Genomic DNA, 72,089 nt, shown 5'->3' with positions numbered 1-72,089 from the left:
TTTTGAAGAAAAGCAGGAAGTGTACTTAGAACCACTTTCATATCCTCAAAGTTCATTCATAAATCCAGCTGCGTCTTTTTGGAGTATTTCTGTGTGGCTCAAGTCCTGAGGTGTTTTTATGTGACAGAGAGGAAGTGTTTGTGTTTGTGTGTGTGCGTGAGTTTCTATGTTGGGTCGACGTGTGGGTGTGCACACACAAGCGGCACTTGGCCAAAGGTGCATGAGTAAATGTAGCTGATCCCATGCGAACATGAGTGAGATAGAGAGAGGATGAATTTGTGCATGCTTGCAATTGAATATCCTGCGAGTGGGCGGACTCCTCCATTGGCCACCCACTGCACAACTCTTCCTGATGTGGAGGAAGGTAGCCATTGATTTGATCTGTCTGTGCATGTGTGTGTGAGTGTTTGTGTGGGCAGTAACACTGTCTAATTCCACTAGCTTGAGTTGACGCATGATGTTTAGAGGAGATAGTATAGTGGGGAGGCTTGATGGGGGATTGTGTGAAAATTTGATGTCTACCTTGACAGTCTGTCTTACTGATAACAGGACCCAGCCAGAGCAGACAAAACCCACCTGGCAGGTTGGAAGTTATTAAACTGGTGTCTAACAGTTCTTCCATGTGCCTACACACAAGTGTGTATTCCCTGTGGACTCAAACAAGGAGGATCACCACATTTAGTGTGTAGAGATAAGTGCTGAAACTGAAGAATCGAGGGAGTGTCATAAGTGGACTGCTTGCACATAACCTTGCATTACATATCAAAAACATGACAAATATAGAGCCGTCATATTCAGATTTGACTGAACAACACCACACAAATATATCTGTATAATCCTCCCGTTCTGCAAATGAGGACATTATGTATGAGGTTTCATTAGTGTTTCATAGGCACTTTGAAAGAAGCTACAGCGGAGGTGAGACAGAGGCAACGAGCTCACAGTGGGAGTTTATTGATTAAGTTGGAATAATTTAAACAAGCTCATCATAAGGATTTGAGAAATGCACTGTATTCCTAAAAGCTGCGTGTGGACTGAAAGATAACAATCCAGTGCTCCACATTCCTAAAAAAAAAAATCAGTAATTTAAGCAGCACATATTGACCCTGTTACACAATGTTTGTATGTCATAGTGCCTCTGCTTCTCTTCTCTAGTACAAAAATACCTACTGAGGCTAGATTTTCAAACTCGCATAAGAGGTGCTATTGCCCTTCCATTTAAGAGGCCTGGGTATTGAATATCATTAAAGATCATTTTACTTTTAGTTGTTTTCAGAGACTCGCTCACCGAATTCAACTAGTGCGCCTCTCTGTAGTCGATTTTGTACAAGAGCGGTCTCTCTTCTTGAAAAAGGATTGTCAGGCACTATAAGAGTGACTGGCTAAAGAGGGCAAATCCTGCTTTGGTTCTGACCTTTATTTTTCACCAGTGGTTGCAACTAACACACAACTGCACAAGCAAAGCAACCACACACTCCTTTGGTAGCCTTGCTGATCTGCAGCACAGCAGCTTTAGTTTGATTCCAGATGCTCCCCACTGACCTGACCACACTTCAAGGTATTTCTTATATTGCATCTTCGTGCCGGTGCATTGTAGTGTAAATCTTTATCTGCTCTGGAGTCTCTATTGCTCTGTTTACAGACTAACAGTAGGCAGAATGGGCATTGTGCGACATTTTAATCATGTCAATATTTTAATCTGATTTATTTGGGGGGAAAATATCAACCGTTCTCTGCAGCTTATCTGAACTGTCATTTGCAATTCCTTGGACCAAAGAAAAGGCAACAAATTAGATACTGATGCTGACTAAATATTGCCGTTTCAAGACCATACCAGGATGTTAGTCCTTGTAGCAAATAAACAAGTCAAGCTTAGCACCGTGTAGAACATTTGTTTTGATGACCAGTAGCTCATCAAGTTAGTTCTAGTTGGATATGACATTTAACGGTGCTACTCGTATAATCTGAAATAAGTGTAGAGAATGTGAGCATATCCTTCATCAAACACCATATTTTATCTATTGAATTCAAACCATTTTTGCTCCTAGAACTCATTTCTTGCTGTGGTCTATGAAATCTGCCAAAGTGTGCCGTGAGCCAACAGTGGTATAGATCAGTGAAGAATATGCACAGTGTGTCCTCATTGAAATTTGCTGATGCACAGCGTTGTTTGGTCACTGAAATGAAAACATTTATATACTTGGCCCCTCTTGAGAGGATTGTTCTCTCCGTGCGAGTGGAGCTCACCACCACTCGACAGTCTAATTCTGTACTGTCTCTAAAAGCTGCTTGGTTCACCGCAGTCCAGACGAAACTGTGATAAATATCGTTGTATAACTGTGATAATAAGACCTTGTGTGCGAATTACGGTGAAAGCTGAAAAAATTATAGAAAGTTAAGTCTTTTCAAATGTTGTGCTTGTATTTTGCATAGGACGTCCTTCGGCATTTCTTCACAAACGATTTAAACCATAATAACATGACTCACAGTTACTTTGGTAAAGCTTAGCAGTGGGATGATGAATTTTATTCGAGGGCCAATAAGCCAAAAACTGAATCACAAATGGAGAGCGTAGCAGGCTTTTAAAAAAAAACGAAACTACCAATCTTCCTCAAACTGTTTACTTTCTCTTGCACATCTCTTGCACTAGAAATCATCCAGACCTGTGCCATTTTGTCAGGATGTGGCCACGAGGTCGGGCAGGAGAGGAAAGACAAACGTTGTTTGCAGCGCTGCTCTAGTAATAATAGATATAACATCCCTCCAAACAGAAAATAATATAATATAGAAATTGACAGCCTGTTTTTTTTAAACTTAATACCCTTGTTGGATGACCAGTTCACAGCACAGCTCACAAAACACATGACAGCACTGGACAGCTTTAATCAGAGTCTCCTTTGTGCCCTGCCTGTGAGCCATAGCTGTGGTGACTCTCCTTTATCAGTTGCTTCGTGTTGATTGTGCAGAGAAATGTTTATTATGTGACGTCACCCGCGTGTGCGTCAAACGTTTAATGCTGAATAACACGCAGTGAATAACAATGAGCCCACCGGGTGAAAAATTGTGCCTGAAAAGCCTTTGCATCCTCCTCCTGCAGCTGTACTTCACCTCGCAAAAATGCAGAGTTTATTAGCAGACTAATATGCTGTCATTCAGCATCTATCAAGGAACAGGTTTTTGACAAAGTAATTCTAGAGGCCATCAGAGAGTCACCGCCAACTATTCATGTTATCAAAATTACTGTGTTTAATGTGACATGTTTTTTTGTAGTCACCTCTATGTAGCACCAGTATCCTCAAGCAGTTTCTCAAGTAGTGAAGTTCATTTATGTAGCCAAATTCAGTGTCTTGAATGAAATATCAGCAGTTTGCCAGCTATACCAAATCCTTGGACATGTAAGACAAGTGGAAAAAGCATAAAAAATACATGAATAAAAGAGATAAAATGCATCTCAGACTGACTCTGAGTCTCTACTAAGACAGTTTTGCTTTGAGCTAAATTCTAAATTGTAGGCTGAGAAAGCTGATAGGAAATGGATTTGGTTAGATATGAAAGCATTGGAAAAATCGAAACGTTGCCCTCACAGTAGACCTGAAAGTAAATTCAAGGGTACAGCAAAGTCCTAAGGGTGGATCCACCACCACCATGAAAGAAAAGTACAATGTAAGTTGGCAAACATCCCACTTGTGGATCTGTTACTGCACAAGCCAGAAAATATAATAAAAAAAGAGCTTATAGTAAATCAGCTCAAATAAAAAGAAATGTTAAAATCATACATTTGCAACAAGACATTGCCATTTCTAGAGCAAAGCAGCTAATGTGGCTAAAATACATTTTAACACAGTTGTTAAAGAACAAAAGCAGATATTTTTTTTCTAATTTAGTTATTCTAAGTTCAATATTAATGTATATATAAATAGCAGAAAGTAATTAAATCAACACACTTCATTCATTGTGACAAGTCCATTAAGTACTAATTACTATATTAATACTAATTGTGTTTTGCCTTTTGGAATCTCCCGAAGCCTTCAGTGAGAAAACAGACACACACACTGATTCACCAACTCCTCTGCCTGTGGAAATGCCAGACGCAGAATCATTTATCTTACATTCTAAAGACCACATAAACAGATCAGAAGCAGAGTTTCTGTAACACACACACCGTCAGCTTTTCATCCCCAGCCTCAGGTTTGCTGTCAGGCTTAATAATGAGCACTTATTAAACCCGTCTGTTTAGTAAAATCACTTTATTTACCATGATAGCAGAAAATCAGATTGCAACTGCAACTGATGAAATCTCGCTGGAGAAAACAAGAGTGCATTTTAAAAAAAAAGAAGAACCACTGAATGAACGGAAGAATTGATCATCTGCCATGCGAGTCTTCAGCACCAGACTGAGATAAGAGCCGTCCTCAGGCTTCATCTGCAAGCTCAGATGGAGAAATGTTATTTGCTTTATTACCTGATAGCATGGTCTGAGTTGTTGTCAAGACTCAATAATGGTGCTGTCTGACAATAAGGCTTTTATTGCACATAAAATAGCATCTCAAAGATTTTTCCAGCTGCTGCCATTAGAGTTAATATGCTAGTATTGGATGTTGGAGGATAGAGGATGCCATTGGTTTCTGAAGCTATGCAGGTGATTTGCATTAAATTGCCCTTTAGAGTTGTAGAACATTAGAATTACTCAGTAAGATTAAATTTAAGGCACTCTTATCAGCCTTAAAAAGCATGTTTTTGATATTTGCGGCTTTGGGGAAGTATATAGTGAAGTTTCATGCTGTGTTTACTGCTACACAAAAAAAAAAAACACTTTGTATCTTCACTGCAGTCACATTAAACACATTCAGTGATGTGCTGTTTAGCTCTTTTTGTGGCCATTCTACATCCACAAACTGTCATTTCTGAATAATAGAGCACTACACTTGAGAAAATACATCCCTCCCTGTCCGTGCTCCCCTCCCCCTCATTCTACATCAGCTCCTGTTGTGGATTCACTGCTGTTTATCTAAGTAGGGGCAGTTGCTTGCAACAGAATCCCCCAGGATTTAATCTTCATATGAAGCGTGTTTACCATTCACATATTGGTGCCACGCTCACTATCAGTGTGTAGCTAACTGGAAAAATAGCAATAGATGATTCACTTTTATCCAAACATAACAAAACATGGTGCATTCAAGCACTTAAAACGGAATAAAGGGGAGGATGACAGAACACATATGGATGGCTTCTGGGTTTTTGTGATAAATAAGGCTGGGTTTTAATTCATTTATTTATTTCACTGCCATGCTTCATCTCTCTGCCATGTATTTATAACCACTGTGTGACCATTATATTTCACTGTCAGGTTGCACCAGACCACAGGTACAAAATGTCTGCGTCTGACCAGTTCAGAGAACAGACTGTCCTGTGTTTGTTAGTATCCTGGTGAGTCATGAAGCATGTTCTGTCTAAAAGAACCACTGAAGGTTTCATAGGCTGTTACTGCCTTCCATTTGAGGATGGTTTTCTCCCCAGCTATTTGAACCATGCTTATGTAGACCACTCTTGTCTTTTTAGAAAAAAAAATGGGACAAAATAGTGACAAGAGGGCCTGTTTGAATACATATTTCTTTGTTCTGGGCAATTTAAAAAGAAATATCAGAATGTTTGGGCTTCAAATCCATTCAGCATAGGAGCACAAAAGAAAGTGTGGATGTAGACTACAAGAGGGAGGAAGCTGCTTTAGTTCAGGCAGAAAAGCCTTCGGAAGTAGAAGTTCCAATACTTTGTTTAATAGAGAAAATAAATAACTGCACATTTAAACATTTCCATGAATGATCAACATATTGTACTATCAGTCAAAAAAGTATGAGAAAAGTCAAAAGCTGGGGCAGATCGTCAGACAGCAGCATCAAACGTTTTGATTTCAGGGGCAAGAAAACACATTAGGTCCTGTGCACCAGTTCAGAAAACATAAAGTCACCTGAGCTGCAGACGATGATTCACTGTAGTTTCATTATACAAACAATAATATCATAAATTACACAATAAATTCAGTACTAGTGCTTAAACTGAAGCAGCCAGGATGTCCTGCTCTTGCTCCAAATCAATGACTGATATGAGAATGACAAAAAATAAACAAACAAAAAAAAAACCCTGTAAGTTACATATAGTTCATTTTATTATATGATACCATCAGCTGCCATCTCTGACACCTGAAAGCTGTGCAGCTGATTTGCTGTTCTGTCTCAGTGCTTCTGGTGAACCACAACCAAATCATAAAACAAAGGTAGTTCTAAATGTGTTCTGTCTATGACTGCATACTCATCACACCTCTACGATGCCAAAATATGCTGAAAATAAAGCTGTCTGTGCAAAAAGCATAATGGATCAATAGAAGAATGCCTTGCTAACATGAGTAAAGTGTATATAAAGTCAGTGTTTGGATCACAATTGTGAAGAATTTTAAACAAGTTCGAGGTAATATATTGTTAAATGAATATGGCAGTGAAAAACTGTTGCTTATTTGCAAACCGACATAAAACAGGAGAATCTATGATTGGTCAGAATTAAATTAAGCTCACAGATACTCCTTTATCTGTCCTAAAGCAATGTAGACAATGAAAATTGAATTGCAAAGCCTTATTAAGGCACAACGTTTCCCCTAAACTACTTTCCCTAATCAGATCATTTATCTGCATGACTTTGTTTGGCAGTATATAAAATTTATGAAGCCAGTTTTCAGGTGGCTAGTACACAGATGGGAGCTAATTACACAGCAGTATGTGTAGGTGTAATAAAGTTTTTAAAAGCCTCAAAAAAGTACTACCTGATAGTGACCTTGGCTACTAGGAGACACAGTATATTTACAATAGAGCTAAACTTTACTTCCCACCTGCAGAAACTGAACATTTTCCACTTTTCATGTGCCTTCTTAAAATCTTTACAGCGTACCAGTAATGTACAGGTCCTTTATGGCCTGGTATTCAAACAGCAAGTCCATCAATGAATCATTAAAGTGGCAGCAATGGTGATAATGGATGTTGGCAGCATCACTGCTGTCAAATAGAAGCTTCAGTATGGGGATATTGGCACCGAGAGAGAAATGTGCTTTTTGGCTGCCGTTGCTGCATCCCATGTGTCACAGACTTGACAACTCTCTTTCATCCTTTCCATTTACTGTCATTTCCACTCCCCCCCAGCACCTGTGATTTATCATAGCTGTGGTGGTGAAAAGGAATATAAGATTAAACAACAAAAAATAGTTTGTTAGTTTGTATTCACGTGCAGATTTGTTTGAGAGAAAAGAAAGGAGTTAATACACTAAATATATGTAGAGTTTGATCTTAAATTAAAGCGCACGATGACAAAACACTTAGATTGCTTTTTATTTCTGCACCACAATGATGCAGAACATTCACTTACACTTTTTGTTTTTGTCATGTATTTCTGTAGCATCGGCACTATTTGCTTTAAGAAAAAAAAATGCACAAGATTTTAGTCATGTCTCAAGCGTTTATTGTGCTTTTCCATGACTGGTGAGATTGCTAAGTGCATTTTTATGGAAAATATGTGCATCCTTGTTGTTTGAGTGTTGTTTTTTTTGTTGTTGTTGTTGGTTTTTTTTTTTTTAAAAAGGCATTAATATAACTCTTTTTGCTTGTGGAAGGACAAGTCAGAAATGACTTGTTTGCAAATGGGTATACAAAGACTAAGATGTTGCTTCTAGCAAAACACTCGCTTGAGATGCAATTCTAATCAATTACTGTGCAACAATTTCACAACCAGCAAATCAAATTTTATGCCCTCACTTAGCCCAGCACTCACTGCAGATATTTTGTTCATATCGCAAATTGTTTTGGTATCTCAGTGATTATCTTGCTAACAGACATATTAGACACCTTCAGAGGACAGATTGTTGTTTTTTTTTTTTTTTTAAGCATATTCATTATTAGTTTAAATTTTCAACTGTTTCTTTTGTTTTCAACAAAAGAAACACTAATAGATAGATATCAAAGCAAACTGATTGTGTTATTTGTCGTATCTAGTCAGCTTTCTAAATGACTGATCACTGCAGCATATAGAAAATAAATCAGATTCTAATATAAGAAAATTAATAGCTGGAATTTATCTTAGTGGAACAATAACTGTCCTAAACAAACATGAGTTTGTTGCATGGATGTGGAAGGAGACTTGAATAGGAATGAGACAGAAATGTGAGAAATGGAGCTGTCTGCAACTGACCACTGACTGCATGTTGATGTAGTAACCCTAATTATCAGACAGCTCGTTTAGGCTGACAGAATGATTCACAGCCGCTGGAAGAGCACCTTCTAGATCCATGGTAAAAACACACACACAGACACACACGCAGACACACAGACACACATACACACGGCACTACATCAGAAACAACTACTGTGCTACTATATTGATCAATGAATATGTTTGTGTGTAAAAAACAAATAAATAAATAAAAATTAAAAAAGTAACTCTTACTCACGCTGGAACCCAGCAGACACTCACTGATTTCTTTAAAACTAAGCCACTAATTAAACTGTTTTGATTCCTTTGTAATTTGCTCAGACATTTAAGAAAAGACACACATCAATTTTTAAAAAAAAAAAAGAAAGAAAGAAAAAAAGCTATATTTAGCAGCCAGAGACTTCAGGAATGTCAGCATCACTAGTTCTGGCCAGGACAAGTTGTTGCATGTTATTCCCATATTTCCCTTGATTTCATATCATGTCTCCACTGTCGACTATCTAACAAAGGCGTAACATACACAAAAAGATAACTGCCAAGAGATCCTATAATAATTTTTTCAAGTAACATCAGTTACATAAGACATATGGTTTGTAGGGAATAACAAATTTAAGAAACCTTCGCAATCAACTAGCAATTTCATAACACGTAGGAATAGTCTATTTGGTATGCATGGGCCCCCGAGAGGATATTTAAACATGTAAAAACGTTCAAAAGTCATGCGCATTTAAATGACTTGCATGTGCTTTCAACTTTCAATGTACAAAGCATCAATAGCTGTTCTTACATAAGATGCATTTGGATATTCTTTTTTGTTCTAATTTCAAGTTGTAGAGTTCAGATCCTTTCATGCTTTTCATAAAAACACAAAGAAATTAATGTTCTGAAAAGCGATCATCATTTCATATCAGTTTTTCAGCAAATCCATTGTGTGAATTTCAAAAGTAATGTTTGTAACTCTATCGGTGAGAAATAGAAAATATCTGATGCTGTATTCTCCTTGATTTCTCCAATTTCAGGACTTTACAAGATGAAACCTTTGCTCAGTTGTTATTTTACATTCAGAGTTTTCTGATGTTTACATTCTAAGGTACATTGTAGATGCCAGTGCACCTTTAAACTGCCCAAATTTTCCCTTACTGTCTAATTTCTGTATCCAATGGGGTAAAAAGTTTCTTATTATGATAAAATAGAAACATCAGCAAGGACAGATTACAGGCTGGCACATCTATACAAGGATTATAACACTGTATTATTCTCTGACAATAAAGGAGCACAAACATTTTCATTCAGTGAGCTATATACTCTCATGCATTCAGCCTCCCAGTCCAAATATATTCCGCATCTCGCTGTCCTCGCACAAGATGAGAGACTGGAATAATCTTGACGCCATCCCTTCAGACAAAATCTGTGGCAGCGATAAAGTGTCAGTCAAACGTTGTAAAATGTCAGGCACATTGATATGAGGCAAAGCGTAGGTGGAGGTCTGTTTGTGCCAGTGGGAGTATAATAGACAGAACTTCAGGCATGGATTTTTCAACTGCTGGAGACGCATCACACCGCCTTTTAACACTAAGCCTTGGCAAGAATATCTGAAGAACAAAAAAAAAAGCAAAGGAAAGAAGCAGTGTGATGCATAGATAAAGACCTTGGTGTCATTACCTTTCGTCAACTTTTCTTTCGTCACCGCTGCTGCCTGTTATTTACTTGAAACACCATATGACATTTCCATAAATACTGAAAGCATTTCATTCATTGATTGGAATCTGACATTTGGTGTCTTTTATTGTAGTTAATGTGTGTTTTAGCCTTGGCTTTAGGCACTAACATCAAAGTGGGCATGCTTACAAAAATAGTGGATGTCAGATTTTTTTAAAAAAATATTAACTGTGTAAAAAGTGCAGCGAACTAAATCAAATCAATATTTGGTGTAACCAGCATTTGCCTTGAAAACATCACCAGTTCTTTGCAAACAGTATTTCAAGATACTTGGAAAGGTAGGTAGTTCCAAGCATCTTGGAGAAGTTGCCACAGTTCTGTGGATTTAGGCTGCCTCAGTGTCTCCTGGCACTTTATGTAATCCCAGAAGGGGGCCTGCCATCTGTTGCAGGACTCTGAAGATAGTTCTTTATGGCTCTGGCTGTATGTTTGGGGTCACTGTCACTATGCAGAACAAATTTTAAACCAACCAGACCACCATAATGATATTGCTCGATGGATAAGAATCTATTTAGAGAATAGTGCCATTGGGAGCAAACCAAAGCAATAACAACAGAACTAATCAATTAGTGTCAAGCAAATGACATCATTAAATCCTGTCACGTGTTATAAGACATGCTTTCTGATCTCTAAACCATAGTAGTTAGGTTTTTGAAAAAATGAAAGAAGGTTAAAGTTTGCAAATCCCCATTTGTCTACATTCTGACAACCAACCGCCACAAATGGGACAAAAACAGGAGATCCTTCTCTGGAAAACGTAAGCAAAGACTATTCTGAGCATGTGAAGAAAAGAAGAATGCTCTGGTTTTTATAGTCAGTGCAGTCTTGCCTGTTCAGGTGTCTGACACTGTTGAACTCCTCCACCTACTTCTCAGCTTTGAGATTTCTTCCTCCTCCTTTTTCTTTACACTTACATTTAAGACTCCTCTCATGTTTCCTTTTCTGCCCATATCATCCTGGTCTCTCTAGGCCTGTCTTTTTCTAACATAATGACACTCTCATGCCGGAGCAGATATTCCACGTCTGTCAGACAATGTTTAAGTGTCCTCACCACCCTTCAGGGATTTGGCCGTCAGTCTCTCCTCTGACTTGTCCCGTTCTCTTTCTGGAGCTCATTTTTCAAATGCTTCATTTCTATGCAGAAAGTGTACTTCTCCTGTGACTCTGGTGGACTTTGGTGGCAAACTACTCTGCCTCCTTTTCACCACAGACACCGTGTCTCTCAGCATTTTAGAGTCTTAACCTTTAACCTCTCTTTTTTTCTCATAGTGCCAGCATTTCCACACTACAGTGCCTGAGCTCCTCGGCCCCCTTGTTAGCTCCTAAGGACACCTGGCTTTTATCCTTGTCCTTCATGTGCTCTATCTTTGGCTGTGTGATTCAGTCTTGAACAATTCTTTTGTGCTTGTATCTGAAGTGTCTGGTTAAAGTTCTGTCTACGTTCAGAAAGATTGATATAACAGGGCAAATAAAAGAACGTAAGTTTATTCTACTCAATGTTTAAGTTTAGTTTTTTTTAATTGTCCCCCGTATTTTCCGTAGTGTTACAAAAACCTTCTCCAGATATTGATTAAACCCCTGAAAAAATCTCTGTGCTTTAAATTTACATTTCATATTTTTTAAAAATAAAAATAATCTCTTAATGCCTTAAAATGGTTGAGATGTTGCCTCCTTTAGAACATGTGGATCTACGAAGTCCCTGCCTCTCCCTCCAAATGATCCGCCACCGCTCGTTGCAGCTCAAGCACACCAGCTTCGCCTTTGATCAAATGTAAAAACTAGTCTGGGCTACACAATGGCAAATTGTAATATTGGAGTATTTCAGCTGTACATGTCTAAACCTGAGTTTGAAGAGGAATAACGACACAGGTCCTCACTGCAAGTAAGTCGACAGGATTGGTTCTTTAGGTTTATTGCATATGAAACCCCACAAGTCTGAATCCCTGTTTTTGAGATTATCATCGGTACACTAAAGCTTTAAAACAGAAATGCTGTATAGTACTCATACTGTCTCCTAATGTAAGTTATTACAGACAGTAACTGACCTGACTGCAGATACTCAACTCATTCACCTCTTTTTGGAAGCTACTGATGTTTACCACACAATGGTCAAACATATGGTCTGGATTTTGGGAGATGCTACTCATTAAAAAGCAATAAAAAGATTCCTTATAATGTGTTTTGCATTTTGGGTTATTACAAATATCAGTGTGGTTTTGAGCGGGGATTTTATTCTATTTAGAGGAATTTTTGGTGGCTCCCTAAGCACTGTTCTCCTATTAGGACTGGCACGGAACTTGGCAATCATTATTTTATGAAAGAAGTAGTGTATGATAGTATTAACCACAACTTTTGATGAAGAAATTCTAATAAAACGGTTTATGCGATATCATATCAATACCAACATTGGTGCAGAAAGATTTAAAAAACACTGCTGTTAACATGTCTTCTACATGGCTGCTGTGCGCACAGAAAATACATTCATATCAACCCTATGATCTAACTTTGCACCAAACAAGTATATATCTTAAAATGTCATGGTGTTACTTGAAGATATACAGTTTCTGATGTGTCATCTAATCATATAATCTAATAATGTTATGGGCCATTTTTCTTACATTAAGAGCTTCTGGTGGCTCTATTCATGTTACATTAGATGGGAAGACAGAAATAATACTCATTACTATATGAACAGTCTGTCAACAATGTAATTATTTGTTTTCCAGCAAGACATTCATGGGTTCAAACATTTTTCACCTGTAATGCGCTTTGATGACATGATAGTAAACTTCACTGCAAGTCACTGAAGATCAAAGGTATTCATTTCAAGGTACCTCTCCTTCACTTACAGAAATGACATTTTGTCGGATTTTACCATCCCTATTTTGCAATGTTTGACTTTGTAGCTGGCTGAGATGAAGGATAGGGTGGAACATATGACTGGAAGGCGCATGGTGACTTTTTTAAACATCCCCCAGCAAGCTGCCAATAAAGGATTCGTCAAAAAAACCCCAACATATGCAGTCGCAAAGCATGTGCCGAGAACAATTTCAGAACGGCAAACAAATACAGTGCTTATTCTGATGCTCATTAATTAGGAATGCAAATCAGACATCAACTTTGGTCTCAAGAAAAGTTTCCACTCTAGAGTTTTATTATTCACAGCCAGTTGCTGAGTGTTTATGCTGGTGATCTTTGTGACTTGAGGGTCAACCTTGTCCCAGCTGGCTTCTGCTTTGTCTCTGTGACCTTAAACAACCCACCTGTCAAACAATATTAAATTATGTGTACATAATAAATAAATAAGTACACCACATCACCTTTAACATGCTCTGCTGCTACCTAGTGAAAGAAAATATATTCATTTTTAAGAAGCTCTGTGACTGTCCGATGTTGTTATGACTACAAAACCTCAAAATCAAACATTCTACAATTTCCAGTATTTGTTTTTTGTGATAAATTCACCCTTCTTTTATCCATGGGGCAAACTACATGACCTACTTTCAATTACAGCCCGTGTGGACACTGACCATTGTTGAAGAAATACCAATAGAAATGCATATCGTGAGAGTTTAACAAGTTAAGGTCTTTAACAACAACACAAAGAAATCAAACATCATAAAAATTCAAACAGCCAAATACAATTACCTTGAATGTCCGTTTACTCAGTCATCAGACGGCGATACAGCAGGCTCAATCAAAAGATCAACAGTTAAGCTATGATGCAATGTAATTCACCGTAACTATACAATATAATACAAAGAAGAACTAAGCTACAGTCAAAGTGCAAACAACCGACTCTACTATTCAACAATCCATTATACTATACAGAATTCCAACACTCTTCCAATCTAACATTTATACACTTCTGTTGATGCACGACTTGGATAAAAGGAAAGTCTGCTCAGTACTCTGCTTCAGTGTTCCTCTTGCTACAGGTGTTTCCTGCCTACTTTCATGCGCTCAATGGCATCAGCACAACAGCATTCCTGGTTTGATATCTTCTATTGGTCTCTATCAGTTGCACTTTGGAAACTAAACAAATAGTGCCTGATGAAGGCACTTCAGAACTTCTGGGCCGTCTGTTACTCCCACTTCCTCAGCTGTTCAGCTAAGACCAACACAGTATAATCTGACCTATCATTTAAGACAGTATGTGTCCAATGCAATCTGTGCTGTAGGAGCTGAGGAGCACTGGTTTTACTGTACATTGTCACATTGGAATGTCAGGCTTCTTCCTCTGTCTGGCTGCAATTGTAAATGTTTCCGTTTTGGTCGAACTTGACAGTATGTAAGATCTGCTGTTTGCACGTGGCACACAAGGAACTGAAGTTGTTTCCCAAGGTCAATGGTAAGGTGAAGGAGTTGATTGAGGGATGTGGTAATTTAACCCTCCACTGGCTCCCACAGACTGCTGCATGTCCTGATGATGTTGATGATGCTGATGATGATACTCAGCCTCCTGCATCTCATTAAGGAAAGAGGTCTCTTCATCTAAAGTGAATTCCCATCTGGCTTGGCTGAATGGGCTGGAGGACCAAGATGGGACAGACACCGCTGATGGGAAGGCACCTAATTCACTCTGTTGGTCCCTTTCAGGTCCTGGTGCGTGCTGTGTTGTGTGTGAATAGCATAGAGTTGTAGTGGTTTAACTGGCAAAGTTCATGTTATAGTCTTCAAGATAGGGAGGCAGTTGCATCTGCTGACTTGGACTTGTAGATTCTGATAAAGCTTCACTGACCACAAAACTATCTGGCAACCTGGAGTCCAAGGAAAACATCACATCCGACTCAAAGCACCAAAATATTGAATAAGTGATCTTAGGACCGTATTGGTGATGGTGGGTAATAGTGATGGATCGCCTCGGTCAGAACACACAGGATGCTCAGATTCAGTTTACTCTCCCTTTAACACGATAACACAGTGCTGCAGCCATTAGGGCTTATAGGTGAGAGGTGAACAGTGTGCTGTCCACAACGAGAACAAAAACAACAATCCTGTAAATGGCAATGCAAACAACCTGTTACACTAAACAAAAACCCCTTATACTAAACAGAATTTCAACATTGTTTTCATGATTCTTACATGCAGATAGTAAATATGGTTAAATAACAGAATCATTTATTCGAGCTAAAAGACGGACTAAAAGCAATTGTAAAATCAGTTAAAAGACCAAGTCTCTGAGTAGAGACGAAATACAACAGACCTTCATAGCCGCAAGATGTTTCTGACTGGTAGATATATAGGTGAAACCAAATCAACATAATTGTCTCTCAAATGAATTCAGTGCATCAAGAGTTCATACAGAACATATAATTTCACCACCTGCAGTAAGGCTTCGTAAACATCCACTCAGTCTGAAATATCCAGTTTTACACACAATATTTTACAGACAGATAATTTTGATACAAACTATGAATTGCATCTTCATTTTTTTGTGTCTGAAACATTTGTGCACAACTGCAGATAGTATGTAACACTGTAAGGGAGTATGTGTTCCATACACAAATTTTTAAGTTCTAGATGTTAAAAACCAGCACACACTACTCTGTAACCGAACAAAGCAGAAATGTACAAGACGTTTTGATGAGATATCTTAAAAACGTTAAAATTGTTGTAAAACTGTTGGACTCGCAAGACAAAAAAAATCTGATATGTCACACATGGTTTGGCCAATTATAGATGAGAACAAGAACTAGAGTATCCATCATATAATCATTCCAAGTGATATGTGAATTGGCTTCATGATTCAACCTAAATATGTAAAGTTCTAACTGCAGCTCAGAAAAAAGAATCTTTCAAAGCAGCGAGCAACTTGGCTTTTTAATGTGCCTGCTGAACACACTCTCTGCCAGAGTCTTGTTTCTTTTTCTGCAGAGGTCATCAAATGCTCAGACCCCTAGAGACGCCTGCTCTGCATGAGTCTGTAAAACTCATGCAGAGCAGGCAGAGAATTTCATGCAGTCACTGTGAATTTAGAGACTTTTTAACAAGATGTTCGACCAGAAGATTGTTTGATGCACTCCATTTTGTGGAAATGTTTCCTCAGTGTACTTGTACTGTTCAGATGCAGTGCTGTTTTGTCAGTCCACTTTCATCCTAACTTTTGGGTTGGACTTCAGCTGTTTACGCAGATTTCGGTGTGCTCGTGTCCTGGCAAACAGCTCAATGCAAGAACAAATATGCTTAGTTGTATCAGACAGTTTGTTTGGACAGCATGGTATAAATGTGGCTTAACTCCCTCATATCTGCAAAGATTTGCCTGTCTGTTCAGTAAAAGTGACGCCTAATCTGCCAAGCTATCAATGAAGTTGGGAAGTGGTGATAGCAGAGACAGACGGGAAAGAGCTTATTGAACTCGCTCCACATCTGATCTTCGGCACACAGTGGACCTTTGAAAAATCGATGGCATTGATCACAGCATTGTTGTACAGACCAGGAACCCTACACTGTTTGACTGCCAAAACATACAGCTTAATAACGTCTCAAAATTTGCTTTTTCAAAGACGGTGAGATGAGAGAGAGTGGAGAAGACAGCGCGGCAACCCCGTTAATCAAAAGTTCTGTCGTCAAAGTGGAGCACTTGCTCTGTTGGTCTGTTTTGCCACCGGAAGAAAGCCGTCACGGTTCCTTTTAGTTTGTGAAAAAAAAAATTGCTGAACATTAAGTGTATCCTCATGCTCTTTTACAATTTTACTTTCATTCCACCTTAAAGCATTTTGGGCCGATGTACAATTACTTTGAAAATAACATCGCTTTGATGTTGGCCGTGGGATAGTGTTTTACTACATTAGATAAGTACCTGACTCCATGAAAGGAAAACGAGAGCTCTGAAAATTAAAATCAAATAACAACGGGGATACGAGGGGCTTGTAAAGGCGTCATTTATCCACGCTGTCAGTCAGGGAGTCCAGAACACAGCTCACAGCTTAGAAGAGGAAGCGTAGAACGGCAGAAATCTCACACCTACACTATCAGCAGTTCAGTGCTCTGACTGGAGATAAGACGAAGGAATCCCTCCTGCAGACTGATTGTCCCGAGTAAGCAGGAATTTAATCTAGAAGTTGACCCCAGTGAAACACAGTCCAGTGATAGTGACTTGAAGGCATGAAAGTGGCAGGCAAACGGTTTCACAAGGCTGATTGTGAACACACCAAAGGGAAAACATTATGACATACTCTAATCACATCTGGACCCGAATTACTCCTATTCTTTTCTCTTGTTGCTCTCCTGCTGAGTCCAGATGTTCCAAAAAAAAACATAATGAATCACTTTTAACAAGAATCTGCAGCCACGTAGTGCTCTAGTTCATTTATCTAACAACTAACACCAACGTGCTGCCGATAACAAAGTTATTAGGACTCATCGTCAGCAGTTTTGATGGCAGTCCAACTTACTGAGACATTTCATTCTGGACCAAAGCGGACCAACTTACCATCCATAAACCCATGCTGCCAGCTTGGCTAAAAAGTTTAGTTGCCTCATGTTCATTTGCACATTTGGATCGCTGCAAGTGGAGAAAGTCAGCTGAGCATACAATGTGCTGATGACTGGTGAGTAATAATCTCTTGGGGATACTGATTAAAACACCCTTTGAAGAGGACAACAATATCAGCCTCTGCCAGGTGCACAAAGACAGATTTGCAGGGATTTACAACTGCCAACAACAGCGGTCAGCCATCGACTGTTTCTCTCGGTCTTTCAGCTCTTCTGAAGCCAAAGTCTTGACTGTGGGTTTGAGTGAGTCTTGCATGGCTGATAAAATATTGCGTTTTATCACGTTCTGGTGTTTGTGCAGCAAAGCAGTGACACTAACAGCACATTAGTATGTATGGCATACAAAGCATCATGGGTAAAGAGAAACTGAGTCCTGTTTGTTGACAGAAAAAACGTTTTGCACTCCTCCTGGCCTCCAGATGAATCTAAAATTAAAATAGAGACTCAGACCCCTTCACTCCTACAAGGACATTTTGTGCTTGTAAAACAGTTAAGCAGGAACAATGCTGTGGAAATGAGTGCTAATATTGTTCAGTACAAGGAGCAGTGGCAGTAAATAACAACAGACTGTCGGTCCCAGATGAAGCTTCTTCCATACATACACTTGGGCAAACATTTAATGGACCAACAGAAACATTATCGAGCCCTTAATGGACTAAAAATTGTATCCGTGTGTCACTTTCAACCTCCCCCGGTAGTCTATGGCTGTTAGCAGTATTAATCTATGTAAGTGTTCATACTAGAAAGAGAAGGGGAACTTCCAGTTGAAGAAATGTCTCAGTTTAATTAAAGGCATGCTGTAGGGATTAATTAAACTAATCATAATTCAAGGAGTCTCATCTTTATACAGCATCTAGGTTTACAACCCAGTGTACATAATCAAAGTGAGATTAGTAGAGACATAAAAGTAAAAGAGTTGCATTATATAAACTCCATTTACTTCAATTTCAATCATACAACACATCCTTTATAGCATTTTTGATGTTGTTAGGGATCAACCGATAAATGACAAAGGGAAATCTATTCATCTATTTTCTACATTTCTTTTCTCCTTCAAAAAAATCGAAAGGACATGAGCCACACTGCACACATCGCCTCTAGTTTCAGTCAATGAAAGCACGTGATATGATACCGTCTGTAGTCGGACTTGTCAGGTCCACCTACAAATGAAACACAACGCCAGTCACACACATGCACGGGATGTGGTTGTGGGTCTGAGTAAGGAGCTTTTCTTAAGTCTCTCTACACTCTTAGACTTCCTTGAGACTCATAAGAGGCACAATTACAATGACAATAAAGCTCATTCAGGTATTTTGACCCTGCTTTCATACAATTTCCTAACATATTCATATGCTACCGGTTCTCATTCCATTTTATTTACCTCCCATATTGTATACGTCTAGCCTCCTTTGCACATGTTGTCATTTTTAATATTGTTGTTATATATGTACATTTGATTCTATTATTTAATGTTGATATTTTATTTCTTATTGCTTGTTGCTGTGCACCGTCCAGCGGAAGCTATTTATATTTTCATCATGCCATGTATGATGACAATAAAGCCATTTGCAACATTTGGCAGCTGACCTCCAGCTGTGTTACTGATTTAACTCATTGCTGAAAATGTACAAACATTACCATTATTACTATTAATACCACTCAATGAAGAATTAAATGTGTCTCCTGCTTTCACCAATTCAGGACCTTGTATACTTATTTAGATTTATTTAAGCATACATTTTAATAATCAGACTTACTAACCTGCACACATACCTGAGCCAAATTAGTTTTGAATACACTGAACTTAGTTGAAAGTTCATTCATGACCATGAAAACAGCATTTGACAAAAAAAAAAAAAAAAAAAAACTCAAGCGGTAGATTACCTAGCTAAAAGCCCCAGAACAGCTAAGGAGTGAACCTAAGGTGCCATGCTTTTGCTTTGGGTCAAGAATTTACTATGAAAGCAAACTTCTAGGTCAATATGGAGATGCAGTGGTCTTTGAAATGCTCAGGAAACTAATCATGGAAATGTGAACATGTACGCTGTCCAAAGATCCAAAGCAGCTTCTAAATGGATCATGACACAAAGCTGACTTGTCAAGATCTGAATTTGTGGTGAATCCAGTGTGCCAAAGTTTTAAACTGATCCACTACACTGCATTTTCAATAAAGTAGTCTTTCTTTCAAGCCATTGCAATACAAATATGAAGCCACAAAGCTGCACAGAAATAAAAGTTCCTTTCCAAAGGGAGTGCAAACTATTTACATTTACACAACACACTTACTAGAAACGACATTAAATCCACCTGCCAGATATTCTAGAGGTCCTCTTGTGCTGTCAAACAGCTCGGATTCATTGTGCAATCAACAAGTTGTCCTGTGATGTTGCTACTGGAGAGCAGATCATGTGATGTGCTTGGTCTGCAGAAGTGTTTAGGTGGTTGGTACATGTCAAAATAGCATCCACATGACTGCCAGGACCAGAGGTTTCCCAGCAGAACATTGCATTGTGACAAAATGATCAATGTTATTCACTTTACCTGTCAGTGGTGTTAATGTTGTGCTTGTTCTTTCTCACTTCCTGCTTCCAGCCTAGTCAGCTGACTGATTTTCCTTCTGTTAAACCAATCAGATTTTGACACCAACTCTGTGTCTGAGCCAATCCTGTTTTGCTGCAGTACTTCTTCTGCTGTCATCTGTCATTTCAGTGTCAGATTTATGTATACCTCTTCCAGCCCATTCACCTCCAGTTTTATCAAACTAGTGTCTGTGGATCATTTTACTGAGCTCATCAGTAGTCCTGTACCATTGCTCTTTAGCTCTTCTCCACCCCATCAGGCAGATACTCCTGTAAAGCTCATGCCTTCCCACCTAAAATAAAAACACAACAGTGTGGTCTGATTGCTTGTATGTTTTGACATTTTTTTAAACTTTCTTTTTGTGCACTTCATGTCAAATAAATGAATAAAATTCTCCTCTTGGCTATTCCCTCATCTGAGCCTCTCCTAAGTGAAATGATAATTTTACATTGTCGGACAATGATGGCACGTTAAGGCTGCTTCTCTCAAGTATACTTTTATGATGTTTTGCAGCAGCAAATGTGGTGAAAAGAGACATGAAAAATAGTGACGGATGCGTTTACCTACTTTGTCAGTTCTGATAGAGGCACCTCTGTCACAGGTTTGCAGTTGCCGTCAGTGTCCATTAAAACAAAATGTCTTGTTTTGAAGCTCCTCTCTTACATTGCTCAGAGACGTTAAGGAAAAAATGTTCGCAATGCATTGCTTCCACAATGGGTGTGCTCTGCCTTACAAAATAAATATTACTATCCTGCGGGTGGGGACCACTTGTCTTACAAATGTTTTACTCATGTCCTGATGTTAGATTTAGGCACTACACCTGCCCACCACTCATCAGAAGACAAAGACAAACACAGTAATCTAATAATGAAATACATGCATGTAAATTCATCTAAATATAGGCCTACTGAGCAGTGTCTATGTGGGTATTTCTCTCTCTGGGTTTTTTCTGACTGTAAAATCTAAGCTACTCCCAAAGGACTGATGCTGTGACACGATTACCTACTTTGTGCTTGCGCTCGTCAACACACTGTCTAATATAGTGTAAAAGTAACACCAATTATAAATAATTGCCCTGTACAGACATGCTCCGCATTAGTCCAGTAACATTAATAGATATTAATCTTTTGCATCAAATATTCATTATGAAAAATATGTCTTCTGTGGAAGACATAACACATGTAGCAATATTTTGCTATAAAATGCTATACTGCCACTATCATTTTAGCAGTATATATTATTATATTTTCAAATAACATGCTATATTGCCATTATTTATATTATATAGATTTTTTGTGCAATGTAACATCCCTTAATAATATACATGTGTTTCATACATAGAGCATGCTGTGTTGTCATAATATAGATTCAGTGACCAGTGGATTACGTATATTACACTAATAATCTAGTATAGCTGTTCTGTGTGAATTATTAAGTGTATTATTGTATGTATTGTATTCTCTTTCTTTGTATTTAATCATTTAATTTATATATTTTATTTGTTATCTTACCAAAATCAATACATTTTATTTTGTTTATTTTATCACTGACTTACTTATGTAGCCCTGTCTTATTGTACCTTCTTTATGATGTTCTTCTCCTTTTCATTAGACATAATGCTGAGCACCTGACACCAGGACAAAAGGCTGATTATAATTTCACAAAAGCTGCCGGTAAAAGAGAACTGCAGGACAATTTTAATCAAAAAAGGTCAGCAGAACAATGAAGAACCTTTGCCCGTGCTCATAATAATGTTAAATTACATTTTCATCATTATTACCAAGAGCAAGCCCTGGCTTTAATAGACTTTTTACATACTAGGATGAAGATCTTTTATTTCTCACATTCAGTGTGACTGAATCAGCGATCAAATGAGGAAATTACCACTAGTTTCATATAACCTGTGATCATCGACCTAGCATAAATGAACATGTTGGGTCTGAGTCCAGGTCAGATACTGTGACAGACTCCTTCACTCTTTGACTGTACATGACTTTATATATCATTCAATTATAGTGATACAGCAAAACGGCGAAACAAGAATATCAGCTTCAACAAAAAAGTTTCACCACCTCAAAGCAGAGGCAAACACTGCTACAATGCTGCATCATTAACTGTTCTGTGGTACAGCTCACCAATGTGACTCAAAGGGCCCCTCCAGCAGGAAACCTGGGGCCACTTCTCCTCCAGGCCTGAAGGAGAAAAATAACTTTTCTTATGATTTGATCTTCTGTTCACGTGTCCTGGTTAGGTTTGTTGGCATACACAAAACTTGATTCTTATTGGTTTGTGAATGAACGACTGACAGTAATGAAGATTTGTTTTTTAGTCAAAACTTATTGATCTGCATCAAGGTTGATAATGCAGACTATTGAACTATAAATGGCCTTTAATATATTCTAATATGTTATGCAATCATTACTCATCAGTAGCTGTCTTGAAGGTCATCTAAGCTTGAAATTCATTTAAGCACTTTGCTGTAATACAGCACTCATTATTGGTCCTTTAACCAGTAAATTATCATTCAAAACTGTGACACAAGTGAATGTACAGATGCAGTATATACACATGACATTGGGAATTACAGAAAATCCTACAGTGTCATTCAAAATAATCCTTCTATTCTAAATAGTTGTGTGTTTACATTGCATCGGGAGGAGAACAGGCTTATGTTACATATACAAAAATACAATAGGGTTGACGTGATAAACTTACTTTGTATCAGTAGGAAAGGCATCTGAAATCGAAAATGCAGTTTGCTTGAAACTTGTAAAAAGGGAAACTCCTGATATCCATCTGTGCCGTTTAGGGATTAATAGAAATAGAGTTATCAGTGTCTGTTTCCTTGTAGTTTTTTTTGTTCCGTGCTCTTTATTGGTGCCTGCGATGGAGCCATGCTGGCTGAGCGCTGGCCAAAATTAAGCCCATTTATCTCCCACCGAGACAGTGAGCCACTGGAGGCTGAAAATTGTTCACTTACTCAAAAAACAGAGAGGATGGGTTGCAACGTGTTGGGTTTTTATATGCTAATCTTTCTCAGTGGTTTTGCAACAGCAAAAAGACGCACCCACACTCTTTCCTTTTTGTGTTATGACTAAAGTTACAGAACACAACCACACAAATGTCATGTCATCAATAGCATGACAGGAAGCAGCTATAAAAAACAAAAAAAACATGATGCAATTTAGGCTCAGTGCTACTTCAAAGCATCAGTTCAGGGAGGTGTTTCTTAAAGTGGGGCTTAATTGATGAGGTTGACTGATGAACGAAGAGGCCAATCACTGGGCGGTAATCACAACTTCTTGAGTCATCACTAATCCTCCCAAAGTCGCATGAAAGGTGCAACGGCTGTCTGTTTAAAGCATCTGTTAGAAACAATTCATCCCACACATTTAAGTTATATTATACCTCAGACACAATTTACAACAGATGAAATTGTTTGGCTAGATTAGACCACACACACCTGCTTTAAGAATAAATCTGGCTTATTATTTATCTGGCTTACTTTCATAGTTAGCAGCAAAAATAATATTGCACTTAAGATAACTGTTGAAGCAAGAAAATTGAGATTAGCTCAAAAACAAAAAAAGAGGATAAGTTTAAAATTATTTTCCAGAATTTCTTCTGTAACATCCATCACAGACTCTAAAAGATTATGTTTTCTATGAAAAGACAGATGATTACTAACATTATGGGCACATGTGCTATTAGTTGAACCTTTTAATCTGTTCACTTGTGTGCAATCTGCCTGATATTCTAAAAACATATTTTTTGCCACCAGATTTTGTAGTGGTTGCATGGTGTCGCTGTGTTTTGAGATGTCAGTGAGTGTCGCTTTGGTGAGTTAATGATAATTAGTAGAGTAAGACAGATGTTCAACTGGTGACTGACAAACAATGCATCCGGCCCCCATAATATTCATGAGATCACAATGAATGTCAGATCGCTATGGTTACTTACTAATAACGCAACTCACAAACTACAAACCATGAAAAACTCCCAATAAGGGAAAAGAGGAGGTCATTACTGACATCTCTGATCAATGGAACTCAATTAAGTGGAAGGTTCTTCAATAAAACAAAACCCACCTATCAGTTCAGTCAGTTGCCACATGTGAATGCAAAATTGAGATTACAAGCAAAAGATTGCAATTAAGATTAGACGAAACAGCCCACTGGGGAAGGAAGGAAGGAAGGAAGGTGGAAAGTAAAGAGGGGTTCAAGGTATGGAAAGATATCGGCGATCAATAAGAAACCAGCTCAGGGGTTTAGCAGCCACCTTATATGCTGATGCGACTTCAGAAAAAAAGTAAGGTTCTTGAATGGCACTACGATCTCACTGTCCAGTCCAGTGAGATAACCAACATTTCAACACTAACATATTCACAGAATCTGATTACAGAGCCGATTATTGAAAGAGGATCTCACAGATCAATGCAAAATCTTCATGAACCTAATTTAAACACAGCTTGCTGTAGTTTAAGGATTCCCCTCATGACTAGCTGTAACTCGTGTAAATACAACTTGAGATCAATAAACGTGGAAGATCCTGATTTTCAATTTGACCTCAGGGTAAATACAGCGTAAATCTCTTATCCCAGCATGACAGTGACAAATAAATATGCCTTTTGGGTATAGCAAGACTTTACAATGTGTTAAACAATTTTGTGCAAAAAAACCCAAAACAAAATGATTAATTCAAGTAACCTTAAAACAAATTCTAGCCGTAAATGGTTAGTGCCGAATGACGAACCTTTATCTTTAGCTGAAAGTCACAAAACAACACTTTGGTCCATACAGATGTAATTTTCTGATAGGACAAAACACAATTGTGACCTTTGTAGTTTGGAGTTGGCTCTGTTCCTCGAGGCAGACATGACCAAAAAATATCTATATATTTAGACTGTTAGATATCATCAAATTATCATGTTTGTGCCATAGAGTTTATTTCCTGATGTGGTGTTGCTGTTTACATTGTCTTAGTTTGCGTCTTCTGCCTGACATACCTAGTCTAGATGGGGAATGTTGTCAATTGTCAAATGAGTATTTTTTTGCTCTTTTACAGCAGATTCACCCTGTGTGACTGTTAAATGCCAGTGCTAAATTGTATGCGTAGGAAAAAGCAATTCTCTCGCATTCAAAGGACTGACACTGGTGACATTTTATGTGGCTAAAAGATTTACTAATCCCATTGTCGCTATAAATGTCTGAACATGAACATCACACTTTCTGCCACTTATTTGTGGAAATGAAACAAATTAATAACCAAATAAGATTTAGAAGAATAGAATACAACCCCAGCATTGCAAATTAATGCAATCTCACTCTGAATCTAACCAAATTATTTTAATATGAGGTTAAATACAAATATGCATCTGAGTGAAAAGTGCACAGCTTATTCAGTGAGCTCTTATCATGAAGCCCAAATGCTGAACTGCACCACCAGCTCACCTCTTCATTCCATGTATCATGTTTTATGGTGAAAATGTGTGCATGTACAGTCCTAGTGCTAACTCCCATGATTAACATAAGCATGCGTACACAAGCTCATTTAACCTGGTTAACACATAATTATCAATCATCATTATGGACCAGAAAATCAGTGATGACTCTAAAGGCTCATTTTTGCCTTTGTCTTGAATTAGCTGCATCCAACTAGCAACCCCAAAGCAGCTGTTCCACAATAATATTACACACCAATACTGCAGGACATATTTCTTATTATTCATTGCATGAATTATTATTGTAACATAATACTGTATGCTGCTGACATCTGCCAGCACTGAAAATCTCATACTGTATGAAAGGAGTCAAATGGAAAAACTGGCTCACTCACGTTCACTTGGGTTGTTCTGCTTCACTGATTTTTGAAGCTAGTGTCACATCTTCATATTTCCTGTGTAGCTGCATAATATTGTGGCTGACATCAATATCTGTTAAAGTTGTTCTTCTATTTATTGAAAAACAAAAAAAAAAATTTCTTTTCTTTAATGTTGTTTCCAGTAACTTGATTATCTTCTGAGTAGTCTTTTTAAAGAAATGATCTATTGGCCATGTGAAAACAATGCGCCAGTATGAAAGAGGTTGCTAATGCACATACTGTTTAGCACCAGTTATACTCCTTTAGTGTTGTTTTGCCTTTTACATTGCACTGTATACTACCTACTTTGCACCAAAAGGCAGACAAACATAGACACAGATGAGGTGATAAACATCATGGGGCAGTAAGCATTTACAACAACAGATATTTCCATCAGCAGTTGGTTTTGACCAAAGCCAGGACTTAAATTAGTCAATACTGGACCTACAGTGCTTATATAAAGTATTGTCCCTGGGAAGCTCTCTCCTTTTAAATCTTGCATTGTGGTCAGTTCAAATTTCTATGAAGTGGTGTCAACTAATTAAAAAACAAAGAAAGTAAAATAAGCAGCTGAATTACCATTGACTCCCTTTAAAGTGATTTGCCTAATTTAGCACAGGTGCAGCCAATTGGTGAAAGTCACACAATTAGTGAAATGCAGATCCTCTGAGTGCAGTGAATGAGTATTAAGTGACTGTATGTATACAATAATATTTCTAAGTCCCTGAATACCCCTTGGAGTAGTTAAATCCATCATTTAAAAATGGAAGGAATATGACAAATGTGCATATCTGTTTAGAACTGGTCATCTTCAAAAACTGAGTAACCCACGCAAGAAAGAGTCCAGTGATGAAGGTCAGCAAGACGCCTATGACTCATGTGAAGAAGCATCGGCGGCTGAAAATGGAGTTGTTGCCTGTTCTTCACCAGTCACAGCTTTATGAGAGAGACAGCGTTGAAAAAAAGCTCGTATTAAATCCCACCTATAGTTCACAAGAAGGCTTATGTGAGACTCCCAAGTCAACTGGAAGAAGATTCTTTCTTCTGATGAAACCAAACTTAAGCTTTTTGGTCATTTGGTCAAAGCTTTTAGGTTGACATTTTTAAAGGCAAACTCAAGACTTACCTTTTTAGTTAGGCTTTTGATTGATTTGAAAGCTTTTATTTATTACTCTTCTTGGAATACTTTTTTATTTATTGATTTGTCTTTTTATTTACTCATTCACATATTTTAATCTATTTAATGTACAGTTTATTACTTTACTTTTATCATTTCTTATGTAGGTATGTATCTTGCCTATTTTATCATATTTTATCTCATCTGGTGCTTCCTCATTGCACAAGTTATATAGGACAGTGTTTCTTCAGTTCCACTGAGTCTTTTATTGATAACTTGACTGTGAGGGTGGGAATGGGGTAGGAGTGGGGGTTGTTTGTACTGTTTGATTTCATTTTCTATTATCTGTAAAGCATTTCATGTTGCATTTTTGTTTGTATGAAAAGTGCTTTATAAATAAAATCTGATTGATTGATCAGACCAGAGGTTATGTTTGTGGACACCAAACTGCACATCATCACAAACACACCATCTGCACAGTGAAGCACGGTGGTGGCAGCATCATGATGAGAGGGTGCTTCTCAGCAGCAGGCCCTGGAAGAATTATAAAGGTAGATGGTAAAATGAATGCAGAAAAGTACTGGGAAAAATATTAGAAAATTTTCTTACTTGCTAAAAGTATGAAATATGACACAGGCCTTTGGCTACTGAATAGTACATATATATGCTCGTAACATCTAACAACAATTCAGCCAGGCATGTAGTATAAAATTATTGCTGTCTCCTAAAATTTTGTTCCCTTAATGTTATAGTATAGATACCGTATTTTCGCGACCATAAGGCGCACCGTATTAAAAGGCGCAGTCTCAGTTCCGGGTGCTATTTCTGTATTTAACACATACATAAGGCGCACCGTATTAAAAGGCGCAGTCTCAGTTCCGGGTGCTATTTCTGTATTTAACACATACATAAGGCGCACCGTATTAAAAGGCGCAGTCTCAGTTCCGGGTGCTATTTCTGTATTTAACACATACATAAGGCGCACCGGATTATAGAGCGCGTGCAGGTAAAACATACCTGTACTAGCTTAAAACATGCATGCTAGCGTGTATTTTAAAAAAGGCAGCGGAAGCAAAACTGAGTTCAGTTGTACTTTATTGAAGTATTTAGCAATGTTTTCACGTTGTTTTTTGATCAATCCTCATTCACAAATCCATCAAAGTCCTCATCTTCTGTATCCGAAATGAACAGCTGGGCTAGTTCTCCATGGAACACGCCAGGTTCCCGCTCGTCATTGTCAGAGTCAGTCTCGTTGCCGTGCGGCTCCTCATAAATGATGCCGGCTTTTGCGAGAGCTCGAACAACAGTGCAAGCAGACACGTTAGCCCAAGCATCCGCAATCCATTCACAAATTGTGGCGTAACTCGCCCGGCGCTGCCTCCCAGTCTTAGTAAAACTGTGTTCGCCATCTGTCATCCATCGCTCCTACGCCGTTCGCAACTTCACTTTGAACGCCCTGTTTACACCGATGTCCAGCGGTTGGAGTTCCTTCGTCAAGCCTCCCGGAATGATAGCAAGCTCCGAGTTCATTTGCTGCACTTGGTTTTTCACAGCGGCTGTGAGATGGACGCGCATGGAGTCACAGATCAACAGGGACGGTGACGCCAAACCCATGTTGTTTTGCATAATGCAAATACCGGCACTATATACCAACTGGGGGCGTGCCTTTAGTGTCTTCTTTCACGCCCACACTTCCCCCTTTAACGTTCTCATTCTGTCCTCTGTCACGTCCTCCTTTTCTCTACATAAGCAGCGTGTCGGCAGGAAATGTTCTCAGTCAGTCAAGCGGAGCTCATCAAAGTCACACAGTAACATTTACACGTTTTGGAACTCGGTGCACACGCAAGGCGCACCGCATTATAAGGCGCTCCGTCCATTTTGGAGAAAATTTAAGACTTTTAAGTGCGCCATATGGTCTCGAAAATACGGTAAATGTAGATGGGTGTCACCTTGAGCTCTGTACCAATCACATCAAGATTCTGGGGCTCCATTGCAATAAGTCACTTAATTTTGTATGAACAAAGGGAAACATGGAGTGCAAGAGGAGAATATGAGGTTTTGTGAGCAGGGCAATGCCACAGTCAGACATGGTTCATGAAGCACAGATGTGTAGAGCCAAGATCAGCTGGTCAACAAGGCACTTTAGAGCCTAATTAAATCACTATATCTGTAGGTGTCACAGGCACACAGAGGAGACTGGGGCTGAGTCAGTGAGCCACATCTAAATATGAACACAGGAAAGTGCTGCTTCCCTTTTTATAATGAGCTTCCTCATAACAGACTGACTGACTGTGATTAACTATAATAACCTTTGTGATCCCTTAACTTTCTGTCTTGAGCCATCACCAGGACAGAATTAAATTTTTTTTGTTGGCAAACCAGCAGAATGACTGGTATTCCCATCAGATTCAGCTTTTTAGTTCTAATTAGCATATTTAACATAATAACACAAACTATGACAGTGAGCTGAGTAAACATTACTTGCTAAAAATATATTAGTATATGGTCAGTGTGACTATATTGGTATTCTGACATAAACATTTATCTCAAGCTCACAGCCTCACAAATCCCTACAATATTGAAAGATCGTACTGAAATACTAATGTTATGGGAAAACTTATATTGAATGCTGGTAATGAGGGGGTTTTGTTTTGTCAGAAGCAGCGACAATGACTGGGGAATTGTCGCTGCCACGAAATGAATGTGAAAATTGAAATGAAGAGAGAGAATGTCAGTGGAGTGTATGAAGGAGCAGCAATGCGAGATAGTCAGTGTGTTACAATCTATGACTGATGTGGCATAGCTTGGCTGTGCACCATTTTCCTGAGGGGCAATTTAACTTAACTAAAAATCACCACTGCTGTCCCCCTCTGTGGCGCTTTGTCTCCCCATCTTCCGTATCAAGCTGTGTGGATGCCGATTCCAGATGACTCATCTATTGACAAGTTTCAATAGACTCAATTCAATGACGTTTCCTGTATGAACATTTACGAGGGAGGCTGATGGGGAATACTGCATCATTTGAAAACGCCATGGCAGAGAGTGCATCTTGTTTTCGGTACCCTGCCAAGATGCTTGTCATGAGAGCATCATTATTTATTTGGGATGTGCTTTCAACTTGACTTCATTCTTCAAAGAGTGATAGTGTGTATATACTGTATATACATGTATGTTGTATGGTATATGCATAGAGTGACAAGGGAATAGAAAGCATGTGAGAGACAACATCAGAGCAGCTCGCTGGAAGCATTTCAAAGGTGTGTGCTGTTCCCTCAGGGGAGGGAGGAGATAACTAATTACTACTGAGATTTCCCACTCTTCGTCTCTTATTAGTCTTTTCCTCATTACGGGCAGGCGTTACGCAGCCAGCCACTGAGGATAAAACCAATGAGTCCTCCGTCCTTCCTGTTTTTACAGCGCCTCCAGCTAGACCTCCCAGCCATACAATTGCTAGGGAAGCCCAGCTGAGTTCAAAGGCATTAAAAGCAATCTGATAACATGGAAGCAATGAGCTGTTTCCACTAAACACCAGCACCTTGTCCCTGGGTGCAAACCTGTTGTTGATTTTATTGCCGGTTAATCCTAAGTGGTGGTGAGCGTTCTTTAATTGTGGCCATAAATCAGTCGTCCAGGCACAAAAATCTCTGAAGAAGAGAGGGAGGGGAGCTGTCTACGCTGAACACGGAGTTCACCTGAGGCTCACAGACCCCGTCGGACAAGGACCTGGCCTTGCCAAAGACAGCAGTCATCACAATCAAAAACCTCCTCTTTTCTCCAGAATATGCGGATGACCTCCTCCCAGAGTCCTCGCCACATCCTGCATCTTTGTCCCTGAATCTGACAAAAATGGAAGGTCTACGTCTCCCCACAAGTAGGTGTCACCATGGAAACAACCGTTATTCAGTGCTCTCAACAATAGCCGTTAAATGAAAGGAGCTGTCTGATGGAATTAAAGAGTAGGCTCAGTCCCTCTTCCCATGCAAAGTGCTCACAGCATCAGCAAACTACACAAGGCAAATGTGTACATGATAGCAGAACCTACATCTCATCAAGCACATCAGTGTCGTTTTCTCATCCCTCTTCATTCTTCCTGTACATCTCAAAAGCGTTTTGTGAGCTGATCACTGAAATGAGTGGGTAAGATCAGGAGGAACTAAATGATAAAAAAAAGGGGGGGGGGAACAGAGATTAATGCACACTCAATTTTGGAATATGTATTCTTCTCAAAAATGATTGCAACTTGATGAATTATAGCGATAAATCACAAAGACAGCTTCAGTTAAATGATGAGATTTATTTTCCTAACTGCAAGACAGGGAGCGTAAACTACAGGAACAGAGGTTTTGTGCAAATGCAGGCTTGCATATTAGCATATCATAAAATCCAAAGGAATGACTGCACAGCACAGCTTAACAATAAAAGTAAGCATGCAACAAATCCCTTCTCCCATTTGAGGAAATCAAATATTTACTAATGATGCATGGGTTGCTTGTAACCCACACGGCCTGCAGATACACCAGTTGCATATCAGGGTTATGAATGAAAGACAGAGAGAGAGTAAGAGAGAGAGAAAGAAAGAAAATGTGCCTGGGAAATTTTTCAATATTTGTTCCTTCTAGTTAACCGTGTATGAATAGATAAGGGAGGACAATCAGCTCAGTGGATTCTTCACAACTTTTTAAAAAATCTGCAGTGCAAGATGCCCACATGAACTGTGGTCTCATTATCTCCAGTGTTTCACCTCACCGTTATTTGCACCACTGCGGCACAAAAGATATTACAATATGAATGTAGGCTATTTCCACATGAATTTGTTTGGAGCTTAGACGACGCCACAAAACTGTGCACTTTCGGCTAACAGGTGCACACAAGCACACAATATTCTTGACAACTTTAGCGTTTTGTGTATGATTGATTGCAGTGAAACTTGTCACATAATGAGAAACAAAAGGGATTTTCAGTTATTTTCAAACAAGGGTCTGAAGAGATATTTGTTTGAGAACAACTGGAGAGGCATTAAAGACCCATGCATCATTGTTTAAATATCATAAAACATAAAATACATTTTGCAATTCAGGTAACTCTAAAGGGGCAAGAAACATTCATACTCATGTTTTAAAAATTTAAATAACAACACTTATAAGGAATAGCATTTAGCATGTTCTGCCGTCAATCATTTGTCAATTGTAAAATCACATCTCTTAAAAATGTTAAGAATACAAGGTAATGATCCATTAGAGCTGCTGCAGCTCATAACCTGAGGCAAAGTAGCAGTAAGGTGATACAGGTAATAGGGAACAAAGAGTGTTTTGCCGTGTAAGGCACAAATCACAAAAGGAGCACTGAGGCCTTTTAGATATTAATGTGGGAGCTCATTTGCCCTCAAGGAACAAAAAAATTGGTTGTTATCTGCACTTCCTGTGTTATTAAGCCAGAATAGATAGCCAGTAAAGATTTATGAGAAAGCACAAAGATAGAGGCTTTCAAAACAGTAGTGATTTTCTGAGAATTACAACAGCTTTTGCACTTCATGGGAAGGTAAAGAATCTGGAATGCATGAAAAGACTGAATTAAGATGCATGGAGACAAAAACAAATTACTCATCGTACAGAAGAATACTTGGTTTCTCAATAAATAACCCATAATGCCAGGTGCTGTTAACTCCAGCAGAGTGTTTCCTAATGTTTGCATCCATTCCTACCTTGCTGTAAGCTAGCCACATGGAGCTGAGCTTCAGCTGTGATACCAAACTCCCTCCTGGATTATTTACACTCGAGTAACTGAGTACGGCTCCAAATCTAGGTCTGCTGAATCAATAGGCCTCATCCTGTGATCCACTGTGACAGAAGAATCCTCAATAGTTGGTCTTCAAAGGAGTTCAGAGAGCAGCCGACAGCAGAGGTAGCTGTGTTTGGGTGGATTCATGAGAAGTCAATAGTCTGTATCTGGGGAGGGCTGGTTAGGCTCTAGAGGACAAAGCAAAGTCAGATTATTATTTGTAGCCTGGGGTGGATATATGTATGTTAGAGAAGCTGTAAAGACTACTTATTCATCCTGTGCATTGCAGTGACAGCTTGGTTCATGACCATGTAAATTAGTCACCATTCAGAGCCATTCGCAGCAAAAATACACCTTACAAGAGAAAAACACGAAGCAAATATACAAAGTACAGTCCTCATTAGAACAGATACCAAATAATGAACTATTCAGCCAAACAGTATTGTTGTTTATATTGTATGGTGTACAGTTAGACTGAAAGCACTGCTGCTGTGAGCAAAAATGGTAATACATCACTAAACTTTTAGAGAATATAACATTTCATGGACCCCCAAAACCCTAATTTATGTAATTCTTTAACATTAAGTAATATTAGTTAAACAAATTTCCATATGCAATCGAAAACAAAGAACAAAAATAAGAAATAAAACCACAACATAACATTTTTTAAACTCAGACAGAGGGTCTTCATGTTTAATTCAATCATCAGCCAAAATAGTTAAGTTGTCTATACTTTTGAGGTCAAATTTGTATTTTGAAAAGGTTTGCTTGTTGAAAGAAAGCAAACATTTAGTTTTTCACTTGTCAAGGTTCCTCATACAATGATGAAAAATCTTTAAATGCCAAGAAAATGTCTTTTGAAAGCTGTGAAATGTGACCTATTCACCACCTTTGTTTGACTTCTTGTACACTCCCTAAAAATGCAATTACATGTAACCTGAACACAATCTCTAGTTTCTTGTTTGATTGGATGCCAGCCTTCAGACGGGTATTTACAGCGAGAGACGGCATCTCAAGCAGCGCCTCATTTTTATGCTGTAAAGACTCATTTACAATGAGACGTCGTGCCTCAAACACTGTAGCATTAATGTGTTCCTTTGGAAGATACTGAGGCCAAAACATCTCTGACTTAAGTTACAGGCAAAACTCTGAACACGATGAAGACAATCTGACACAGCCCTGGCACGAAGGGTAAAAGCGAAGGTTTCTTAAAAGGATGAATATTTAAAGCTCTGCAGAACAGCAATGAACACTGATCACTATTTACTTTCTGGTAGATAGTGATTCTTGATATTTCTTTATCATGCTGATGTCACTGTGTGGGTTACAGCACTAACTGAGATGGGATTTGTGCTTTCATTTTACTGAACCTCTCATCAGTTGAATTTCATTTTAAACAATTAGTGAAATTATATTGCATCTTAAAAAGCGGCAAAAAAGAAAAACTACATATCTAAAAAATAAAAATTACTCCCGAAACATGAAGAGTTCTACCTGTATGATGGCTGGCTTAGGGAGGACAACAATAATGGACATTTCAGCAGGGAAGGTTTCATCTGATATAAAGCATGATTTTCACAGCTTACACCATAGCCACTTGACAACAGACCAAAAATAGGGCGTGATTGTTGATAATCTCGTTGAGAAAAATGTTATTCCAGCTTTGTTCACAGCTAACCGCAGGAAGAGCATCCCTTTACAATTTTATGTTACGGCACATCAACCCAAAAAATTCTTACATTTCAAACTGCAAGCTCATAACCTGACTGTACATTTCTGTCTTACTGTAACTGTTTAGCTCCCTGTTGTAAATAAAAAAAAACATACAAAGAGCTGAAGCGTCAGCAAATATTGTAGACTGCTTGAGATATTTTGACACTTTCCATTTTACAGATGTTTAAGAGGAACTAATACACGGGTATGACACGTGAAAGGTGAACAAGGTTATTTCCAGGAAATACTCTTAGACAGATTATATGCATTTGGCAACCTGTAACTGCTGACTTCACACAATCACACATGACACTGATTGTTCTTGTATTTGCTAGGGAGGTGTGGTGACACTCATAGTTCTTGCAGTTCCAATAAGGGCTGTTTTTGACGATGTCTGGTGCTCTTTGGACCAGAGCTTTTGATTTTAGCAACAGATAAATAGCAGTAAATTTAACAGGAAAATAAAGCCTGTTCCATTGTTAACTCGTGGGTGGTTGGTTTGAAATTATAATCTGTGTGTATTGGAAAACAATGTTTGTAATTCAAACACACACATGGGGATGTTCAGTGGAATTGTAGTTTAGAACTTATAAATGCAGCATTTTCTGTGATTCATTTGCTAAAATATTGTGAGTATGTTCGAGTTGAACAATTCAATTTTGACTGCACCATTCTGTACAGTACTCTCTCAAAAATCATCAGACCGTGTGACAAAAAGAAAAAAGTGACTTAATAAACATACCTGAGGTGCTGAACTTAATGGGCTATAAGGAATAATATACCTGCACCTAATCAGTGGATCAGCACCCAGGGAGCCGCCTGCATGCATAAAAATTAGGGGGGGAAAAAGATGTAATCCTCCAGAACTCACGATGCTCAAACAGCTGGATGGTCAATTTGCACAGCCAGGGAAAAGTGTTCAATCCACACTGAGCACTGACATGAAACCCACAATGTCTGCAGTACTGTCCACGAGTAAACGCTGCTCATAGTGAAAAATAAAAGAAATGAGTAACAACACATTAAGAAGTATTTTCTCTTCAGTTCTTGTCCAAAGTAGTGAGACATGCGTCTTTCTTCCCTCTCAGTTTGCCAGACTGGTGCTGCGGTCAAAGCTTGGTCACAGGAACAGGGTGGACAGTTATTCTGTTGGGGTGGTGGCAACTGGGCTCATTATGGGGGTCATTAAGTCCCTCACAGGAACCATAGGGGAGATGGCCTTATGGCTGTAGTACTCTACTACTTGTTTGGGCACCTCTGCCAGAACACATTTGGCCAGGGCTGCAGGTGAAGCCTGCAACAGACACGGAGAACAGCTGGAGTTGTCAAAACAGCAGTTAAATATCGTTTTAATATGAGATACAAAACATTTTCCAGACAAACCAACTCATAAAAAGGGGACTATGGACTATTAGCACCATTTTCTCTGTTTCAGACAAATTAAATGTGATAGCTCAATGTCAGACATTGTATTAGAAAGTAACCTCTTCTGCCTTATCCCAAGAGATATATAAAATGTGTCCTGCATTTCAGTTATTGTTTTTGTTGTGCTAACATGCACATAATTAAAATCTGCACTTGAAAATCACATAAAACTTGATAAACATGTGCAGATCTGCAAATATATGTGTCTAAATGTTGTACAATTTATGTGCATCTTGTTGTTTTTTAATCCTATTTTCTCATACTGTGGGCAATTTGATTTGTATCAACTGACAATCAGTTAGGTTAACAATACAGATGGATGACAAATTAAAGATTGGAAAATCTACAGAGCATTCGTGAATTAGAAAGATGCTGAGCCGCAATAAGCTGCCAGAACAGCTTCGATCCTTGTTGCCTAGATTTTGTATGTTTCTGTAACTCTAATAGATATCATCTGTTTACAATAGTATTAGAAATATATTCCAAATATATTCCCTGAAAAAATGCTGATATGTACTTTCATGTCAGTCAAAAATCTACCATAAGCTTTGAACTGGTTTGAGATTTGGTCCATGTTTTTTCTTTTTAAAGGTATTTGACAGTATTTTACAGGTATTTGAATTTGAAGGTTTCTCTACTAATTGTTGTATGTAGTAAATGCATTATTCAATTTTTTTAAAGGAAAATGTTTATTTTTTTGGTTCATATGGCATGTATTCCGTTACAGGCTGCATTATTGAACAGCCAAAATATTGCTGCTTGCAAGTATCCATTCTTGTGTGAGTAAATTCCTGGATCTCCTCTAGTTCATGGTGCCAATCTGCAGCACTGGCAAAACCAGCAAAAACAATCTGTTAACTCTTTTAAATAGCAAGGGCTTGATTTTTTTTTATTTATATATATATATATATATATATATATATATATATATATATATATATATATATAAAAGATGCAATGTGCATGAGCAGACTTGGCACAGCAGTCAGACATAGAGGGGCTCAAAGGAAAGCTGAATGACAACAAGTGAAGACTGACAGACGGAGAAGAAAAAAAAACTGACCGTTTTGAAGTCTCTGAAGGGCACAAATTGCACAATGTCCCTGAGGACTGGTTCGCCCTTTGGTGAGCGTAGGACTCCATCATCTCCATCCAAAATCTGCATGTCTGTGAAGTCTGCGTTGCCCACACCGACAATGATAATGGAGAGAGGTTGATAGGAGCCTCGTACAATGGCTTCACGTGTGTCTGCCATGTCGGTCACCACGCCGTCCGTGAGGATGAGCAGAATGTGGTATCGCTGCAGCAAGATAAGAGCTTTCATTGTGAATCAATCCTCGTTAACATTAGCCCAACATGTGGTGACATGCAAGGACACCTCTCAGTGTGTGTCGCCGTATAAAGGAGGCATTTGCAGGCTGTTTAGAGTAATTTTACATCCGCCACTGAGCAGTAAAGATTATGAGTTTTCTGGTCCAAATGAAGGGAAAACACACAAAAAACATAGCAGTAGTAGAGATCTCATGTGTGTCCATGTGAATGTGTGTAAAATAAATTTCAAGTGAGTGGTGTGATTTATGTGAGCAGCACAGAAGTGTAACGTGGCACAAAATGCTTCAGTGGGCAGTTGTTTGTTGGTACCCTGACTGTGTTTATGTGTTACTGATCAAAAGAGAGACCGAAAATATTATGAAGGTCAGTGCAATCACAGCAGTGTGATAGTTAAGAACATAATGTCCATGTAGCCGCTGGGTAATTTCAGATAGTACACAGATAAAAGTCGGATTTTTTTTTTTTACTCCCAAGGTGATATTAGAAGAGATAATGAACTCAGTAATTCTATTAGCCACATTTTAACAAGATTTGATGAGATAATTTCTAACAAAAAAAATCAGTGAAATGAAAATATGTCCATAAGATGAGGCATCAATACATCCCTGTGTGGCTTAAATCCATAATGTAAAGAATGCTAATTAATTCTGTAATGGCCTCTTTCTTATTTTGTGCTGTGGGGAACTATTACTATAAAAACTGAGGTGAACTAGATTCAACTCACTCGGAGAACTCAGTGGGAAGCACAACAACAAAGCGTGCAATACATGCATAAATTTCTAAAAGGGGCACTCACAGAAGCATCTTTAATGTTGCCGTCGCCTGCTGACAGCTTGGCTATCCTGTTAATGATCGGAGAGACATTGGTTGGGCCATACAACTGGATCTTAGGAAGGCAGTTCTGGTATGCCTCAACCACTCCTTGGATACCTAATCAAAGAGAGCACAGAGCAAAACAAAGGAAACTTCAGTACAGTTCTCTCTGCACTTGTCGATAAACAAGTGACTGTGAACTTCAGGTACATTTAGATGACTCACTCACTGCAGTGTAGCAAACAATTGCTGTATATGTGGCTTAAAATATATTGTTTTTCACACAATTTGAAGAAGTTTTCAGTTTGTTCATGTGTATTTTAACAACCAGTCAACTGTGAAATCCAAAAATAACATAAAATTTTTGGTAACAATGACAACACTGGAGTAAATAAAAACTAGACAAAGATGTACACAGAAATGATCATAAATTGGTGTAGATCATCTGGTTTCTTTATTATTATTGCTGGATGTTATGAGTATGATTGCTTATGTATCTATTTGTAATCAAATGAATACATAAGGACCTGTTGACCAGTGCTATTTGTAGCAGCTGTGTTATCAGAGTTTTTTTATTTATATATATATATATATATATATATATATATATATATATATATATATATATATATATATATATATACTGTATATATATAGTCTGGTATCATCTGCATAGAGACACAATTCTCTGAGAAAATGGTGTACAAAACCCTTCTTTACCTTCACATTCATCATCCTCTGGGTTGAAATTAATGGCAAAGTCATGAGACACCTGTGAATGGAGACAGGAAATTTTGAAACACGGTTAATTTGATGAAAAATGGTAATCCTTCCCCACCAACAAGGCTTCATGCTCAGTCATAATTTTTTATTCACTGCCTGTTGTATCAGAAATACCTACCATGTTTAGAGCGTGAGGGTTTTTATGTTTTTATTTTTAGCATTGCAAACTACAATCTTGACTATAAAAACAAATTACTTTAATTATGATGTGCCACTTTGAAAGCAAGTGTAACCAAATCTAGGAAACAAGATCTGAAACTGAATTAAAATGGGAGGCAGGTCACTACCAGGACTGATTAATTAGGTAACAACTGTAAATATAATGTGACAAATGTTATATTCAAACAAAATAAATGCTTATTTTGTGTTCACTTATACTCACCATGCCTGTATAGTATTGTTTTAACATGTCTCTTTACAGGGAATTCACTATTTAACTAACTCTGTCCCTGTCCCAACAGTTGTGTTGTGAATTACCCCTGTTAAATGACCCAAAAAATGCAACAAAAGTAATACTAAACTAAATTTTAAAGGCAACTTGTTTGTTTTATATTAATAAAATGTATATCTGTAGTGACTTAAGTGGCATTAATTAGCATCAGCAACTAACAGTAAACTGACATGTTAGCTGTATTGAGAGTAATATATAAATATTTGGCAACAGTAGTGAAAAGATTCTTTCTCAGCCTTCAAATAAAAGTAAGTCCTCACTTTTTTTGTTCTGGGGTGCATGTTTTACAGTGGGGCTTAATTGGCTTGTGTACACTCCATCTCAGTGTGTCTGCTTGTATTAATATCCAGAATCATCTGTTAATCACACTATAGAGTAATTAGCATATATCCTGTACTATCAGTTTAGTGTCTGGTTTCTGAAAAGCGACTGCAACCCCTCATCTTTTATCTGGTTCATTCTTGTCATCCAAACATCAGATAGATTTTGTTTATCTCAAAGCTGTTTAATTGGCAATAATAAAATTCCCTTCTTGATTCCTGCTGTCACAAGAAACTGTTTTTTTTTTTTCCACAAGCACCAACTGTCATCCAGATCAGTGACAACTGACTCCTCTCCAGCTGGCTTTTTTTTAAAGTCATGTTTTTCTTAAATGTTATTAACAGCCTGCATTTAGTCAATTTATATGTAGATGTGAGAAGCTCTAAAAGAAATTACATATGTGGATAAACGCATTGTATGGAGCCACAGCAAAAAAAGCAGTTTTGTTTTGTATCTCTTTTGACAAGCGTGTTTTACAGCAGATTTTCCTGACATGGCAGGAAACAAATCAGCATAACCAATTACAACAACAATGGCTGTCTTCCATTTAGGTGATCTAGTTGTATGGATGGTGTTGCGCACGCTGGCTCACTGTCTTGACTTACAGAGACACTTAAAGGAATGGAGCATCTGCAACCATTGATAATGTTCTTAGCTTCACCTGTGCTTTTCCTGCTGCTGCTGCATGACAGTCATTCATTCAACGCTACAATCTAATTAAGTCAGCGTGCCAAAGTAAGCAGAGTGGGATACAAGCACAACACAGAGCAGTTTAAACTGTCCATTTGATCAGCAAAACCACCGCACCCACCTAGATCATGTGTGTTACCATGGTTACCCAGTGAGTTGTATAACGATATACATCGCTTCCTGAACAATTTGGATCTAATATTGATTAAAATCATGTTCGAATCACATATGTGTTGCTTTCAAACCACCAAGGCAAAGAGGCCACTTGGTAGCAATCAACTCAAGAACACTCGGAAAGGCTGCAACAAAACAAAATGTACAAAATGAGGAAATGCATCAGTGCATCTTTATATTATTTAGATCATTTAATTAATATCTCACACACATAGATGATCTTTTCTAGATTTTAGGTTTGATTTGTGCATTTAGTCATGAATATCTAGGGCTAAAGAGTAAAGGAGCTTTCAATGAAAGCACAAAATTATATTTATTGCAATGAAATGTGAAGACACAAGTCACAATGTGATGCATTCCAGACCAGAAGATGAACATTTTCAGTCTTTATTTATACTATTTTCTGATCACGCTTAGTATGCATAATACAAAATTATGATGCAAGAGGGAGAAAATCCCAGGTCCATCAAAGTTCTAGTGCATAGATGCGCTTCATGACTAGTCTAATGACTTCATTAACATTCACCTGCACCACCGGCTACACTGCAGCAACATCACACAATAAAACAAACTTGACTCCTGCAATGCAGTCACTGTCATAGTAAATTCAGAAATTAATAGTTTGTATTTATTGAGCCAAAGATCTTTGAATGATTGAAATGATAATTAATACAGTTTCACACTGACTCATTCCACATTAAAATCCTACATTAAGCACAGGCAATTCTGGACTGATAGATTATCTGATTATTATCTATTCAACAGTGTGTGTCGCAGTCACGCACTCACTCTTCACACGTCAGACGTCTCCCCAGGGCTCTATTCAGAATCACGGAAGGCTTTTGGTTCTCAAAGTCCAATTTGCTTAAACAAATGCTCTCACACTCGTGAATTCTTATGTAAATTGAGCATCAACACTCCGGGGCTTTTATTTCATCGGAACATGATATTTTCTCAAGACAAGCTGATATTTTAAGACAATGGGCTTATGAATAAAAATACACTCCATAATTAGTTTTAAATGTGAAATTTTGACAGAATGACAAATTGTGTCATAAAATAGGTCATGGAAATCAGCCTGCTTAACGTAAAATCCCAGGGTAGTGGAAAATATCGGGCTTCGATAAGCACATGAATATACAGCACACATTATGCTGCTTGTGTGATGGGAAGGTCAGTGTCTTGAACAGAATAGTAAAAAGAAAGATTGAGGTTGAAGAAGGAAAAAAACAACAACACTGACAGCACGAACAGACACACTCACCTCATAATTTGGAGGGATTCTGGCACCAAACCCCAAAGCTGAAAACCGTTTGTCACTGAAACGATAAGCAAATTAATCAGCCGTAAACTAGAGTAACTGCAGTTTCATTTGGGTTACATTTTGACAGCAGTCTGAAAAATATTGATGGCTCATCCATCTGTTCATGTTTCTGAGGGCATACACCCTGCTTGTTTGCATTTCATAATGTGTTAAAAGCTTGAATTACAGTTTGAAATGTGTCCCACAGTTCCTGCAGCCAGCTTTGCACCTGTTCAAAGAGCTCCTCGCAGTCTTTAATCTCTCAGTTTTTCAGTGTAGCATTTATATGAGTAGATATGGCTGAAAGAGGCTCTGCTTGGATGAATCATGTTGCTCCCAGTCAAAGACCAGGGTGCACAGTTTTGTGAAAATAACAAGGCAAAAGAGGTGACTGAAACCACTCCCTATGTGCCACATAGTGCCCTATACCCAATTTTGTGTCTGAAGTCTGAGCATGAAATGTGTCCAGTATATAGTGCCCTTAAACATGGAGCTAAAAATGGAGAGTCTGTGGCATGCACACTACTTTCTGCTGATAGTGCCACAGTGGAGTGTGAAACATTTTATAAAATGTCATGTCTATCAAAACAGCAACTCATGCAATCTTTTTCCTCTCATGAGAAGGTGCCAGTTGTTTTTCATCTGTCAGATGTGTGTAGCAAACTATGTAAGACCTAACAGTGTACTTTACACCTTTTCAGCTGCTGACAATGTCTGCAGTATAGAAAAGAAATACTACAATGATGAAAAGCTGCCCACCTAATTGTTGTTCAATGTTCAATGACACATATTCTTACTAGCTCATTTTGTTTAGTTGTACTTTTTTACTCATTTTATCTTTTCTTTTTTGAAAGACATTGACTTGTACTATGCAGGATGAAAGCAAAAGATACAACTGGATTGCATTATGGAAAATAAAGAGTGTAATGTTTGATAACTCTTTATTTAACCCTATGCTTGCAAGCAAATTGTGTCAAAAGCTTTTCCTTGAGCACCTCTTTATTACTTTACAGCACATAGTGGTTAAAGGACTTACTCTAACAGATACCACTTTGTCCATTCTTCTGTCCATTTGATATTCCAGCTTTTATTGTAATACATTAAAATTTGAGGCATTTGGATAAGCAGCAGAGCTGTCACAACTTGTTTTCAGTCACATCAGTGATTGTTTGCCCACAGACAGCTTTTTTCTAATGGCTGCTTCTGTTATCGGAACATTTACTGTATTTCATGCCTTTGCGACTGACAAAACAGCCCCAAATTCTCCAGCTTGGTGCAATCACAAATAACATCGCTAGTTCAAAAGAATCTTAGTTCGGGGCACCAAACGTTTGAGATGGTGTCTTTAATTAATTTGCTCTGGACATGGTGTGGCTGCCTCAGAGGCTACACAGCAAAAAATGACAGTGTCAAGCGAGTGTTGAGTTATTTGGTGAGTTGACAAGTGTTGATTGCAAAGCTGTTTGTCCAGTCATAGTGGCTAATTTGGCTTTTGGGCAGCTTCTTCAGAGCTATCAGAAGTGTTTGATTAACTGGGATGGGTGTGGACTTACATAAACACTGGCAGAGAGATGAATTTTACACTTTTAGAGTGAGTAGTAACTGAGGACTGATGACTCTCCACAGAAGCAGCTTCATTTTGATAAATTTTAGATGCTCTTCTATACCTGTTTTTGTGATTGCAACATTTATATTGCAGTAAAACCAAATCAGAGACGCAAATTTTTTTATTATTATTATTACTGCTCCTCCTCAAGGACCTTGGAGGAGAAAAAGGATAGTGCACGTCTTTTAAACAAGTGCCTCCAAACCCTAACAGCAGCATCCTTTAGTTTCTGGAGAGTTCAGTTAGAAAGATGCCACTAAATATGCTTAATGGAGCATTTTGAACGCATATTTGGATACCACCATTGTTCTTGCTTCCAAGAAAGGAAAAAAAACAGAAACATATGAGTGCAGTTTTTGTTCTCTATTGTGCAACCTCTCCAAATCCTCTGGCTAATATGCTGTATGGCATCCAGACATGAAAACACTCTAGTAGAAATGTTGCACTGAAACTAATAGATTTGCTGTTCAATAGCTTTCTGCTACAGATACAGCAACATAAAAGGACCTCCAAACTCACCTTCAACATTTATATGTTTTTCAACCAAAGTTTTTATACATTTTCATCAAAATAACTCTAATCCCCTGAATATGGGCCGTGCTCCCACTACTGTGACCTTTCAAACACACCGAGGCATGTTGCATCAATGCAAGATAATAGGAAAAAACAAATTATGTTTTCAGTATTATATTGGTTTCACAGGCTGCATCAATGCAGGGAAAGATCTTTAATGAAAATATTTTAATGGGGTTGGAGTTACTCAAGCCTAGCCAATTTTACTCTGACATGTATTCTTGTTATTGTTAACAAGGCAAATACAGAGAACTCATTACCACAACCCATACTCCCTTGCAATAAATTTCCGCTTGGAGCTTTAATGAATAGATTTCTATAGCGTGGTTCATAAATGTCTTTAAAGATCATCAAACTCAGTAGATGTGTGAGATATGACAGAGCACCAGCCCAGACAAAGACTACTGGCAAGTCCGTTTCATCGTGTGAATTTTGCTGGTGGTCTCTTGTTTTCTCACTTTGTCAGCACACGTGAGGAGCCACGGGGAGATGTGCCCAGTGTAATAGTCCTCTCAGCAGGGTAAACGAGCCTCTACCCACACAGACAAAAGCTCGTCACTCCAACTCCATAATGCACTCCTCTGCAAGGACTCGAAAATCCCACATCACCTATGTTCACTAAAGGCTAAAAGGTTTGCTTGCCCACGTTTTTCACACCTCAGTAACAATTCCAACTTAAAAGGGAAGGGCTGCCTACACTTGTAGTCACTGTTTGCCCAGAGGCATGTTTGCATGCATGATACTGTTTTGTATCCATGTAAACATTAAAAAAAAAAGATAAAGCCATGAGGAGGCGCTGCTAGTTTTCGGGCTACTTTTCAATGTCTCCAGCGCTATCTCTTGGATTCTATAATTAGCCAGACAGTGCTCCCCTGATATTCAATAGGAGGATCTGCATAAATCAAGAGTCAGAGTATTAATCCTCATCTGGCTTAGTTTCGACAGATGAGAGGGTCTTTCTCCCAAACAGATCATATTATAAATAATTTTTCATTAATTAGCAAGTACCTGCACGTCTACACATTTGTTTGACACATTTGTACATTGTTAAATAATTGTTCTTCGTTAGAATAAACTGCAACAGCCAGTATTTATATTTGCAGAAGCAGGAATTCTCACATGGAAATATCACAGGTTGGATGCCGCACCTCCTCTGTCTTTACATCTGATTCTGCACCACGCTGTTATTTCTCCAGCCATAATGCCTCCCACTTCTTCCTGAAGTGCCTGCTACCCTGGTGTCAGCCCCTATCTCTGCATGCGTTCGTCTCTAGTTCAGGGTAATGAGCCTATGCAAGCTAAGAAGGAGGACCAGTCACTGCAACAGATGCTGAGAGGAAACTGTATCATTGAGTTATCCACAGGAGAAAGCACTCGCAGCTACCACAGAGTCAAGCTACCACAGAGTCAAGCAACTATGACGTGCAGGCCGAGCTGCACTACTACTATCAGCGCCGCATACCTTGGGCTGGAGTACCACCGTAAACAGATAACTGGATCCTTAATCTGTTGGCTAAATTCCTAAATTTCCACCAAATTTATTTGAAGTTGCTTTAAAAGGAAAACAAATCTCATTATCCTTGGATGTGGTATGTCATAGAAATTCATTATCAGGTACCGTATTTTCGAGACCATAAGGCGCACCGTATTAAAAGGCGCAGTCTCAGTTCCGGGTGCTATTTCTGTATTTAACACATACATAAGGCGCACCGTATTAAAAGGCGCAGTCTCAGTTCCGGGTGCTATTTCTGTATTTAACACATACATAAGGCGCACCGTATTAAAAGGCGCAGTCTCAGTTCCGGGTGCTATTTCTGTATTTAACACATACATAAGGCGCACCGGATTATAGAGCGCGTGCATGGTAAAACATACCTGTACTAGCTTAAAACATGCATGCTAGCGTGTATTTTAAAAAAGGCAGCGGAAGCAAAACTGAGTTCAGTTGTACTTTATTGAAGTATTTAGCAATGTTTTCACGTTGTTTTTTGATCAATCCTCATTCACAAATCCATCAAAGTCCTCATCTTCTGTATCCGAAATGAACAGCTGGGCTAGTTCTCCATGGAACACGCCAGGTTCCCGCTCGTCATTGTCAGAGTCAGTCTCGTTGCCGTGCGGCTCCTCATAAATGATGCCGGCTTTTGCGAGAGCTCGAACAACAGTGCAAGCAGACACGTTAGCCCAAGCATCCGCAATCCATTCACAAATTGTGGCGTAACTCGCCCGGCGCTGCCTCCCAGTCTTAGTAAAACTGTGTTCGCCATCTGTCATCCATCGCTCCCACGCCGTTCGCAACTTCACTTTGAACGCCCTGTTTACACCGATGTCCAGCGGTTGGAGTTCCTTCGTCAAGCCTCCCGGAATGATAGCAAGCTCCGAGTTCATTTGCTGCACTTGGTTTTTCACAGCGGCTGTGAGATGGACGCGCATGGAGTCACAGATCAACAGGGACGGTGACGCCAAACCCATGTTGTTTTGCATAATGCAAATACCGGCACTATATACCAACTGGGGGCGTGCCTTTAGCGTCTTCTTTCACGCCCACACTTCCCCCTTTAACGTTCTCATGCTGTCCTCTGTCACGTCCTCCTTTTCTCTATATAAGCAGCGTGTCAGCAGGAAATGTTCTCAGTTAGTCAAGCGGAGCTCATCGAAGTTACACAGTAACATTTACACGTTTTGGAACTCGGTGCACACATAAGGCGCACCGCATTATAAGGCGCTCCGTCCATTTTGGAGAAAATTTAAGACTTTTAAGTGCGCCTTATGGTCGCGAAAATACGGTACTTTTTACTGCTTTCTGCCAACACCCATGAACGAGTACACATTTTTCTTCTTTAAATTTTTTGTTTCTTTTCCTCTCCATGAGCCCCAGTAGTTTTAGGGCACACCAGAAATGTTGCTTTGAAATCTGTCCAAGGTTTGTTTAAATATCCAGTGACTTAGCAGGCATATTGTATCAGTTAGCAATGTTTATCTGAATTGTGGAATAGTCACATAAGATTAAAAAAGAACTACATGTATGGACTGTGTGGCAAGACACTGAAGTTACATGAGTATTCCTATAATCTGATCATAACAACGTAAGTGCCACAAAGCAACATAAAAGTAGAGAGATATATAGGGGCCCTTGCGCACCATGTTATTTGCTAAAATAATATGTGAGAGACGTGGTGTTCGTCAGAGTGTTTATTTTCCAATTTATTACGCTAGAATGGGTTAGAAATAAATTGCCAATTTGTTTGGAAATCTCTGCCAAAAAAAGCTGTCAGTAACTGATTTAAATGCCAGCAGCTGACAAAGTCTAAAAGTCAAAATGTCATCAATCTGACAGATAGACAGATGGATGGAAGTTAATACTAAAAAGATGGCTAATCAAAATGGACCATAAAGGAGCATATCCAGGATATTGTGTCAGCGTCCTTGACTGCTGCTTCCAAGCCCCATCTTTAGCCCCAGATTAGTCTCATGCATTAATAATGCCAGTAGAAGCCAAATTTGCTTGCTCTAATTTTCCCAGGTACAGTTTTCTCACTCATTACTTAACAAGACACGATTAAAACTGACTAACCAACATGAGCATGATGATGAATATTAACTATATTTAAGCTGCAAGAAACAGCTGCTTTTTTTTTTTTTTTTAACAATGTGAGGCTCAGCTATTATGGAAAATTCTAAATGTAAAATACATTTCAGTGCAAAAAGCTGCTGGTCAACAGTTCAGTTCCATCAGCTTCACAACAAAACTGGCGAGCATAAATATAAAAAAAACCTGCAGGATTCTCTCCCATTCGGTTTCACCATCATTTCCATAACAGTCTTTTTGCTGTTTCACATGGAGCAGCTCATTTCAGTGTGTGAGATTCTGCTGCGATCGCATGCAAGGAGCACTCTGCAGCTTTATGACACTTACAGCCCCTGTAGGCACCAAAGAGCCTTTTTCTGAGGAACCAGAAGATTGACAAACCTGTCATAGTCTTGACAGATCTCCCCGACCGCTATCAGAGCCTTCAGGTATTCGTTGGGCTGGTATGGGTTGATGTAGTGCAATGAGCAGCTGTTCCTCGGGTCTCCATTGGAGGCTGTGAAGTCAATGGCAACCTGGTAGAAAGAAATTACAAAGTGCGCAACATGAATAACATGATAGAATCAGCTAAATTCTTCTTTTGCCACTTTCTGCAAAGACTTTTTCTTGTTTGCTTCTGATGTTACAAGCTATTATGAGCAAGGGAGCCTGAAATATGACTAATAGCAGCATAAAGTGCTGATCGGAGGTAAGAACTTGTGTTTTTTTTTTTCTCACACCCACGTAGACTAAAGCAACTACAGCTCCCATATACTGTAGATCCAAGCAGCTACTTGAACAAGGAGGAGCTGCATCTACAGCAGTCCTCACAATTAATATTCATTGCTTCAGCCATCCAGCTAAAGATCAAGAGCAACAATTACAGAGGGTAGACCAAAGGGCAAGAGTTGAGAAAGTTTCAATTTATTCCATGAGGCTGCCTACAAAAAGTAAACGGACTGTACGCAAAGACACAAACACCAAACTGTTTATCTGTCATCAGTATGATCAACGTGTTGTTTGTGCTTTGTTAGATGGTTTCATGCAACTACAGCTAACTACTGCTCAATGACAGTGAAGCGTCACGAAACACGGACTGCTCAATTTACCGTAAAGTGAATTTGGCATCCTCCCATGATGTAATCTAAGAAGGAGTACACTCTGTGGAGCTGCAAAGAAAGAAAGAAAGAAAAAGAAGATTTCTTTCAGGCACAACCTAAGATGTGATGCTTGGGTGGAAGGGCAAACGCTCAGCTGTGCCAGAGGCATCTGGTCATTAAAACAGAATTAACTCAACCAATCTGTTGACTGTAAAGGATAAAAATTACTGCAATGCATCTTGTCAAAGCAGCGGAGACTAAAAATGGGGAAATTTTCTTATTTAGATGGACAGTAACCAAGATTGTTTCTACACACAAACACACAAACAAGCAGATATTATAACAATTCATTCATTTTCTTCCTGAAATCATAAAGAATAGTTTTGTACAACAAATAAAAGAGTTAAAGTGTTCTGATAAACATGATACATTTCTGCAGATTCCTACCTTAAGGTCAGTGAGAATGACAACTCCTGAATTCTTATAGTTTCTCTTCTTCTGTTTGTACTTGGGATTCACACAGTCCCACGACACCTAAAACAAAGCAAGTTAAGGACAGAGAACTGAAGCAGCAACTTGTGGCATTCAGATGATATGAAAGCAGGCATGACATTTGTTTCAACTGTGATGGATTTCGGCAGAGCAAAAAGCGAGGCATATTGGAGACGGATGAAACAGTTACATGGCTGTATCTCCTCCGCTCTGCTCCTCCTTTCCATTCACTGACCTTATTTCCACTGGAAATTTTCTGCATTTCCCTGAATGTGGCATAGAACTCGCCGATGAAGTCGTGCTTCCCCCTGGAGTCATGATCCCACACGAGGCACTGTGGCACACACAGAAGACACTGTTTACTGCTGTCAGTATGACTGTGCATTCAGTATCTACAGAATATCTTTTACCACGATATCAGCCGAACGCATTTTAGTCCATATGTAGATCACAGTTTGACAATTTCTTTGCTCTGCCTTGTTTTCTGATTGCAGCTGAATAAAAGTGGTCATGCAGTTTCTGAGTCACTGACACCTGTAGTTTTTCCCTCACAATTCTTAAAGGTCCCTTACCTTGAGCTTCCGGTCTTCGTCACAGCTGCACAGGGATATAAGGGACACTTTGAAGGGCTCCCACACTGGATTCAGGTTGTTTTTAATCACCTGTCGGAGCAGGAAGACGATACAAAGGAATCACAGGGCTAAAAATGCATTAACAGGTGGTGATGAAAGGGGAGAGGAACAGTGGTGAGCTTACCTCAGTTCTGTGCACAAGCTGTTCGGTTTCATCGTCATTGATTCGATATATTTCCATAAAGGGGTCTGACTTGCTGAAGAGATCCTGCAAAAATGGATAAAACTAAATTACTAGCTCACTGTCTGTATGTGAGAGGTCCCTGAAATGAATGACGCATAGGAAAGATAAGAAGTCTATTCAATTAAGTGTTTCTCATGGTAACATTATATGAGTTTTCTTAGTAAAATTGCAGCAAATCAAATCTTACAAACGATGTAAAAATAGGATTTATCCAGTTTTCTTTAGCTGCATTTATTCAAGAATTCTCGCTCAGATCTAAATTTTGTTTAACAAGAGACTGATTTACAACAATACGTTTAAAACTGTGGGGTTTTTGTTTCAGTAGATTTATGCTTCTTAAAGCTAAATAAATTATGTTTGGCAATATTTAACATTTGTCTATGATAAACTTCACACTTCCTGCAGTGTTTGGCTTATTTCAATATGTGACCAGGAATACGGGAGGAAACTGAAATTTACACAAATGGCTGTTGACACTGATTTATTACTGCTGATTGCTGAGGGGGAAATAATTATCTCTGTGATTAAAGGTCAGGGAGGCATAAAATCACAGTACAGTGATATTTTGGGACAAGAGGTTATCAATTCAGAATTGGGAATATTTTACAAGCTTATAAAATAATGTCATTCATTAGTTATTGCATTTTTTTTAACATTTTTTTTACTCCCATGTAGCCTTTTTTGTATTTTAGAAATATCTTTTTTGGTTCTTTCAACCAATATTTGAAGTCCACTAGCAATGAATTAAAATTTTAGATTGCACTTCATTACTTTCCACCTACGAAATGCATTTAAAATGGGTCCAACATTGGCTTGCTATTAACATCATGCATTCAAATTCACTCAAGGGCGGTTATGTCCATTTACATTATCACTGTTAAAAAATACCTCTGAACTGAAAACACGTGAAACATCTTTTATGGTTATTTGTGGTGGCCTTGAATCTTCCCCTGAGCCTCAAGTACAGGCGTCTGAGAGCGGCGGCAACACTGATTATTTAGGTCAATTGATTCTTCAGGGAGAAAAACAAATAATTACAGTGTGTGTGTGTGTGTCTGTGTGTGTGGAATTGTGGCGGCTGGGTGGTGGTGGTGGGGGGTTTGTGTACACCGAATGAGACAGTTAAGGATTCATTTCCCGCCACATTAGCCAGATACACCTCCTCGGGGATGGGAGGGGAAAAAAAAACGGGAAAAAAAAGCTGTAGCATCCTCTCTTTGTTGCCATGGCAACCGCTAGCCAGTGGCATCAGCAGCATTGACTGAAGAGACACACATGTCAAAATTCAATCTCGGGCTAACAATAACATTAATGCTAATCATTACCAGTCACAGCAATCTATGGTATCACATAATTAATCCTTCTGTTTACCAACATCTATATTGTGACCTGTGATTATTTACAGCAGGTCGTGGTGATGAGGCTGACAAGCAGCTAATTTGAAACATTTTGCTGCTTGGCTCATCATCTGTTATCTTTGGCAGATGTTTTGCTACATGCAAATGGTCTGTCACAGCTAATCTGCATTGTTTAAAGAAATGTTTACAACTCGAACAAACAACCAATAACTCATCAAATCTGATCTCCTGGTTTTATTTAAAATCATAATATTGTTGAACGGGTTTGTAGTAGGAGGTCAGAGGTTGCTTTGTCTCACCTGTTGAAAACCACCATTCATCTTACAGACCATAGTGTTTGGGTTTACAGCCAAACTTTGGGTTTTGATGTGTGACCAGAAGTGATGGAAGTAACGGGTGGTGACAAAAAAGTAGAAAATGAGGAATGAATGCATGAGATGATCAGAGATTTCAGTCCAAATGAATGTGACTGTGTTGGTCTGGTTGGAAAATAGATTTCTGTTTGCTAACTAGTTTTGAAAAACTCCACTGGTGCCTCTTAAGTTACCTCAAAATCTCCACACGTGCCTTATATCCTGTGTGTTTTACAGACGTAGAAGAAGTAAAGCAGATGTAGATTTAAACAGGGTTTTTTTGGAGGTATTTACAGACTAGTTACTGTCAGGTGGATATCAACCAGAGAAAATGCGTTCAGTTCCATCCTCACAGTGGAGATGTTGAACTCACTCAACCCTCCAACTCTGTGCAAAACGAGGTGATTTCCGAATGCAACCTTGTAGCCAGTGATGTTAGCAAGATAGCAAATAAGACACAATATGTACAGTCTATATAATTTCTATAATAATATATGACGTGAAAAAGATGACTCATTTTCCACTCATTCCGCTCTCATTCCTGGTTCCCTCTGCTCTCTGATATAAAGGCAAAAATGAAAAACAAATATTTAAATGATTGCTGGTTTAACAGTAAATCTCTGCACTCCCATCCCACTCAGGCAGAGCAGAGGAAGCAGAGGAAATGTTATTTCTAACCCTTCATTAGCGATAGCAAACACTGCTCACACCCATGTTTGTTGTTGACTTGTTTGCACAGATGGTCCGAAAATGAACCAGACTTCAGTGATAACACCAGGCTCAAATTCTCACAAGCTTTCCTAATTTTTTCTGACCAAGATATGTGCATAACACAACATAGGAGGAGTCATTTCTCTAACCAGAGTGAAATTGTCCAAACACCGTCAGTGTCTATCATCTTCTGCATGGGGCTTTCGTGCCAAGAGGTTGCTGTAGTCAAATAAGCTGCTGCAGTGTTTGTTCAGAGTAAAAAGATGAACACTCCTGAGTCTCAGTGGCACATGATTACATGCCGATGCTTCACAAGTAACAGTGATTTATTTGAACATGCAGAAATCTCAGTGGCAATCAGTTCACTTTAACAAAGCAAGTGGGTGGCTTCCCCCAGTACAGAAACTCAACATTTCCAGCAGCAAGCTGCATATACGGAGCAACCATCACAACCAGGAGAAGATGGACTTATAACAAAAATTCTTTTTATTGCCATCTAGTTCATTTTTACTGTCTGCACAGCTGTAAATTTTCAAATTGCAATTTCAAAAATAAATCCTGTCAAAAATGTAAGTTTTTTTTCCCCCAACACTGCTGGGAATCAAGGGCAATCTGTGAGTTTGGAATCCTAAGGCTTGTTCCTGGGAACATAGTGTGACTTGAGATCATCAGAGCTGTAACTAGACGTAAGCTCCCGCTGTCTTTTTGATTGAAATATGCCTTCAGCAAAGTTTGACATGCAGTGTGAGACCAGGAGCAGCTAAGGTCAGTAATATGCAGCCTTAAAGTGGTGCCAGAAGAATTCAAAAAGTAATAGCACACATTTCACATATGACACATTGGAATGTAATTTACACATCCAGCCATTATGTGAACTAATGAGCACTGTGTATTACATTTTTCTATCTCTTTTAAAATGACATCTCTATTGATTTGTAATGAAACTGAATAAGGATCTCTTTCAAGACCATACTGCCAATGAAGTATTGTAGATGCTTTCTGGGGCTCCACTAGCATCATGACATCAGGAGGATCGTATTACTACTCTCATACCTTTCTAGTGTTTCAAAATGTCTAGTAAAGCAAATATGTTGGCATTTCCATCAAAAATGTGTGTCCTCCTCTCACCTTATCATCCAGCTTCTTGGCTTGGAAGGAGAGCTCCACGTATCCGTTGTTGCCAGAAATTTCCTCGGCGTGCACCTGGAAGGAAAACAGGGTTTGTCAGTAATACCTCGGTGTTCGGATCGTCACTACAAATGGCAACAAATTTTGACTTAACCATGTAACACATATTTCTAAAATGTGACCTTAAAGCTCACAGAAAACAATGTTGTGACTGAAACTCCACACTAAAAATTCAACCTTTTCATGGTTAGTTTGGGTGCCACAGTGAGCTTCTGACGGTGGACATTATTTACCAGTGCTTCGAACAAATCAGAGCAATTAGTGATTTCGAAAATGACCATGTTGCCATCTAAAAGTGCCCTGGAGCTAGAATACTGATTCCTAAATTGTTCAATGGTACCACTACCTGGCATGGCAGCTCCCTTCCATTAGTGCGTGTGAATGGGTGAATCAACAGAGACATTGTGAGGCTTTTTAGATAAAAGCTGCTAAAAGCTGTGTAAATACAGTCTGTAATGGCTTATAAAGGATATATTTACACCCAGAATTAAAAATCCTGGAAATTACAGTGCTATCTGCAATCTAATATCTTTGCTTTTGAAAATATTTCTACCAACAATCATTTTGTATTACTATGATGAATAACGATAAATATATACAATTATAAATCAATATTGTTGTAGTCATTATCCTTTTATAGGTGGTGTTTTGCTTTTCTTCGCTTTTCTTACAGTGTGCAGGGACACTTTTTTGTAATATCTCATTTTCTAAACACCTGTCTACCAATTATGCATTAAAAAGACATAATCTGACCTTTTCTATTGTAAAAAAAAAAAAAAAAGTAACTTTCCCTTTTGCTCCATTGTGAGCAGATAATCTCTAAAATGATTTTTACATGGCACAGGATTGCTGGACACATATAAATGGAGCAACTCATTAGCTGAAAACTCAGTGCCCCCATTGCCACAGGTGATTGCCTCAACTTGTGAATTAAACTTTTAATGGATGATGGAGAAAGTGACATTGCAGCCCAACAGTGAAGTTGTGTAAGAGGTGCGTGTCAGAATAGCTGCTGCTTTGTTTCTTTGGACCTGTGTGTTAGTTAGAAAGGCAACACAATCAGGATCGTCATTTTTTAAGAATCACTCGGCACCCTCCGCTGCTCCCTCTGCGCTGTCTGGCCCACTCACAGAACACAGACGTTTGTTCTCTACTCGTCTGTAGGAAACTGACAGGAACCTCACATCAAACTGCCAGAACTGTGGCGGTACAGCGAGCATGGCCAGGGCGAGACAAAGCCTGACAGTGATGACTGGCAAAGTAGGAAACTTGTGTGTTTTATCTGACAGCTTGTCCTGACAAGCACCCAGAGCAGGTAAAAGTCTTTGTAACAGGTATAGACAGAAGGAGTCTGTGGTCTTAAAATTCTGTCCTCGTAGGTGTTGAGATTTAGGACGAAGGTTACAAAGACGCTCATGTTTATAACAAGGTCAGGGATTAGGCGTCTGCTTGTCATGGTTAATTGCATGGTTTCGCTGTGAGGCACACCTCCCCTGACGTGAGGCAGGGTGAGCTGAATGGGACAGGTGCACGCTGGTGGCCTAAAAGCAACCACACATTAGTTATTCCCGTTTACCCGCTGATGCTCACCGACAGTCAGCAGCGCCGGCTGTGACACAACTCGCAGAGACATACTATAATTTTGGATTGCTACTGCTCAAAATGTGTCTTCCGTTTTGAGGTATATCTCATTTAAATCTGAACGCACAGGTATGATATTAAAAATCCAGAATGACTACCACTTTTTGAGGATGCAATTATCCCTGATCTCCATCACAAAAGTTCACAAATCCTCTTAAAAATCTTAGAATACAAACTCCTCCTAACTTCGCAATTTCAGAATCATCACTTTTTAAGTTTTCTTTAGTATAGTCATTCAGTGACACATTTATGGGTACACTGCAAACAGGAACTGCTAATAGTTGTATTTGCATGCACTTAATGAGCTCAAATTGTAGCCCACAGCATTACTAACTCATCTCAATTTTGTCTGAGGAAGGATCCACATGGAGAGAATTACTGAATAATTACCCAACGCCTGATACCTGATGCATTACCTAATCCACATCCTGTGAATTAGGTAATGCATCATGGGGGTGTACAAGTACAAATATACAAGTATGTGTCTTCAAAATTTAGGAGCCTCACAAAAAACAACTCCTACATTCTAGGTAAAACAAAGATAAAGCAAGCAAGCCCGAATCAAAGGGTACACTATTACAAATGCAATTAAAAATGAACAAAGGGAGATTTTAATGCCATGCTGTGTGGGCAGCCGCAACATGTTGGGTAAGGATTACACATTACACTGGTGTACTGAATTATTTAGATTTGTGTGGATGAAATGGTCAGAAAATCCCCCTTTACTGTTATCCTGAAGACCTTCAATAGGTCCTTGCTGTTGGCTCTTTCTTACATAAAGTCTAACGCTGTAAAAAGATGAAATAATAAAGATTTAAAATGGATGAATTTGTCTTTAACTTTCTCTGTCCAAGTGCAGAGATCCTCGGTTTAGATTTCACCTCAAGTCATGTCTGTATGCAGAGAGTGAGTAGAATATATGAGGAAAAGTTTTCTGCTCCTGTGTGAGAAATTTGGATGAGTTCAAGTACAACTTTATGCAAGCCGAATATGCAGAGGATGGGCCCAAAGACGGGAACATCTGCCCTGCATGAGAAAATCCACCATTATAGATAATAGGGCTGTTAGACATCCACAGGCCCTGCAGCATCTTGTCTGCTATAAATTCATTAGAAGAAGAGGAGGCTCTCTTGTGTATTTCAAACAAAGGCGGAGCGGTTACAGACCTGAGTGGAGCGCTGCGTGATTAAGCTTGTCATGTTTTTAATATGCAACCACCACTGGTTTGTTAACTCTAAGATGGCAGTTAATGAACCAACAGCTCCTCTCTTCCACATCTTGACACATGATTTCTTACACATGCATCGTTTCTTATGGATTTTCTTGCTTCCCTGTGCGTGCATCCACATGTTTAACACAAATGTCGTCCCATTACACTAAAGAGGGTCTCTAACAGGAAGAAAGTGTTCAGCGAGGACTACAAACACACAGCAATGTAAAGGCAGGAACAAGAAGCAGTTCTATAAGTGGTGTTGTCAACTTTATCTCATTTCTTTTCAGTTTTTCCCCAATTCAATCAGCTCAGAATATTCAGATAGACACAGAATTCCATAAACAGAACGTCAGTCCATTATGGTGTCTAAGTGTGAACTGCTGTGGGACTGGGGAGAGAAGAATGCAGAAATCTTAATGCTTTTCCCCCATCGATCTGCCATCCATTATTTCCCTCAGCTCCTCCACTTTCTCCATGTCCAGACAATTTCATTCACCGGAGCAATGAGGTCATAAGCACAATGTAAGAAAACCTACTGTGATGGTGGATTTGCCGGCATATTTCCCATACTTCAGCAACAAAGGCTTCACCATCTTCTTCTGGGCCACAATCTGCAAAGAGAAAAATAAACATGACGTCGGCCTTGAGACCTCAGCTGTAAAGAGCACCGTGCAGGGACCTGAGTCATCAATCAGCATCCATTTACTCTGCTACTATACGTAGCAAATGTAAAGCATGAGGTTTATTTACTACACAAAGGAAGATGATGAATCTGCATGATTTCAGCAGGCAAATCACAGTTTTCATGTGCTTTTAATGCACAAGGCGGACAGGAGTCAAACTCAGCCTGTTATGTATCAGTGTATTTTGTAAACACTGTCACTGCAAATCAGCTAAATGGGTTACCTGGCCAAGAGTGCACTCCACTCCTCCCAGAAAGTCATCGTCACGGGTGCCAATGCTGTGAGTGCCGTGGATGTCGTAGACTTCAAATCGCAGCTTCTGAACCTCTTCAAAGTAGTAATCCAGTAAGAAAACCTTTCCAAAGACTGGGTGCAAGTTGCTCTTGATCACCTCTGTCCTGTCCAGCTGTGAGGGAACAAACTCAATAACACTTTGAACCTTCACACACTCCTAATGTATTTAAATGTTCCAGTATCCTTTATCATGATATGTGTCATTAAAGCAATGGCTGATTGCAGGGAAATTAAGTTTTTCTTTGAAAAAAAAAAGCAATTTTGCAGGACCTATCATTTTACAGGGTAAGTCAGGAATATTTAACTTCCAGCATATTTGACTTCCCACTTATTTTGAGGAACACCAGCGTATGTGGAAGCAAATGTTATTATGTTCCGTCAAGGGGATGATATGAGAGACGATTGGAGGACTCTGACATTTAATCTCAGCGTAAAGAAAACATCCACGCTTGTCTTTGACTGCCTGACAAGGAAAAGCTGAGCTCTCTGAGGCCCCATCTGCTCATGATGTAGGATTTAGCTCTGACACAGCTCCACCAACATTTCTATGCTGCCCAATTTGTCACAAGGACAAATCATCATTGAGTATGATATTTAAGTCCACAGAGCTTTATATCAATAAATTATGATAAAAAAAAAAAGGAAACAGATGCAGCCAAAGAAAAATCCAGACTACAGTATTTTTTGAGATATGCTGTATTTTTGTTGATGTTTAATATATATTTGGGATTTAATCTACTAAAACTGAAGAGAGGAGAGTAGGCCCATCGAGGGGGCATCATCTGGAGCTGATCCATTGCCAGAAAATAAGAGCCTGAGAGGGCTTTGAGTGGTCATCCAAAACGCAGCCATACACTTCAGTACCCTTTTGTCCAGAGTCCAAAGTCATTTCTTCACTGTCGGTGGAGCAGGACCAGATCTTGTGTCATGATGACTTTAGAAATGGGTGACAGCGCTTTCTTGTCTCCCATTTCTCGCTTTGGTAGATACAGTCTCGATCAGATAAAGGCCTGAGCTGGGCTTCCCATTGTGCTAAAACAACAGAGTGTTTCAAACAAGAAGCACAATTTCTGCACCATGCACAGAAATATTAAGCTACTAATCTTTAAATTAAAGAACAAGCATCAAGCATGTATCTTAGCAGATGTTACTGCACCTTGAGCCAACAGCTCAATAGCTCCTTGTAATATATTATCAAGTCTTTTCCATTCTGTTGGTTTGATGAACACCATTTTACCAAAAGATAGTGCAACATTTTGTGTTTGGAGGATGGTTCATTCCAGAATATTATGAGAATGTCAGTGGTAAAAATAAATTTTTCTTTTAAAAATGGTACCTATGTAAACAATTACTTTGTCCTTCCTGAAACACTTGAAGACTTTTAGGATTTTTTTTATGAATAACATCCTAAATTGAATGCTGTATGTAGGAGTTGTATCTTACATAAGTTTCCATTTTCACACTGCAGTACCGTATATTAAAGCATAATGTTGAACATAATGAATGATGGCTTTTCTTTATCACTTCAAGGTTCACATAAAGCTGTGGCACTCTCCTTGAATCAAAGCATTATTCTGCAACATTTCAGTCAGCGCTAAAGAAATGATACTTTGATTTTGCAACAAGTCTTGCTTTTTACAGACAAATTTAGACTCATAAGTCAAAGTTTTTGGCCATTCTTAGCACTGCGTCTCAAACGTCTGACACACCGGTGACTGTGACAGTTACACAACACGACTGATATTATTTCCCGACCATTCAGTGGATGGGGGTGTTGCCGTTCTAGAAGAAACCATTCACATTCCAGTAGAATAGTTTCATTGTGGGAAAATGGTGATGAGTCAGAGAAACTTTGCAGTGAGCCCTTCCCTCTGAAGGAACAAAACAAGATGCCTCCCACCTATATGGAAGCATCCACATTTGCTCTGTTCACATCTGTAGCTGCATTGTAAAGCCTAAAATGACAAATTTCCCAATGCTTGTTTATTGCATTTATATGGATTATTCTTGATTTACACGCTGAGGAAAGGCATCATTCAGCAATCATCAGTTTTATTCTTGTTTTCTTCAATTGTTTTATTTATTTCCTCATTACTGGAAACATATGATTGAAAATAAATAGATTTTGGCCCTTTTTCACAGTTCTAAATAAATAATCAAAGTAGTTTTCTGGTTAACAATAATAATCAAAATACAGGGAGCAGAGGTTGTTCTAGTATTTCTATTACACACAGGCAAACAATACAAAAAAGACAACTACCCGCTAAGACTTGGCCTCGTCAGCCTCATTTACCCCGGTTTCTCTTTGCCTCTCGTTGTGCCATCTGGATGGACAGATTTGGGATGAGTCTGTTTGTTGATGAAAGCTAATCAGAGCGACGTAGGAAAGGTTTGTGCTGAAGTCTGTGACGCCTGTTTATTGTTGGTGTGGGGCCAGAACTATAAAGAGGTTCCTTGACATGGGAGATTAATTTGTGAAATCAGTTCCTCCAGGTGGGGCTGAGCATTATAGCTTTATCATAACGAGCCCGTGTAAGCTTAGGTTAGATATCAAAAGAAAAGATCAGGCTGGGAATTAACTCATTACCACAGGAGCACGTGGGGTCCAGTTCACTCAAAAAGCAGGCAAATAGTGGAGAATATCTCGTCATCTCCACCCTGATGCTAAATTTGTCTTTAGGAGTGAACAGGTGATGATAAAGGGGAATAATGAAATGAGTTCAGTTAGCGCTGGCAAGTCACTCGGGCCATTCAAAAAGAGCTCAGAAAAGAGAAAGACATGGGCTCTGCTTCTTACTCAGCTGTTGACGTAAGTAGACTATTTGTATGAGGAGTGGTTCCTCCCAATAGTGAAGGACTTGACTGTCAGTTCTGTCAAGACTGGATGAATGGATAGATAGAGATGTTACATAGTACCGTGTGCCGTAATCTGAGTTATTTGGTATCATATGAGTTTGCTTCAATGAGTGGAGCTAAAAATAGGCATTTATACATTCATCATGCAACACTGAACTCAGGTCAGTCATCTCACGTTAGCAACCTCCTATCAAATTAAAACCAAGGAAACCTCCATAGCACCGTCAGCAACGTGTTTTTTAATCATCCCTGCCTAAATATAGCATCTCAAGGCTCCATGTTCTCCCAAACATTACAGTGAACATCTTCAACAAATGGCTCCCATGTGGCAGAAAACTGGCAGAGTTACAGTTAATTATTATCTCCCATTTCTCTGAAAAGGGAGCTTTTTTGTTCGATGAAGGGTTGGGAGGGAGAAGGGAAAAAAATCGATATAATTAGATGTCCTCTGCCACACTTTAACACATTCTCTACTTAATAGAGACCTGTGTTTTGGCTTTCCCTCGTGAACTAAATGACTTAATTAACAGGGAAATGAGAGACCTGCTGTCTACACTCCGAATCAGATTGGGACCGATCCAAGAAAGTACACATTTTCAGCTGGAACACAACCCATCATGCTACTGTTTGCTCATGTAGACAAGTGAAATACACATAATGTGAATCCTACAGGGCAGGAAAAGCAGTCTGTTAGTAAATTAGTCAATTGCGTAGACAGACAAATGTTGACTGCAAATGCATTCTCTATTTGACATTTTTTAATTCCAAGCCAGACGGCTGTTTTGTAAGCCGGGATCGTTTCCAAAAGAGCAAAAACAGCTGCAAATTCACCTAACCATTAACAGATTTATCTCCCTGGTTGATCTTCTGTGAAAACACAGATTTTGGAATAATTGGAGTGAGAAAGAAATATCACCCTTATCAGTAAGAATTCACATATCAGCCATGTTTAATCCTAATATTTTTGCCAGATTTGTAGTAAAGGAAAGGGGAGGGTTGAGCAGCTTTCTTCAGTGTCTTTCAGTGTAATTATTTAACCATTAACCATTAAGAAAACATGTTGCTCTGATCACCCCGAGGTGTCATACCTGAATAATTCGAGCTCTATTCATGTTTGAGTCAAAGCACATAAAATATTGTGGTTAATCATTCACGTGGGGAGATGAATAAAAGATGTTGGATTGATTTTTAAAGGCTGCGTATAGAATTGCTGACTTAGGAGATATCAGACATACTTCCCACCTCAAAAGGCTCAACTGTACATTAGTGAGACTGAAGAAAAGAATGGGGGCCTCACCTCTGTCCACTGTCCATTGGTCTGTACCATGAGGATGACACAGGGGTCCGACTTATTCAGCGTGTCTCGGTCCAGCAGAGATTTGCAGGACACACGCAGCTCTACTTTGCAGACGCAGGCGGCCGGACCGCTGAGGCTGGTCGCAGGGGAGGTGGCCTCCAGAACGTCATTCATCCTGGCTCAGGGCAAAGAGGAGCTGCCAACCAGCAAGAGCAGTGCGATGTGAGGCTGTTGGTGCTGCTCCGAGGGATGGAAAAATCCACTTGGTCGGTCGGGGGATCTCAGTAAAGATGTGGTACGCTCACAGGAGAAAGGCCCTTTTGATTTGGTACAGATGTCATAAAAACAGAGATTTTTGTTGAGTCCCAGGAGACACAACCAAACCCAAGCTGTTATCACTGACTGTCAGAGCTACTCCCCTGTGTGAGGACTATCATCTTACCTCGATAATGACGGCAGACAGGACATCAAGGTGCTTCTGAATCTGCAAAGATTCATTTAAGGACCATCAACCGGTGCTACCTCTCAATTTAACAATGCTGTCTGCTAAAATGCATGTAAAATCACAGGCATTTTGTATTTACTGCCTCACTATTGTTTAAATATTGTTTCCGGGACTAAATATGAGATAGAAAACACATTAAGTGGAACAAAGGGGCATTTTTCCTGTCTCATTCTCTCAATCAACAATGGGGAAACAAGTGAAAGTGGTGTTTAGAGCTCAGATGTTAACACAAAAACCAAGAAGTGAAGGAGTTGAAGCTCCATTGTGGGCAGCACCCGCCCTGCTGAGGTGTCCTTGAGCAAGAACGCTGCCTTTAAAATGAAGAATGAGGGCGGAGGTTTGACTTTTTTTTCGCCAGCATTGTGTGGTTTTTTTTTTTTACTGAGGAGGCAAATAAACAAGTGTGGAGCACGTTTGCCTGTCAGCACCAGGGACAGCGCCCGTGGTTCTGCGCTCCAGATGTGAAGCCACATGTTTCCCAACAGCGTTCATATCAAACTTCACTCAAAGAAAGCTGGAAATACAACAGAAAAGGTGTAAAATGTGAATCTGATGAAGCAAAACTTCTGCTGGTAAAGCAACACGTTTGAGCGAAACTGGCTGCCGATTCAACTTTATGAAAACGATGCAAGACGCGCTTCTAAACGTTTAGTTAACAACTCATCACCGTGAATGAACTCAAATCTGTCATCTTGGACACAGCAGCTAAAAGGTTCGAGGTGGCCGGAGCGACCATCTCCACTTCTTCAGACAAATAATCGCACTTAAAATGAACACTTTGATAACAACATTTGTCATTGACGGATCACTTCCAATAAGAGAAGCTGCAGCATCAAACGCACAAGCAACCGCATTTTATCCACCCGAAAAACACCAAGAAACTGTGCGCACAGTCAAGTTCAAAAACCTCCACTTCCTACCTGTCGTTCTTCACTCTTGAGCACACTTGTTTAATCCGCTCCCCATAACACAATGCTTGATTTTTTTTTATCCTCTCTCTCTCTCCCTCCTCCGTCTAAACTCATTGGTCCAGGCTGGTGAGGAGGGAGTCGGCTCGGCTTGCAGAGATGTTGGGGAGGTGGGAGTGGAGAAGAGTCCAGCTGCTGAGGGAAGGATGGGCTTTACGCAGGGACGGTTATTTGGAGTTGGAGTAGGGGTGGAAACGAGGTTCCAGAGAGGCTGCAGAAGCTGCCACCTGACAGCTTAGGAAAAGAAATACACACAATCTGAATTAGATGTAAAGAATGTGCACAAAGCAGCATTTAAACTGTGATCTATGCATAAATCAGCAAAATGCATTGAACTTAATGGGAATGCATGCCACAAATACAGTCAATTTGTGGCAAATGAATGGCTTGCAAGCTTATAAAAATAGATTTAGACGGATATGTCATTCAGATTCTTCTCCAGCATCAGCATACTGTAATAATATGTCACACTGCTTATGCCCACTCTGTGGTGTGGCAGCCTACCAGCTCATCAGTGAAGTGTTTACCATAAAAAGTCAGAATGTGAAGGAGCAGGATGAAATGCATATTTATGTCACGTCTGAAAGATGAAAGCCACTAAATAAATAAAAATTTGCATCTGATTAAGGTCCACATCACAGTGTACAATGCACACAGAACACAAAGCTGCATTCGGTAGCTGGTAGAAAAGCATTAGAGGACAATGTGTGCACATATGGAGTAGTTTTAGCTGCTAGTTGTATCCTCTGCTACACATAAAAAAGTGAAATCAGATGCCTGTATAGTAATCCTCACAGTCAGATCCATATTGTCAGTTTGCACATATGCAGGTTTTCTCTGACCTCGATGCCAATGAAGCATGTGAGACGTTTCACAGCAGAACAAGAAGCTCAAAAAGACGGCTCTTCTGGCAGAAGCACATCACAATCGAATCTCCAAGCTCCAGACAGCTGAGCATCTTTATTAAATTCACGCATGCTCCCATGTGTTGTACTGTATCTGCTGTATGTGGGCACATATGCATGCACATACTTTAGCCTTGCTTCATGTCACTGACCTGGCTCATAGTGTAGATTTTCAATCACTTGACAGCGATGTATGTTACATAATGTATTGTTTCTACACAGCGTTCATGCTTGAACCCTTTTGCAGTCCACCCACAAATGTATTATTTTCATGAATGTATTTCCAGACATTGCATAACATTTATAGATTGCACTGACAAAACAGCAGCTTTTGAGTTTCTGCAAAAACTGAATTGAAGGCCGTAAAAGACAAAAAGAAAACAGACAAAATTACCGAGGAAATTTGGTTTCATCAAAACACAATGTAAAACAGAAAATCAAAGCTGAATTTTGACTGCGTCAAAGTGCCTTGTGGAGTTGGCTGTTAGTTACAGTGCTCTTTATCATTGATAGAAATGTGTAGGCATGCATATTTATTCCTAAAGGTTTTTCAATCTCTTAATCAGAAATGTCCTTCAGACAAAAAAGTTCTTTTTTCTTCTTTTCTTTTTCATTCGAGTTTTGCAGCATTACAACTTTGGTTTCAAGAGGACGTGACTGATTCTGTGAGAGGCTTTCAAAAAGAAAAAAACAAAACAAAACAGGCGGGTAGGTCAATCAAATTATTCCGACAGCATGAAAAATAAAACATTTGTCTGCTTGCTTTTTAATTATCTGCTCTGTTGAACTGACAAACACACCAAAACACAGAAATGTCACACAAACAGGTTGATATTATTGGTGTGTGTTTAGGCAAAAAGAAGCAAATCCATATCTTGACCTGTATACACAATGTTTAACAAGCTAACTCGTTGCTTTCTCACATCACCTCAAGTTCCTTATCTCTTGCAGTTTTCACCCTCACTGCCTCCCTTCTTCTTTCATGGGTATTCAGGGTTGGTAGGAAGCGTCTGCTGTGGGGCACACACCTGAGCCCTGTTACGCCACAGCTCCAAACGACGGCCATCTGCTGCTGCTGCTGCTGAGTCTTTTCAGCACCTCACAGGACGTTCCATGCATTTACACATGGATTATCCAATCAAAGTCCCCAGTCACACTCACAGTGCTCACCTTGGTGCTGCTGACCACACTGCATGCACAATCACCCAAATAGGAGGGTCTCTTCATCAGTCTAACTCTGGTGCATCGGCGTAGGGTCATCATCGACAGTTTTCCACCAGCAGCTCCCTCGAGTGGAGGTATTTTTGTCCATAGGTAGGTTCTTGGAAATTTTCAAACACACTATTGATTCCAAAGTCTTTCTTCTTCACAGCAGTAGCTGCAGGATCCCTGCTAATGATAATCAATCACAGAGCTTGTGTTTCAGCACTTTAAGTATCTCCAACAGCCTCCTCGGCCATCATCATTATATTTGGCTTACTGACCTACAAATCCTGTGGTCAAAAAGGTCTCAGTTTTCTTTTTTACAAGGTAAACATAATGCACCCCATACATCACAGGAATGACAGTGCAGGATGCCCAGTCTCATTGATCGTAGCTGGATAGTAGAATAGAATGACATACAAGATATTTTGTTAATATCTGCAAAAGGAGCAAAGGTGCAAGTCAGCATGGGTTAAAAAAAAAAAAAAAAAGAAGAAAAAAGAAAAAAGAAAATTGATCATGCAAAATGTTCACATTCAGCTTTCCTTATTATGAGATAATATTTGGTAACACTGTGCACAGATGTACATTTATCTTCTTCTCTTGAATTTCTCTCAGGATTAATAAAGTATCTATCTATCTATCTATCTATCTATCTATCTATCTATCTATGTATGTATGTATCTATCTGTCTGTGTCTGTCTATCTATCTATACAGTGCAAAACCAAATATATAAATAATACTGTTAGAATCCTAAAACAAAGTTAGCAAATTCCCATGTTGGCGCATTAAGCTGGAGCCACAGAATTGTTTTTGCTCAATAAAGTAATTCAATTTATCTTTAAAGTTGTTGCTGAATCATTTTCTATCCATCCAATAAACAACTGACTTTTTTATATTGACTTTACAATCTTCTCCTCGTCCTCCCTCAAGAAAGCAAGACATTTGCATAATTGTGAATGTGCTTCATGCAGTATTCTGAGACAGAAAATCAACATCAATAGTTAATAAAAGTGTCCAAATCTTGACTAAAGGCCTCTGTACGTAGTTACCTATCGGGGGTTAAGAATTATTTAAAACACATTTAGGAAAGGCGGTAATGTTTATTTAAGATCCAGCGTCCTGTTACATCTGTGCTTCTCCGAAGTGATGTTTTTTGTAATTTCTGATCTTAAGTAAAACATGGAACTGTCCATTTGAGCGGTCCCCTTGTCCAAATCAACTTAACTGTCCACTCACTTTCATTAACTGAATTATTTATGGACCTTCAGACTGCTGGGACATAGAGACACTCAAGGACACACACACAAGGACACATCCTTATTTTCCAGCTTGTATACATTGACATGGTTGGACATTTGCTAACATTATAGTTAGTAATGCATTAGAATCTCACTCCTGTGTGCCTGTATTGTTTTGTTTACCTATTATTTACTAATTTCACCTCGTCGGAACACCATAGTGCCCCCACATTGTTAGAGGCTCTGCTCTAACTGCACTCCTTCATATTTATAGTCGGCTTCGGTTCATGTCTTGCAGCATTTAACCTTTTTCTGAACATTAAAATTCAACTTTGCTCCTCTGCAGGTGCTGAGTCTAAAACTGTCCCACTTGGATGAGTTTTTTTCTTCTTCTTACTGTCCACCTCCCCTGACCTTCCTCTGCCTCAGGGGTTACTGCTGACCTCCACTTCTACCATCTGTGTATTATTATGCTGTATATAATGTACAAGTCTTGTGATATTCAGTCAGGTTTGTCAAATGATTTCCACTAGATTCTCCTTAGTACTTTATTTTTATCAGACTAAAACAAAAAACAGAAGTCAACTGGATAAGTTAGTTTCCCTTTGCGGTTAAGTCTGTTGAGTTAATTCATGTGGATGAATTGTACGACAAATATATTGTCATTTAAAGTTAAAAACCTGCATTAAAAAGTCTATTTGAAAATTCCTTTTTCTTTTACATTACTGTTACATTTTGTGCCTCTAGTGCCCCCTACTGCTGCAAATGAGACAGGCATGGCAACAGCAAATTTTGATTTCAGCTGAAAATGCTCCGTATACAATCTTCAGGGGGGTCCAGGGGGGCGCAGCCCCCCTGAAGCCGAGAGGTTTTCAGTAAAATAGAGGTGATTTAGAATGAAAAACATGCATAGAATTACAGAAGACTAGATTGTAATGAATAAGTTAATTCAATGAAAAGTTAACTTACTTTTTCTTCAATGTTGTCTCACTGCATTTAGTCCTACAATTTTTACAGTTCTATAGGTCTTTTAACACTATTTACACTGGAGTTCTACACTGGTCACAAAGTCACTTCTGTCACAGTTTCCTCTATGGAGTCAGCTGTGTCAGTTTTTTTTTTACATTTCCAGAACACTCTTTAAACACTATCAGGGATTCATTTTGCCCTGAGTCATGAGTCAAATACCCAATGTTTTGTTAAATGACTCAAATGACTTTCCTCTCAAGCCAATTCCATTGGAACTTGTTTTTGACACTTTTATCTATTTCTAGCACCGATGACTCTTGATCTTTCGATAAAAACCTCATGATTCCACCGAAAACGATCCCAATAGCTCAAAATTCCAACACGAACATGCCGCCATGAATTGTAACAAAAGAATGCATCGAGCAATTTGATTGGTCCAATCGTTGGCAGCTAACCAATTTCGACCAATCGCAAGGCCTTTTACAATGCAGCAGGAGCTAGACTGGTTCTTTTGTTTTGCAGTCTGTCAGATGTAAAGGTGTTCAGTGAAGAATTGGGTATTTAGTCTTTTTCTAAAGACTGAGAGACACTCTGCAGATCGAACAGAGTTTGGTAACTTGCTCCACCATCGAGGAACCACAGAGAAGAAGAGTCTAGCTATAGACTGGCCTTGTTGTGGTGGTTGGACCAGGAGCCTTTTGCTGGCCGAGCGTAGTGAGCTGGAGGGAGTGTAGACCTGAATGAGAGTTCAGCGGGCAGCAACTGGAAGCCAGTGAAGCGATCTGAACAGTGGGGTGACATGCTTTTTTTTGGCTGGTTGAAAACCAGACACTCTGCTGCATTCCGGATCGTCTGCAGAGGTTTGACGATGCGTGTCGGGAGAGCCTGTACCAGGAGTTGTGCTGCATGTTCAGACAGCAATGGTCTGATCTTCCTGATGTTGTACAGGACGAATCGACACGACCGAGCAACAGAGGCCACATGAGCCTTAAAGGTTAGCTGGTCATCGATCATGACACCCAGGTTTCTGGCAGACTTTGTGGGTTTCAGTTGGGTTGATTCAAGCTGGATGTTGATTTCCTGTTGTATAGAGGGACTTGCTGGAATGACAAGGAGCTCAGTCTTGGAGAAGTTTAGTTGAAGGTGGGGTTTTTTTTTCCATCCATGCTGAGATATCTGCAAGTCATGATGAGACTGGGGGAGAGACCATGTGATTGTCCGGGGGGAACATCGTGAAAATATGGGTATCATCAGCATAGCAATGACATGAGAAACCATGAGGGTGGATTATTGCACCAAGTGGGGTTGGATATATTGAGAAGAGGAGGGGATCGAGCACTGACCCTCGAGGAACCCCTGTGGATAGGCTGTCCAGTTCAGGCACTTCTCCCCTCCAAGATACTCTGAAGTATCTTCTTGAGAGGTAGGACATGAACCAACAGAGGGCTGATCCTGAGATGCTGGGTACAGAGAGTATGGACAGGTATACAACTAAGAACTGGGAGCTCAGTATAAAAGCTTGGTTTGTATTTCATTCTGGTGTACAGTGGATGCTGCAACAACATTTATGCGGTTTAAGCAAAAACTAAACAAAAGACATGACAAAATACATTATACATTATAGGGCAGCATTTCTGCAACAACATTAATTTTTTTTTAAAAAATCTCTCACGTGCAATATGTATAATTCTGAATCCGTCCAAAATTGCATAAAATCGGTGAGTCTTGGAATACGAATACAATGTGTTGAACAGGAGATAAGGAGAATGAAGATCGAATAGAAGACACATAATGGCATTGTGGCGAGTGTAGTAGCAGCAAGCTAGGAGGGCTGCAGAATACGGGGAGCGCTTAGAGCCAGGGCCAGGGTCAAATTGCCCAGTAGCTCTTAAGCTAAGCTTGACAACGCCACCTTGGGGGGGGGGGGGACACCCCCAAGGACAGTTCTGCCTCTTAATAATTTGTCTGAGGCACACAGGTCCGTATACCACCAGGCAAGAGACGTGGTCGCTCAATTAAGTAATCAAATTTTATTGACAATCAAGTTAAAATCAATCAAAACAACTAGATAAAACAAAGGGAGGGAGGTGCAAAGGGGCAGAGGCTGTTGCTTACCATGTGGCAGGATGTATCACCGGAGGGGAGGAACAGGGCCCAGGGAGAGGTCACCAGGTGAATAAAATCACACACACACACACACGATGGATTAAATGAAAAATACCCAGGGTTCACACATCACACGGGGAGGGATACCACCACCGACGACACCACGTTCCCTGCCATGGGTGCTCACCCTCTGAAACCAAACAAAAGGGGGATTAGTGGGAACACAAAATAAACAAAGTCAGAAATTAAACTATAAACAAGAACAAAAATCCTATAAACTAAACATCACGAAAGAAACATTTAAACCCAGAATACAAAATACCAAAAAAATACCAAGAATCACAGACATTTAAAGTTCAAAGTAAAAAAAAGAAACTAAACCAATCCTTTAGACACAGCTAACCAAACAACAAATAAAATAGAAAATTGATCTTAATTGATCAAACCAATATAGGCCATAAGGCCAAACAAAAAGAAACTAAACCCCAAATAATATCCACCCATAAAGCTGTCCCCACGTGGACACAAAGAGTACGAATGTTAAAAACAAGAAGATAAATATTCAATTCCAAAAGAAATCCAACTCCCAAGCTACCTGGTCTAACCCGGCTGACGCCGAGGGGAAGCAGACCAGGCCGATGAGGCAAAGAAATAGCGGAGGCTAGCTGCAGTTAGCCGTATAGCAAGCCCATCACAGATACATGGCCAAAGTGAAGCAAAACAACAGCAAGGCAAAACAGCAGCGGGTCCTTGGCGCTGCCACTAAACAGCATGGGGACACAACAGAAAGGCTGTGTTAGAAGAATGTGGCAATTCATTATGTTCAACATCAAAAAAAACGAGCATACCTCTGGGCAGCTGCGTGGCACATACACACAAGGGAGAGCACGTCAGGAGCCGCTTCAGCCGCTGTAGCTTCCTACAATTGCAATGAACATTTTACCAAACAGGCAGGCTGCTGGCTGGAATAAACCAGACAAAAGGAGCAATACAACCTACCGTTGGTAACACTAAACGTAGCTACCCGACGCCAATCAAGATAACACGCCGAAAGTTCTAAACACCGGTAACAACCCAGGGCGAGCAACCGGAAGGGGGCGTGGCTTCAACCTCAGCGAGAGAGAGAGAGAGAGAGAGAGAGAGAGAGAGAGAGAGAGAGAGAGAGAGAGAGAGAGAGAGAGAGAGAGAGAGAGAGAGAGAGAGAGAGAGAGAGAGAGAGAGAGAGAGAGAGAGAGAGAGAGAGAGAGAGAGAGAGAGAACGTATAGGGGGCCGCTCCCCAGCTTTTATAGCTGGTGGGCGTGCCCCGATTGGCTTATGGCCCCGTGCAGACCAGGAGAACACAGACCTTGGGCAGGACTATCCTGCTACAGCATCATGGTATCTGTTGATGTGTAAAAGTAATGCCTGGCGTCTAAAAATGGTTTCACTGCAGACAGATTTACAGTAACACAGTGACTCAAATATCATGATACTTTGCCTGATATGTCACATAAACAAAGATGCTGGAGTGAATCTTGTCCAGTGAAACCCAGAAAACGTCCCAGTGTCTTATTTTAACTACATCAAGAGGAATTTACTGTGTCCACTGTCATTGTGGTGTGTGTGTGTGTGTGTGTGCGTGCGTGAGTGTGTGTGTGTGTGTGTGTGTGTGTGTGTGTGTGTGTGTGTGTGTGTGTGTGTGTGTGTGTGCAGCTGTGTGGAGGGTAAATAAACAGAGGGAATCTCATCTGCTTGTCTCATTCCTGTCACTGAGTGGGACTGATGTGTGTGAAGGAATCAGGGTGGATATAGCTCTCTTTGTTCTTGTTGTCAGCAGTTAACAGCTTGGTCTGTGGCTCAGTGTTTCACATGTGTCCCTCTCTAGCTCTGTGGGGGCATATGTGTGTGTGTGTGCGCATGTGTGTGTGCGTGCATGTGTGAGAGACACTGGAGAAGGTTAGTGAACACAGTGAAACAGAAATGTGTAGTGTATGTGTGTTTGTCTGCGTACATTGCTTGTTGAGTGGTTTTATGTGTCCTTGTAATGAGAATAAAGAGTTTTTCTTGCATTTTGCTTTAGAGAGATGTCAGTAATTGTCATTGTCCTGCTGGAAGGTGGCAACTGGGTTTTCTCAGCTATTTACTGTGTTAGAGCACACCCTGTGTACTTTTTCAGTCAATTTTGTTTTTATTTAGCAACAGTGAATAACTGTGGTTTAGAAATAATGTGGCCTCATCCCATGACTAGTTTTGAGTCTGGTGATCATAAAGGAATGTGTTAATGATAAACAGGAGGGAATGTTAGAAGGTTTTTTTTATATTATCATTAATGATAATGGCTGCATAGTGGTGTAGTGGTTAGCACTTTTGCCTTGCAGCGAGAAGATCCCTGGTTTGTGTTCTGGCTTTCCTGGGATCTTGCTGCATGGAGTTTGCATGTTCTCCCTGTGCATGCGTGGGTTTTCTCCGGGTACTCCGGCTTCCTCCCACAGTCCAAAAATATGCTGAGGTTAATTGATCATTCTAAACTGCCTGTAGGTGTGAATGTGAGAGTGCTTGTTTGTCTCTGTATGTGGTCCTGCGACAGACTGGCGACCTGTCTAGGGTGTCCCCTGCCATTGCCCTAAGTCAGCTGTGATAGGCTTTTTCAGCCACATATG

The 72,089-nt window shown here is 39.4% G+C and overlaps 1 protein-coding gene across 4 annotated transcripts; it reads right to left on the bottom strand.

The window, feature by feature from the left end:
- Positions 1 to 31,293: 31,293 nt before the first annotated feature.
- Positions 31,294 to 70,562, bottom strand: cpne7 (copine VII). 4 transcript variants are annotated; one of them, XM_055011788.1, is made up of 21 exons: positions 70,449 to 70,562; positions 70,298 to 70,368; positions 70,045 to 70,211; positions 69,459 to 69,639; positions 62,977 to 63,258; positions 61,994 to 62,035; positions 61,552 to 61,868; positions 57,328 to 57,510; positions 56,958 to 57,032; positions 53,508 to 53,582; positions 49,898 to 49,981; positions 49,714 to 49,803; positions 49,377 to 49,475; positions 49,097 to 49,183; positions 48,659 to 48,718; positions 47,952 to 48,085; positions 41,764 to 41,818; positions 38,801 to 38,852; positions 38,064 to 38,197; positions 36,999 to 37,235; positions 31,294 to 35,804 (listed from the first exon to the last, which is right to left on the bottom strand). In XM_055011788.1, the coding sequence occupies exons 7-21, from the start codon at positions 61,723 to 61,725 to the stop codon at positions 35,652 to 35,654; spliced, it is 1,692 nt and encodes a 563-aa protein (XP_054867763.1). In that variant the 5' UTR covers positions 61,726 to 61,868; positions 61,994 to 62,035; positions 62,977 to 63,258; positions 69,459 to 69,639; positions 70,045 to 70,211; positions 70,298 to 70,368; positions 70,449 to 70,562; the 3' UTR covers positions 31,294 to 35,651. The 4 variants fall into 4 exon arrangements, with proteins under 4 accessions (XP_054867763.1, XP_023129973.2, XP_054867772.1 ...); XM_023274205.3 differs by having other exon boundaries at positions 70,045 to 70,368; XM_055011797.1 differs by lacking the exon at positions 61,994 to 62,035.
- Positions 70,563 to 72,089: the final 1,527 nt, after the last annotated feature.

This window comes from Amphiprion ocellaris, chromosome 1 (assembly GCF_022539595.1).
Source record: "Amphiprion ocellaris isolate individual 3 ecotype Okinawa chromosome 1, ASM2253959v1, whole genome shotgun sequence".
Taxonomy (NCBI): Eukaryota; Metazoa; Chordata; class Actinopteri; family Pomacentridae; genus Amphiprion; species Amphiprion ocellaris.
The sequence above is the reverse complement of the archived record's forward strand: the minus strand, read 5'-3'. Positions and strand labels throughout refer to the sequence as shown.

What these genes read in the sequence shown, in the direction of transcription:
- cpne7 (XM_023274205.3), bottom strand. Translation starts at nt 61,725, where the DNA reads ATGAATGACGTTCTGGAGGCCACCTCCCCTGCGACCAGCCTCAGCGGT. An exon ending in TGGAGTGCACTCTTGGCCAG is followed by an intron (nt 57,033 to 57,327) that starts GTAACCCATTTA and finishes TTCTCTTTGCAG; the next exon opens with ATTGTGGCCCAGAAGAAGAT. An exon ending in AGCTTGTGCACAGAACTGAG is followed by an intron (nt 49,804 to 49,897) that starts GTAAGCTCACCA and finishes CTGCTCCGACAG; the next exon opens with GTGATTAAAAACAACCTGAA.